The 72,089-nt window shown below is 43.6% G+C and overlaps 1 protein-coding gene, 6 non-coding genes and 1 pseudogene across 7 annotated transcripts; 4 read left to right on the top strand and 4 right to left on the bottom strand.

Moving 5' to 3' along the window:
- Nucleotides 1-12,628: 12,628 nt before the first annotated feature.
- LOC144486087 (putative G-protein coupled receptor 139) lies at nucleotides 12,629-20,543 on the bottom strand. The gene is made up of 4 exons (XM_078204196.1): nucleotides 20,526-20,543; nucleotides 18,686-18,819; nucleotides 15,508-15,578; nucleotides 12,629-13,536 (listed from the first exon to the last, which is right to left on the bottom strand). The coding sequence occupies exons 1-4, from the start codon at nucleotides 20,541-20,543 to the stop codon at nucleotides 12,629-12,631; spliced, it is 1,131 nt and encodes a 376-aa protein (XP_078060322.1).
- Nucleotides 20,544-20,562: 19 nt separating this feature from the next.
- LOC144486086 (Ig heavy chain C region pseudogene) lies at nucleotides 20,563-30,111 on the top strand (annotated as a pseudogene).
- An 11,950-nt stretch (nucleotides 30,112-42,061) lies between these two features.
- trnat-ugu (transfer RNA threonine (anticodon UGU)) lies at nucleotides 42,062-42,134 on the bottom strand. Its single transcript has one exon. It is a non-coding gene; the product is annotated as a tRNA-Thr (tRNA).
- A 3,907-nt stretch (nucleotides 42,135-46,041) lies between these two features.
- Nucleotides 46,042-46,114, top strand: trnak-cuu (transfer RNA lysine (anticodon CUU)). The gene has a single exon. It is a non-coding gene; the product is annotated as a tRNA-Lys (tRNA).
- A 2,762-nt stretch (nucleotides 46,115-48,876) lies between these two features.
- trnac-gca (transfer RNA cysteine (anticodon GCA)) lies at nucleotides 48,877-48,948 on the top strand. Its single transcript has one exon. It is a non-coding gene; the product is annotated as a tRNA-Cys (tRNA).
- A 5,475-nt stretch (nucleotides 48,949-54,423) lies between these two features.
- On the bottom strand, nucleotides 54,424-54,497 carry trnan-guu (transfer RNA asparagine (anticodon GUU)). The gene has a single exon. It is a non-coding gene; the product is annotated as a tRNA-Asn (tRNA).
- A 5,806-nt stretch (nucleotides 54,498-60,303) lies between these two features.
- On the bottom strand, nucleotides 60,304-60,376 carry trnat-ugu (transfer RNA threonine (anticodon UGU)). Its single transcript has one exon. It is a non-coding gene; the product is annotated as a tRNA-Thr (tRNA).
- A 9,705-nt stretch (nucleotides 60,377-70,081) lies between these two features.
- trnac-gca (transfer RNA cysteine (anticodon GCA)) lies at nucleotides 70,082-70,153 on the top strand. The gene has a single exon. It is a non-coding gene; the product is annotated as a tRNA-Cys (tRNA).
- Nucleotides 70,154-72,089: the final 1,936 nt, after the last annotated feature.

The following is a 72,089-nucleotide window of genomic DNA, read 5'->3' as shown; positions in this document are numbered from 1 at the left end:
CCGGCCGTACAATCCACGGCGCCAGTGGGAGACCCCTATAAGGAAGAGATCCATGATCTCGGTCCCATAACTCGGGCTGGGACGTTACAGCATCCCACTGCCCGATATAAACCCTTTACCCCAGGTGAAATACAACAGATTTTGGCATCCCTGGGAAGGCTCCAGCCCCGGAGTCACAACAGCAAATTTTGGGCAGAACTGGACACTATTTGGGTTGGACACCAGTTACATTTGCGGGATATACACCAGTTGGTACGGGCTGCTCGCCCGCGGGATAAATGGAGACTAATGGGTGACGGTGGGGACGAGGTTAATGTCGCTGACCAAGCTCGGTTGGATTACCGAGGTGGGAGTTGGACATACGCGACAGAGACAACCGCCGAAATCGAGCAACGGTTGAGCAATTTAATCGGTTTAAGGCAGAAGTCCAACGAGTCTTGGGTAATGCACCAAACAAATTACCAATATAAAACAACAAAGGGATGAAGGAGCCTCCGAATTTGGAGAGCGACTCTTTAGAGTATACCATGAATGTTCTGGAATACCCGAAAGTGCCCGAACAGATAAAGCCTTTTTACAAGCATTTAAAGAAGGGCTGTCGCCAGCTCACCAAAAAAATCCTTAAAATGGGAGTTCGCAATATCCAGAACTATGATGAATTAGTAGAATGGGCATCTGGAATTAGAGACGGACCAGATGAGAAACCATACCCACGAATAAAACAGGAAACAGTTAGTGCAAACAGTGGAGTAGCTGAACCCAAGGGTGCGTACCATAATTGTGGGAAACTGGGTCACTTTGCCAGAGACTGTAGGGCACCGGGGGGAGGGGGGGGGGGCGGGGGGAGGAGGAGGGGGGGGGGGTCGCAGGAAGGCCCCTATCTGCCTGTTTTGCAATAAGGTTGGCCATACTGAGGCCACTTGTTGGAGCAAACACGGATTTCCTCCGCCATCACAGGAGTGGGCAAACTGATGAGGGGCGAGTTTGGGTAAGAGGAGGGTAGAATCTACGTGTCTGCACTAGTAGGGGGCAGATAATGTGAAATGCTGTTGGGCACGGGGCCCTCCATATCTATCACTGACCTACCCTTACCCATAACGAATAAAATGATCTATGTAAAAGAAATTAACGGACAAAAGCCCCCTGCCTACTAAAGAGAAACGAGACAAAGAAAATAGGAGTATCGTTAGTACGTCAGTTAGCTGGAATAACTGAGCAAGATAAAGAAAAGATTAGAGATTTAGAATCCAGAATAAGAGAATTGGAGAAATGAAACCAAGTCTTAGAAGAAAAACAATGGGGAGGGGAAACTGTTCCTCTACCTCCGAATGAGTCCGCACAGGGACCAAACGCTCCTCCAGAGGAGTGGGAAGCGCTAGAATACAACTTAGCGGCAGTAACCCAACGGGGAAATGGTGCACGTCCAAAAGCTAATTATAAATCCTTCACCCCATGTAAAACAGAGATTCAGAGGGGAGATTCAGAACGTATTAGGGAATGCATCCACATATTGGAGCAGAAATTACCACAACAAAACAATTAATAGAAACATAGAAAAACTACAGCACCAAACAGGCCCATCAGCCCCATAAGTTGTGCCGAACACATCCTTACCTTCCAGGCCTACCTATAACCCTCCATCCTATTAAGTCCCATGGACTCATCCAGGAGTCTCTTAAAAGACCCTTTCGAGTTTGCCTCCACCACCACTGACAGCAGCCGATTCCACTCGCCCACCACCCTCTGTGTGAAAAACCTCCACCTAACATTTCCCCTGTACCTACCCTCCAGCACAGTAAATCTGTGTCCTCTCGTATAAGCCATTTCCTCCCTGGGAAAAAGCCTCTGAGAGACCACCCGATCTATGCCTCTCAACATCTTATATACCTCTATTAGGTCTCCTCTCATCCTACATCTCTCCAAGGAGAAAAGACCGAGCTCCCTCAGCCTATCCTCATAAGGCATGCCACTAAATACAGGCAACATCCTTGTAAATCTCCTCTGCACCCTTTCAATCTTTTCCACATCCTTCTTGTAATTAGGCAACCAGAACTGAGCACAGTACTCCAAGTGGGGTCTGGCGAGGGTCTTATATAGCTGCATCATTATCCCCGGACTCTGAAACTCAATCCCTCGATTGATAAAGGCCAGCACGCCATACGCCTTCTTAACCACCTCCTCCACCTGCGAGGCCAATTTTAGAACCCTATGGACCCGGACCCCAAGGTCCTTCTGATCCTCTACAGTACGAAGCTTCTTTCCCTTAATATTGTACTCCTTCATCCCATTTGACCTGGCAAAATGGACCACGACGCATTTATCTGGGTTGAAGTCAATCTGCCACTTCTCCGCCCAGTCTTGCATCCTATCTATGCCCCTCTGTAACTTCTGACATCCCTCCAGACTATCCACAACCCCACCAACCTTCGTGTCGTCGGCAAACTGACCAACCCATCCCTCCACTTCCTCATCCAGGTCATTTATGAAAATGACAAACAGCAAGGGTCCCAGAACAGATCCCTGGGGCATGCCACTGGTCACCGACCTCCATTTAGAAAAAGACCCATCTATACACACTCTCTGCCTCCTTTAGGCAAGCCAGTTCTGTATCCACAGGGCAGCAGCCCCTTGGATCCCATGCCCTCTCACTTTTTCTAGATGCCTTACATGGGGGACCTTATCGAAAGCCTTGCTAAAATCCATATAAACCACATCTACCGCTTTCCCTTCGTCAATGTCTTTAGTCACATTTTCGAAGAACTCCACCAGACTCGTAAGGCACGATCTGCCTTTGACAAAACCGTGTAGAGTATTCTTGAGCATACTAAACCTCTCTAAATGCTCATAAATCTTGTCCCTCAGGATCTTCTCCATCAGCTTACCAACCACTGAGATTAGACTCACCGGTCGGTAATTTCCTGGGCTATCCTTATTCCCCTTCTTGAAAATAGGAACCACATCTGCAATCCTCCAATCCTCTGTCACCTCTCCCGTCTCCATCGACGACGCAAAGATCATCGCCAGAGGCTCTGCAATCTCTTCCCTCGCCACCCACAGTAACCTGGGGTACATCCCAGCCAGACCCGGCGACCTATCTATCTTGAAGCCATTCAAAGATTCCAGCACAACCTCTTTCTTTAAGTCCACATACTCAATCTTTTCAGTCCACCGCAAGCCCGCAGTACATCCACCCATGTCCTTCTCCTCTGTGAAAACCGAGGCAAAATACTCATTAAGCACCTCTGCCATTTCTACTGGTTCCGTAGAGACTTTCCTGCTTTCAACTTTTATAGGCCCTATTCCTTCACGTCTCATCCTTTTACTCCTCACATATTTATGGAACGCCTTAGGGTTTTCCTTAATCCTATCTGCCAAGGCCTTCCTCGTGACCCCTTCTGGCTTTCCTAATTTCCTTCTTTAGTCCCTTCCTACAAGCCGTATACACATTTAGATCCCTATCTTCGCCAAGCTCTCTGAACCTTTTGTATGCATTCCTTTTCTTCTCGACTAGGTCCCGCACAGCTTTCATGCACCACGGTTCCTTTAACCTACCAACACCTCCCTGTCTGCTCGGAACGTTGTCCCGTAGAACTCTAGACAGACATTACTTGAAAAAGTGCCACCTCTCTTCAGTACATTTCCCTGAGAATTCCTCCTTCCAATTTACTCCTCTAATTTGCTGACTTATGTCTTCATATTTCCCCTTACTCCATATAAACGCTTTCCTAGCTTGCCTGATCCTCTCTTTTTCCAATGCAATCATAAAGGAGATAGAGTAATGGTCGCTATCCCCAAGATGCTCTCCCACTGAGAGATCTGACACCTGTCCAGGTTCATTGGTCAGTATCAGCTCAAGTACAGCCTCCCCTCTTGTAGGCTTGTCCACATGCTGTGTTAGGAAACCCTCCTGAACACACCTCACGAACTGCTCCTCATCCAATCCCCTTACCCTAGCGATATTCCAATCTATGTTTGGGAAATTAAACTCTCCCATCACAACAACTCTGCTATTACTGCACCTCTCCAGGATCTGTTTCCCTATCTGCTCCTCCACCTCCCTGTTACTATTGGGCGGGTATAGAAAACTCCCAGCAAAGTGATCGACCCCTTCCCACTCCGAACTTCCACCCACAGAGACTGTGTGGACAATCCCTCCACAGCATACACCTTCTCTACAGTTGTGACACTATCCCTGATCAGCAGTGCCACTCCACCCTCTCTCTTGCCTCCCTCCCTGTCCTTCCTGAAACATCTGAATCCCGGCACCCGGAGTATCCAGTCCTGTCCCTGAGACATCCAAGCCTTGTACAGCATTTTAACTGTAATCTAGCACTGTGGCTCACTGCACAGTAATCGATCGCCCCGTCCTCCAGGGGAGGGAGCGGATGTGGAGGGGGGGGGAGGTGGATGGGGAGGGCGGAGGGGAGGGAGAGGGAGGGGCGGGGGAAGGGGGACGGGACGGGAGGGGAGGGTGAGGAGGAGTGGGGCAGGAAGGGAGGGTGCCGGAGGGAGGCTAGGAGAGGGAGGAAGGGGGAGGCGGAGGGGAGGGAATGGAGGGTGGAGGGAGATGGGGGGAGGGGGGCGAGGGGGAAGAGGTGGGGGAGCGATGAGGTAGAGGGGGGAGAGGTGGAGGTGGGTCAGGGGGGAGGTGGTGGTGGAGCGGGAGGAGGGGATAGGGGTTGAGGGGGGAGGGGGCGAGGGGTTGGGTGAGGGGGGAAGGTGCGGGCAGACAGGTGAGGAGGAGGTGTGCGTGGGGGGACGTGGGGGAGAGGCAGGGAGGGGGGATAGGGGAGCGGGTGGGAGGGGGGAGGATGAGGGGACGGGGAGGGGAGGAGGCGTAGGGGGACGCGGAGGGAAGGAGTGGAATGGGGGAGGGAGGCGGTCGGAGGGGAGGGAGAGGGGGAGGGGAGCTGGAAGGGGGTGCAGCGGGGATGGGGGAAGGGAAGTGGGGGAGGAGTGGAAGGGGAGGGGAGAGGGGGAGGTGGGAGGGGGGAAACTGGAGGCATGGGGAGGGAGGGGTGGAGGGGATGGGGGAGAGGGCCGAAGGCGTCGGAGGAGGGGAGCGAAGCGGAGGAGGGGAGTGAGGCGATGGGGGAAGGGGGAGGGGAGGGCGGGAGGGGGCGCGGGAGGTGGGGGGAGGGGAAGGGGTGCAGGTGACGAGGGGAGGGAGGGGAGGGGGAAGGGAGGGCGGAAGGGAACGCGGGGGGGGGCGGGGCGGGGGTCGTGGGAGGGGAGTGGGGGGACGGGGTAGAGGGAGGGGAGGGGGGAGGGAGAGGTATTGAGTGGGAGGGGGGATGCAGGGGATGGGTGTGTGGGGATGCAGAGGGAGGGGGAATAGAGTTGGGGGGATGAAGGGGGGATGAGATGTCGGGGGAGGTGGGATGGAAGGGGGGAGGGTGGATTGACGGGGGAGTGGGGAATGGGGCGGAAGGGGGGTGGTGGAGGGGGATGGGGAGGGGGGAAGGGCGTGACTCTACTGTGACATCACAAGCCTACCATCCATACAGCTTTCAGTTTGCAGAGTTGGGTCTTCAATCTGGCACCGTCTGTCCGCAAATGCTTTTCATTGCACGTTCGGATTTTCCTGATGAGTTTTTTCAGGGTTTACTGTAAATAACACCAAGAATAAAATGCTGCCCGGGTATCTAAATTGGAGCTCTTTGGAGACTGACTTTGTTACTGTTGATATGTATTTGGGAAAACGATGCGAAGTCTGCGGAAATCAATGCTGGAGTTCTCTTTTCAAATCCTGGTGACGACGAAGTCGAGAGAACGCCAAGTCTTCGGAGAAATTTACGAAGTTATAAATCAGAACAGCGCCAAGCATTGACAGACTAATTTGCTTTCTTTACTGTCGAAGCAAAGGGGTACTAAAGCAACTTAACTGATTTGTTCAGACTGTTCCCCTTTTCAGGGAGTAAAATGTTGTCTTGTCGATACATTGCAAAGTCACTGCTTCTCTTTCTGTCTGAACTGCTGAGCACAGCGGCTGGGTGACAGAATCTCCACGACCCATATATAGAAATGGGCTCTCTTTGACTGGAGAAGGAGGCCTCATAACAAAACAGATTCTCCACCCCAGGTGCAGTCGAAAATTTGAATAAAGGGCATAAACAAAATCCTAGCAGAATTCATGATCGGAAATTGTTGAACACAAACTTGACTCCCAAAGACTCACAGGTGGGAGGAAGCTGCACTTTGTAGTTCCATGTCACCCCAGCAGAGGGCCGTGAGATACCGTGTTGGGTTCAGTATCGGGGCGAATTCCAAACTCACAACCGTAGCCAGTAAAAACATTGAGAAAATCTAACTAAAAGAATAAATGTGGAAACAGAAATATTATACCAGCATCGATAGCAAACTTACATTGTTTTCAAGAGATTTTTTATTATGGCTGTCAAAGTTATGATTTTTTAGAAACTCTTTGGGAACCGGAATCACAGGAGAATGAAGGGTGAACTGTCTGACTGAGCAGAGACAGTCAAGGCACCTTTCCCGTTTTTATGAAACTGGAACATTGACTCTGACGTTGGCAGTGAAAGTAACTGTTCGGAGATATTGAAAATATTCTCGTTCCAGCACATCAGGAATTCTACCTAAAAGCAGCTTCGGGACAGTCCGAATATTTGTTTACAGACAAGACACAGAAAGGCTTAAAGGGAGACGGCACCGGTTATAGGAGAGCTGATTCCTGGTGCCATGTATGTGCCTCCAATGGGTGTTCTGCGACTATTAGCCTTAAATTGTGTCTGCCTCGAACCCATTAGAAATCCATTCAATTATTCAATTCTAACGAACCCTTTAATTATTGTCTTTTCCTCATTCTACAGCGTGTGAAACAGGGAAAAGCAGCAATATTCCAGCCTCCCACTGTCCAAACACCGCTTGCCAGCTGAAAGCACTGGTGATTTTGCTGTGTGTTTTCTCAGAAATAGTGAAGAGTAAATCTTCAATATTTTGATTGACACTCGGTTCCATTCACATTCAACAATAAACTTGAATTCAGAACCGTCAGGGCAGTGAATGTTGATAATGTTTCTGCCCTGTTTAGAACTGGGACCTCTGCAAATATAAACTGAATGTCGTAATCCATTCAGTCCAGAAATTCCGCTCAGGATAAAAGCGACTGGTCTGGAAGGACAAACAGTGCTGTCTGATTGAACTTCAGAGCCTGTTTTGTGGAAGTCCAATTCGGCTGAAACCCTTATTCATGCGGCACAGGAATTGATCTAACATTTGAGTCATAAAGTTAAATTTGCGCCAATTCTTCCGTCTGTCCTCGTGACTGAAAATTTTGCAGAATATCATTTAATGCTTGGGTAAGAATAAATGTAGTTACGCTGTGAGATAATTTGTTTCTGTCAATGTTTAACAACAAACGGGGTTGAGGTATCTTTGTATACGGCAGCGTCTGTCAGCTGCAAACTCGAGATAGTCAAACTGGTGAATTTAGTCGCGATCTGGAGCTCCACGGAAAAACGTGTTTCCGCAAAATCTGCTTTCTCTTCATAATTATTACTGGCCTTCAGCAGTACAAACTCGGGCTGTGTGTTTCGATACTGTCGGTACCAATGTAACATATAGCCGCTCATTGCAGTCTCATAGCTACAGTTTAAAGTCACCACTTCTCCTTCTGTCTTTGCATCTGACGAGAGCGACTGAGTCACAGTATCTGCATGAGCCACATCTCAAAGAAGAACAGAAAAGTTACGATCTGCAGCTGATCAAATTCTGATTTAACCCATGGTTTGGAAACTAGAGAAAGGGCGAAATGTCTTTCCTCCACAGTTCCCTGCCAAGAATGCTCCCCACACAACCCAGATGCTGAGTAGTCGCATTCTACCTGTCCGCTCTGCAAAAGGGCTGCCCGACATTTGAAGACACCCTTTTAATCCTCGCCTTCTATATTCTGCTGTCGTGTTTCAGCATGTTCTCAGCTCACTTCCTTTGTCCCTTGATTGACATATCGTGAGGTCGCAGGCAGTTACTAAAAGCACCCTGACACCGAATGCTATTACTGTCCTTATGAAAGGGAATGGATCCGGATTTACTGTCCCGGGTTGGGAAAGAAACGTTTCCTGAAACGCTGTGATCCAATAAATGCTATTAATAAAGAGAAGGAATCCATTTAACTTTACCTTTTTTCTGATAATGCATATTTAGCATTGATACAAAGCAAAACGAGCCACATAGAGGCTGCAAAGCGATAGGGGAGCATGAGCGTGTTTGCAAGAAAGTGATCAACAGGAATATATTGCGGAAAATTAAGAAGTTATTCACATTGGCGAGAAAAGTAGAGAAAAATAAAATCATACATTTATATGGTGAGAATCAATTATATGTTGATGTGCAGACATAGCTCACCGTCCTTGTATACACATGTAACCTACAGGTGGAGACAGCAATCCAGGAGGCAAATACAATTTTGGCCTTCATTCCAAAGCAATTGAGCTACACGAGAATGGTCGCCTTGCTGCAATGGAAGAGGACTTTGGCCTGGCCACGTTTGGAGAAAAGAGCGCAGTTTCCGTCAGTGTTCTTCAGGAAGGGTGCATTTGCTCAAGGTTTTTAGGTGGAATGTTCAAGAGGTAATGACAGAGCAGTTTTGGGGCGGCACTTAACCCTTTCCTGCTCCTATTCATTAGACCCATGACAGGGCTTGAGAAAAGCAGAAAGGGATCTTGAAAGAGGAAGAAGTAATGAAGGATTGTTTGAGGAAGGGAGAGAATGAGTCGGAGAGGCAGACGGAATAATGGAGAGAGGGGGAATGGGAGATTCAGAAATGGAATGGAAGATGCAGTAGGAGAGGGGGCACTGAATGATTACGAAAATAATTGGTTGTTGCGGGAGATAGAGTATGATTGGGAGACACAGAGGGAGGTCAGGGGGCTTCCATAGCTGAATAGCTCACTAGATGTCCAAGCAGAATTTGGAGCCTTGGTTGCTGTCTGTTGTCAGTGTCATAGTATAAACCCTCTATCTCTCAGTTCGCAGCTAGCAGTGTGAGCACTATGCAAATGGTTCCTTCCTGGGTTTTTTACCTCATTCTTTTCAATCGTTTCTTCTTGAAAGTTGATGAATAAGTCGTGTGTCTCTCTGGATTCCTGCCTGTCCTCAAACGAGTTTTCAATTCAAGTATCACAGAAGTGGACAGAGAATGAATCAGAGAGTGTTTGACAAAAAAAAGTAAATATAAGTCTTAACAGTAAATAAAATACATCTCAAATTGTGTTGTAATGTACTGAAAGCAGTTGAATTTTACTGCAATTTTGGTAATGCCAACTTTGAACTGTCATGTAATATGATAATACAGATACTAATCGTGCATTGTAAATAAAATATACAGAGGGGTAAGGGAGTTATCCCTGGTGTCCAGGTCAATGTTTATCCAAGAATCAACATCACACAAACAGATTCCGTGATCATTGCCATATTGCTGTTTGGGTTAATTTTCTGTGTGTACCTCCTCTGTTATAATAGCGACTGCACTTATTATAAAACATTGGCTGTAACATGTTTTGAAATGTCCATTGGTATTGCGAAGAGCCGTATAAATCCACAATTTACCTTTAAAGTCTAATTACATTGAAAGATTGCTCTCTGGGAGCGATGCGCCTCCTGATTTCCATGAAGCCACTCCCCAGTCTGGCATGCAAAATGTGTGATACACACACTGCTCACTTCCCTGGACGAGCGCATCTCCAACAGCAATCATGGGGCAAGACCCAATCGAGGGTAAAACAGCCTTGATGTTTGGCACCTCATCCACAAATTTAACATTCTCTTTCTCCACAGCGCCACCAGCGTGTATTATCTACATTGCAGCAGCTTGCCATGGGTCCTTCGACAATGGTTTACAAACCCGGGAACTCGACCACCTGGAATCTGAAGGGCGCAGGAAAGACCGAAATGAGCAAGTTCCCCTCAAACTCACTGGAGATCCTTATTTATAAAGAAATTGCAGTTCCTCCTTCAGTGCCATCTTATTAAAATAAGTGCAAGGGGAATAAAAAAAAGAAAGAAAGCAAAGAGGGGATGAAAAATAAAACAAATAAATTCACGGATATTCAATAAATATAGAAAGAGCAATCGGACACCGAAGGGAAATGGCAGGCCTGGTAAGAAGAAAAGGACGCGGACATGCTTCTTGACTCCACGGTGAAGCTTTGATTTACAATAAGAAGCGAGGGGAGGCAATTGGTAAATGAAATACAACAGAAAATGGCAATTCGGCTCGCCATACATTCTTAGATTGGTTGGTGGAGAAATTCAATTAATCTCTTTCTCCTCTTCTTTCCCCAGAGCCTTGTAAACAAACACCTCTGCAACAATGTACCCGCTCCTCTTTTGAAAGATACTATTGTAACTGCTGCCAACGCCCTTTCACGCAGCGCGTTCTAACTCACAACTCGCTGTCATGCCATGTCTGATTTTTCCAGTCGCCTCATATCATTGTTTTCAGTTTAAAGAGCCTCCTGCTGCTAGAAAAGTTTGTTCCTTATTTACACCATCGAAATACATGATGGGTTCGAACACTTTTCGTAAATCTCCCTTCAGCTGAGAAAACTGATGGTGGTTCTCTGTGAATTAAAGTTCACAGATAGTTAGAAATGAGAATGACTACTCCTTCATTCTTGGTAGGACTCTGTCATCAGCTGAGACCCTAATTCTGTTTTTAGACTGCCATCCAAATACTTCAGCATATTTTCACACCTAATTGATAGTTCATTGCACGGACTGAACTGCTCTGCCTGAGAAGTCTTGGTTCTGGTTCGAAAACTTTGTTTTATAGAGTGAACATGGGTTTTTCACACAGAGAGGTTCTGTGTAAACCTTCCAGCATGATGTTAATAAAATATCGACTTTCGGAAAAGAATTGAAATATCATTATAAAAACGGAGCCAACAGAATTCACAATGTCTTTCGCTGCCCTCTGGTGCCAAATGTTGTAATCAAACATAAGGATAAACGTCAGTATGTCGCCAACAAGCAGGGAATCAATGCTGATTTCAGCAATGATAGATTGTAATCTTGCCCCATTCCATCTCCAACTTTGCAACGTGAATTTGTGTGTGCGTTTGTGCGGTGTGTTTCTGTGTGTTTGCGTATGTTTGTGTCTGCTTGCATGTGTTTGTGTATGTGTACATTTGTGTGTGTACATTTGTGTGTGTGCTTGTACTTGTGTGTGTTTGGGCATGCACGTTTGTTTTGTGTGCCTTTGTATATGTGTGTGTGTGCGTTTGTACGTGCGTTTGTGTGTATATGTGTATGTATGTGTGTTCGTGTTTGTGTATGTGCTTGTATGTGTGTTTTATGTTTCAGATGATATACAGTGGCTATTATTCCAGTTCCACATTTTTACATCCAAAATGTACCACTGTTGCTTTTTTATTTAGTGTTCCTGCCTGCTATCCTATCCTATCTGCGTGCCATCCTATCATTTTGTTCTGTACCCTTTGCAGCATTTATTGGCCTTGGTACTTCCTTACAACTATGTTTTTTCAGTTCAGGTGAAAGGTCACGTGAACATATTTTTTCTCATTCGACAGATACTGGCAGTCATTCTGATTATTTTCAGCATAATCTTGTCTCTGGTTTATACAAGCTAGAATTCAAAATTTATAATCTCTCAAATTTAATATTTTTGCAGGGAGATCACAGACAGTCGACAAATCATCACTTCCACACCCACCCTGAGCTATGGGGGTATATTTACATAGTTTCTCATTTCGCAATAAAACCCACACACCGAGCTTTAGATTTGCTTCTGTTATTATTTTAGTGCCCAGCAGGTTACTTGGACTGAAATTGACATCAACCCTCCATGATCTCAGCCTCTCATTATGTTTGGGAGAGTGTATGTGATAATGTTTGTGTTTGAGTAGGTGTGTGCATTTGTGCAAGTCTCAGTGTTTTACGATGTCTGCATGTTTGTGATTGCATGTGTGTGTTGTGGGTGTCTACGCGTTTGCCTGTGCCCGTCTGAAAGTGTATGTCTTCGAATGTATGCAAGTTTGCCTGTGTTTGCCTGAGATTGTTTGTCTGCGAATGTGTTTGCGTGTGTGTGCGAGTTTGCCAGGGTCTGTCTGAGAGCGTATGCCTGTGAATGTGTGTGTGTGCGCGAGTTCACTTGTAGCTGTTTCTGAGATTGATATCAATTCTGTGAATAGGTTCGTCAGCATTACAATAAAAATAATACGAATAAGAAAAATACCGCAGCACAATCCTCCAACTGTTCTATGTTTCAACACGATCCTTCAGTAATCTGAGGATTCAGTGATCTCCCAGACAGAGACCATTTACCTCACATCGCCACAAGGGGGAGCGCCCTCAGTGTTTGTGTGTTCACTGCAGCAGGAGATGAGTGGAATGAAGGATGGTTGTGTTATTGACAATCTTTTCATGTTTCATAAATGTTTATTGTTAAAAACTGATTGGCTGTCCAGTGATTCTGTTCATCCACATTACTAACTTTCTTACATGGCATCTCAGTGGAACAGAAGTGAAAATGATGGCACCTTTTTACAGAACTGCCTAAGGCCAATTCAACCCCAGATGTCAAGGAGAAAAAGCCAGAGATGACAAGATACATTTCCATTTGCAATTTAAACCAAACCCTTTGGAATTTCTACTTTAGTATTTTTACAATGAGACTGCCAAGATATTTTGCTGCATTTTTCAACTCCTCTCTGAATTTCCTCTGCGTCACTGCATAAATACACGTGTTAGTGCAACAGCTCAGCAGCTGAAGCATGTTTCCGCTTTCCTGGCGAATGAATTTGGGGTCGTTGAAATTGGACCCTGCGAAATAAGATTCATTTGTAATTTTCACATAGAGCAAATCCACAATGTATGTCATCCACAACAGAATAAAGCTTCCCGAGATGATGAAAAGTAAAACAATAGACTTCTTCCTGTTCTTCATTTCTGGATCATTCTGATTCTCTGCACTGCTGTGAGTCCGGAGTCTCCGGCGGGATCTATTGGCTGCAAGGATGTGTCTCACGGTCAATGCATTAAACGACAAAATCAGAAGGAAAGGCAGAATAGGATTTAATACACGTGCAAACCAGTCATAGACTGCCCATGAGGAGGAAGTGTAGTAGGTTGATTTTATCTTGCAAAACCAAGGAACATTGTTCACTATATAGACTGGCTCATATATAAAGTACGACGGAATCCTTTTCAAACAGTTCAACAAACAAACTGTTCCTATCACCACATCCGCTGTTTTTTCAGTGCAATAGTTTGTACGCAATTTCTGGCAGCAAATGGCTACATAACGATCAAAGGTGAAAAATAAGGTTAGCCAAACAGAACACTCCATGATTGCATAGATTATCACAGAACTCAGAGTACAGGCTGGAGTCAACGACATAAAACTTACTGGAAAATAAATGCCAATAATCCGATCGAATATCACAGCGACGACAACGACAAGGAGATCCGTCACTGCCATGGCAATCAGATACCAAGTAATGCATTTGGAGAGACCACACCTTCCTCGGGACAGAATCACAATCGCCACCACGTTAACTGAGAGGAAAAATAAAATTAAAGTTGTAAAGTTATTCAACGAATTCCAAACAAGCACTTGGGTGTGACAGACCTATTGGACATGTTTGCCAGTTCACCTTCGTTAGAAGAGACGGCTATTCTTGTTTTTTTTCAAGGTCAATTGTGTTTCAGAAAGAGCTACAAGGGCAACCTCCAGTTCTGTCGCACCTTTAAGGCAAAAGGTTTCCCAAGTATTTTAACAGGAAAGTGCTGCAGTACAATTTGACATCTAACAACAGGAGCAGATATTAATTATGTTAAATGCTGAATAACTGGACGTCGAAATACGCTTAAGGAAAGCATGTGAGGAACAGAGTGAGGAAGAAAGGCAATGTGATTCCGGGCAATAATTGCAAAGTTAAGGACTGAAAGGCTGAAGATCCCCAGATTGTATCCGAAATTTGACATTCAACCTTTGTATCATGTATCCCATAAACGAAATAGTCTGTAGATACGGTTGACATATCAGTTACAGTTGGCATTGTTAAACTGTATAATGTGATAAGGATTCAGTTTGGATTGTTAGGATTCCACAGGAATCTTTTCAGTAGTTGGGTGTGTCAAGTTAATACAATTTAAGAAGCATCAGATGGTTTGCATTAGAAATCCTGCTGGCTTGGAAACAGCAGTTTCCATTCTACTGAGCAATGATATGAATTGTTCCATGATGAGAAATGAAACATGGTATATATTGACTGGAGTTTCAAAGAATGAGAGGCGACCTCATTGAAAGAGAATTCTCAACAGGCTTGACAGAGTATATACTGGGATGTTGTGTCCGATGATTGTGGAATCATGCCCAAAGTTTGTATTGCTGTAAACGTATTCTCACAGCAACTAGAGGTTTCAAAAACATGAACAGCCTCGCTTCAGTATATGCATGCTGGCAAGATCAGCCACAGAGTATTGAATGTGTCAGAGACTTAATGAGTAAGATTTGAATTTTAAAAAAATGTGTCAGAGACTTAATGAGTGAGAGCCTGCTGAGAATTCTCTTTCAACGAGGTCGCATCTCACTCGTTGAAACTCCAGTCGATATATAACTGTAACCCCCTGCTGACCACTATATGGGGCTACTATTTAAATATTCAATCAAACAGGGTCCCGAATTCCTAGCGGTTGATGTTGATTTGGCTAATTCCCTGTTTACCCATAAATGTCTGTAGTCTAATCGGAATATCAAAAATAAATTTAATAAAGAATACAATTAACAGACATAAAACAGTGAGCTCTGATCTATAACCGTTGGGGCCCATCCGTTGGTGCACACATGGGGAAACTCATCCTCAGTAACACATTTGTAGATACTGTTCCAGTTGGATTGTATAGTCCCCACCAGTTACTCACGACACACACACACAGTCCAGAAGAGACACACGTGTCGAAGATGATGCCGCAGGAGGCAGAGGTGTCGCGAGCTATCGGTGCAGCAAAGTAGTTCGAGTGCGCTGAAGGCTGTCCTCCTCGGCAGTAAAGAAAAGAACAGGCAGGGGAACGCCTGGCTGCCTCTCCCTCCAAACCGAATTCTCACTGCCTGGAAAAAGCTCTCTCTCTGCACACTCCCTCTTCAGCTCTCTCTAGCTGCTTCACTTCCTGGCGCCTTTTTTTCCTCCGGCCCCCAGAGCAATCCCATTGGCCCAGCCCACATCACTCAACCAACAGCATCCTGTTCACAGCACCAGCCCGGCAAACAGGACACTGAAACCCACAAGGGACAAAGAACACTGGTAAATGTCTTCCCCACAAATTTTCCTCAGTCCCTTACATACCATTTTTCGCTTCTCATCAATAAAATGCATAATTAAATGGTGAAATGATAGGATACCACTGAGCAAATAAGGTTTTGGAAGCAACCTGGAAACAATTATGTCATGTTCTTTATTGCCATGTTCAGCACTTACTTCATAAAACAGCGGCACGTCAAGTTAATGATTTAGTAGAATGACTTACCCGGAACCCCAATGGCAGCAATAATTGGATAGTAAATGCCATAAACTACACCAGTTATTCGCCCATGCATTCTGTTTGAGAAACAATGACAGTTGATCACAGGGATTCTCTGTGACAAGGTCAAATAAACCCACATTTATGCCATTGGAAATCTATAGGGAGGCAATTAACTTCCACAATTATTTACAGTTAGTTAAACAAACTGATTAAGCAGTAACTTTCCATGTTCATTCAGGGAGGGGTTTAGAATGTTGCGAGACCGCAGGGAGGCTGCGATCCGTGGAACCTAACATAGTTTAGAATTAATTAGCTAATACTCGCGCAAATGTAAGATATGCTTATCATGTGGAATATTCATTAATAGGAATTACCTAAGAAATATTATAGCCATGATGCTGAAGCCGGCATAGCTCAGTGACATTAGAACAGAAGAGAATCGGAATGGCAATTATAGTCATATTCTGTCGAATGCCCTCCCAGAACTGAAGTAAAAGTCAACTGCATAGTTCCACACAGTATAAATGATGCCGGCAGAAGCCACCGGTCATCCACAACAGAAAACCTGCATTCTCACGACACATTTACGCATTTACACAGCACGCTAAACACATAAAATTCTCCAAAGCCCATCACGTGGGAGGGTCAACCAAGTTCAGACTGCAGAACATATGGAAATTATCAGATATTTTTTATACCAGTCCTAGGCCTCTTGATTATTATAGTGGTTTCTTTCCATATTTATGTTTCGCTGAACCACATTACGATTGTGCTGGTCAGACCCTCCTTGGGCATTGCATGAGGCACTGTTTCCGATGGTTCGCAGGTGAATAAAGGCATAAGATTCCACAGATTCTGAATAAAAACTAACTTTGCTATACACAATTTGAAAGGTAAAACATCCAAGGGCTTTAGGGAACAATGGTTGATCGGATGGTCGTTTACAAGGGCATATGTCAAAGGTTTGTTTGAGAAGTTGGTGATGACAGTGAATTTGAAGGGGAGAGAGAGAGCTATTCACACCACACGCAATTTCTCTCTTGCATTCACACACACACACGTTCACAAGGTGATTCGGACGGTAAATACATGGGTTACGGGGATAGGGCCTGGGTGGGATTGTTGTCGGTGCAGGCTTGATAGGCCGAATGGCCTCTCTCTGCACTATCGGGATTCTATAATCACAGGAACTGCTGATATCTAACTGGAGTGTATGGTGATTGTAACGACAATGTATCTTTAATTTTTAAGACCATAAGACCATAAGACATAGGAGCGGAAGTAAGGCCATTCGGCCCATCGAGTCCACTCCACCATTCAATCATGGTTGATTTCAACTCCATTTACCCGCTCTCTCCCCATAGCCCTTAATTCCTCGAGAAATCAAGAATTTATCAATTTCTGTCTTGAAGACGCTCAACGTCTCGGCCTCCACAGCCCTCTGTGGCAATGAATTCCACAGACCCACCACTCTCTGGCTGAAGAAATTTCTCCTCATCTCTGTTCTAAAGTGACTCCCTTTTATTCTAAGGCTGTGCCCCCGCGTCCTAGTCTCCCCTGTTAATGGAAACAACTTCCCTACGTCCATCCTATCTAAGCCGTTCATTATCTTGTAAGTTTCTATCAGATCTCCCCTCAACCTCCTAAACTCCAATGAATATAATCCCACGATCCTCAGACGTTCATCGTATGTCAGGCCTACCATTCCTGGGATCATCCGTGTGAATCTCCGCTGGACCCGCTCCAGTGCCAGTATGTCCTTCCTGAGGTGTGGGGCCCAAAATTGCTCACAGTACTCCAAATGGGGCCTAACCAGTGCTTTATAAAGCCTCAGAAGTACATCCCTGCTTTTTTATTCCAAGCCTCTTGAGATAAATGACAACATTACATTTGCTTTCTTAATTACGGACTCAACCTGCAAGTTTACCTTTAGAGAATCCTGGACTAGGACTCCCAAGTCCCTTTGCACTTTAGCATTATGAATTTTGTCACCGTTTAGAAAATAGTCCATGCCTCTATTCTTTTTTCCAAAGTGTACGACCTCGCACTTGCCCACGTTGAATTTCATCAGCCACTTCTTGGACCACTCTATTGAATATCACTCTGTTTTGGGACTTAATTAAACAATGTCAGCTGTCCAATAGTTACTTTGCCACATCATTAAGTTTTTCGTCTGTCAGCTTCACTAAGTTGGGCGAAGATATGCTGAGTGATTTGTTGTACATGAAACAACCATATGGTCCAGATATTACAACCCTCCGTCGACATACTATTCATGTTCCCTCTTTCTGTCCTTGAGATGAAGATTCGCCATCAGCAGTGGAAGAATCTGCAGAAGAGCGGGAATATCTCCTGGTGATGGACAGTCGATATTTCCTGATAGTTTGGGGATTGAATTCGTTCAAAAACTCTGGAAGGAATGAAGGTAGTCGACACAGATGAAATAAAGGACCTGGTTGAATTAATGAAGTACTGGAGAACAAAGAGGAGAATGTAGAATAACGTCTTTCGGGCCCGTCTATGGATATATCCATCAATTCATTCATTGATTCCAGAAACAAAATGGCCTGGCATCCAAATGTCACTGTTTGTTACATTACCCCCGTCACCTCTTTATTTTTTCGGGCAGACAGTGGCATATTTTTAATGGAATTTGACCAGTAATCGAGATGCCGGGTTAATGCTGTGGCGATATGGGAACAAATCCCATCAGAGTAGCTGGTGAATTTGAAGGCAATTTGAGTAGAATTTGGAATACCGACAAACAGTTACGATGGGAACCTCTCTGATCCACCAGTGAACTGAATCCTCCATCGTACCCTGGACTCAACTACATTTGTCTCCAGATGGAGGGCAATATGACTAACTCTTCAAAATGTATCCTCTGCCTTGTAGCCTGCTTGTATTTTCTGTTCGCCAGCAACCCATCCATCAAATGTTATAATCTGTTGGCGCGATCCTCCATAGGACTGTTGTAGCTAAGAGGGACAACATAAATTGAATAACTTCCCTTTTCTTGGAAATCGGAACACTTCGCATCCGTTCACAATCTAAAAATATAAGATTATCACCAGCGTTGTTGTTGTTGTTCTTTATAAATAGACGTCATTGACGATGTTAAATGTTCGAAGCTGGCTGGCAGTCAAGTGGCCAATACTGAGCAAACAGAAATTTTATTTACTGCACAAACACCCCAGTTGCTTCCTGTTGTTGACATCGGACTTTCCAGCCTCCCTGACTGCAGTCTGTTGGGTTGCTTTTAAATACCGTGCAGGGCAGATTAACGTAAATCTGAATGATCAAAATGGGATCGATCTGTTCAAATAATAAACGTTTCAGCTGCACAGCAATGACACATTTAAATGGTATTCCATCTGAAGAAATTTATTTAGTGACAATCGTGTCCACTTTGAGATTAAACAAGATGATAAAATAGTAACTTGAACATTTAACATTTTCTTATGCATTCATGGGACATGGGCACCACTGGCGGGCCAGCATTAATTGCCCTTCTCCAGTCACGCTTGGAGGACAGTTGAGAGTCAACCACATTGCTGTGGCTCTGGAGTCACATATAGGCCAGACCAGGTAAGGACAGCAGATTTCTTCCCTCAAGGACATTAGAACGAGGACATGATTTAATTCATAGAATTTCCAAATCAAGAGTATGCTCGTTCTTAAAGCCCGTTTAATAGTAATTTAGTGAAGTACGGGTGCTGTGAATGAGTGGAGAAATATGCTTCAGTGGAATGTAACACATTTATTCTTGTGATATTGTGTAAAATGCCGCAAAGTCCTGATATTCTGTGCTCCCAACATCAGTGAATGTTAGACAGCCGATCAAATAAGCTGCAATGATTTGGATGCCGAAGGAGAAATTTACTGATCGCGTAACCGTTCCGATTCATTAACTTCTGTGTCAGATGCTGATGTAAATGTAAATATTTCTCTGTCAACTCACCAGTTAAATATCAGGCAAGCGTGCTAATGGCACAGGGCCATGTTAGGCTCAGTGGCAGTTCGACAAATGTAAGGAGCAATAATGTAAAAGAAAATGAGGTGGCTCTTGTTATTTGCAGATCCAAAATGCATAAGGATAGCCATTCACATTTTAAATAGAATCACTTTGTTCACGCCCCCCCCCCCCCCCCGCATTTAGTTACATAAATGGATCACAATTCGTCTGAGAGATGATACTTCATTGTTGTGATCAGATAGAGACCCGTTGCAAATTAGACACGACAGACGCCCCATTCCATCCTCAAGTATTTTACTCGTTTTTATATTCAGTTCATTACCTAACGGTGTAGGGAAGCAGGGACACTTTCCCATGGAACTTCGTTTTCTTTATTAACAGATGCGCAAATGCAGTTTCAGTAATGGGACCAGCGGATTACAATGAGTCCATTCAGTCAAACCATATCCCGATACATATAAAATGTCAATTTTAATAATAATCTATTGTAAACCTTGGAGTCCACTCTGTTGGGGTAGTGGAAGGTGGGACGTGGATCCAGTTGCCACCTCCACCAGGGAATCAATAGGCGGCGCCTGGAAAGCCGCACCCTTCTGCCAGGTATTTAAATGGCGCTCACTGCGACCGGAATCCAACAGTCCGGGAGGTGGTTTGTTCACTGATTTCCTGACACAACCATTTCCCCCAAATTCTCAGAAGGATGAGCGCGGCGATTTATATCATTTTGCTGCTGGCTTTCTTGTCGGGTGAGTAGTTTTTATTGTCAAAGTCTCTCAATGTTACTGTCTCAGTGTCAGTCTATCTCTGGAATATTCCAGAGTCAGCAATTATTTGACAAAGATTAGTCCTCGGGGCCATTTATTAAGTCACTTTTTCCGAGTCTGTTTTAATAATTGATTAATTCACTGAAATGTGTTTGGGTGGATTCTGTTTTGTGTTTTTTTTAATGACTCATGTGATATATTTTTACAGGTGTCCAGTCGGATGTTGTGTTGAGTTAGCCCGAGGCAGCGATCGGGCGTCGCGGACGCTCCCTGAGACTGACCTGTAATACCAGCGGCATCGATCTTGGAAGCGACGGCATGCACTGGATCCGACAGGTTCCGGAACAGAGGTTGGAATTGTTGATTTACTACTTTAGTACATCAACCAGGAAATACGCCGCTGCGATTCAGAATCGATTTATTGCGAGCAAAAACATTTCAAACAATATCTTCGCTTTGGACATGGGGAGCCTCAAGAGCGAAGACACCGCCATCCATTACTGTGCAAAAGATAGCAGTGGTTACCATGTATCCTGGGGACAGGGCACCAAGGTGACTGTAACTTCAGGTAAGAAGCAGCCATTTATTAAGTAAGTTTTTCTGAGTCTCTGTTTTAAATTTTGGTCTATTTTAATAATATTAATTCACTGAACTGTGGTTGGGTGGATTCTTATTTGTGATTCTTTTGGAATGACTCATGAGGTTCTACTCAAAAAGGGATGCAGAATTCCGCTGTTTCTTGACAAATGTTTTAGCTGAGGGATCCAGTCCCCTCTTGTTGTGATTTGCTGTTGATATGCAGCTGTGTGACCGGCTAACTTCAAATACATGAAATCTTTTAAACAGTTGGACGTTACAAAAATGTTTATTTTCGATGACATCTAATCGCTGCAGATTTTATCATGTTTGAAGTATGACACAAGCTGAAAAATGTGCTAAAATTTCGATATGTATTTGCTTAATATGAATTTATTTATTTAGTTTGATCCAACTATGCTGAATTCAGTTGCAATTCTCCCATAAAGATGTTCAGTTTAACCTTTAATTTATTACGTAATGATGAGTTGTTTTGCTGCATTTTATATTGAGATTTTTTTGCAATGTTGCATTTGATTCTGTTTGTCTGTTTGTAGAATTGAGCTGTTTCTCTCTGCATGCGGTTAAGTCCACTGAGTGATGCGATTTATGTTTTTGCTGTTGAGGAGATTGTTTCTGGGTGACTTTGAAATGTTAAAACTTGTGAAACGCTTTGTCGTTTCGGCATTGTTTAAACTCAGTGGCACTGAGCAGTTACATCTTTTGGATTCCATCCCTCTATTGATCTGAAACTTTTGGAAACGTGTTTGTAGGCAGAGAACAGGCAGACTTCAGAAATTAAACTATATATTTTTAATGTATTTCTTTATTTTTGTTGCAACTGGTGATTCAACTAATTCATGGTGTATGACGCTCATTCGGAACAACTTATTACTGCTATCGCAGAATTAATAACTTGTTTGGAAATTGTAGAGCAAATTCATGACAACTCATAATATTATGTGGCTGCAATATACTTTAACTAAATATGCTTTCATGGTAATTTAACTCTATCACAATTTTGCAGCGCTCTGCATACGATCAACACTGCTAGAATTTTTTTTTTGGATTATGGTTCAAATTATTTCAACAAGAAGATACTGCGTCAACAGCAGTGTTAAGTTTTACAAGTGGATTGGAAATAATTGTATCCCTGATGAAAACAGATGACTTGAAGTTTTCATTTACCAAAGCAGCAGTTTAACACATGTTTGGCAACATATGTATGCAGTTAATACATTTTTGGTATTTTTATTCCTTCGCTGTTCTTGCTATTTGGATAGCGACATAATTGCCATTCCTCCAATCTGAGGCAGACTTCTGAGTAGTGAACATCGCTGGCAGTCGAGGAATTTATCAAACGATTTTATTTAAATTGTAGGACGGCTCATATTTTATATGATTAAACACTGACAAATCAAAGCATGGCTTCAAACAATGAATATAATTTTTAAAAGCTAACTTAAGTTATGAGTTTAAGAACAAAATGTTGTCTCACATCACTGTCCTGTACAGAGAGTAGATTTACAGCAGAAAAACAGATAATAGCTAGACCTTATTCATAATTCCCATTAAATATTAATTGGAACAACAGAAACTCAACTCGATTTGATCATTACTTTTCAATGTTGCAGATTACCTCAATCACTTTTTTCTCATTAAGTTTATCATTTTTGCATATTCTGTCCATAAACAAAAGTATTTAAAATACATTTTCGTCGATTGTACGAATCACCAGAGAAAATATGAAAGAAAAACTAAGTTATTAAAGTTAAGTATTATGTTTACCTATCATATTGGAGTTTCATTATAGTAATCCAGGGAGTCCTACTTCAGGGACGAGGTGATGTTACTGCCCATCATGTTAGTGCAGTGTGATTCCAGACAGATTTGAAAAGTCCTAAAACGTCCCACTCGTAAATTCAACATGGAAAATAATCACTGAGGATATGATGCATTTAAAAACGTAGAGAGTTTATACGTTTATGGATAAATTAGGCATTCGGAGATATGACTCATTTCAAATTGGTAAAATTAGATTAGACTTAATTAAATATAATATGGATGTGTGAGTGTTTCCATCTGATAATTTGAAATTGGTTCTAAAACAACAGCTAAGTGTCGTGTTAGCTTATTTTAACCCAATTGTTACATGAAGTACAAAGCAGAACACTTTTTGGAATCATTAAACAGTGTTTTGTTTTCATACTTTATAAATCAGGTATCAAGAAAATTAACCTGCAGCTTCTGAAGGAGGGCATTTATCTTCACTTGAAGTTAAAGTTTTTTTTAAAACTTTATTTATTAGTCGCAAGTAAGGCTTATATTAACACTGCAATGTATTTACTGTGATAATTTCCCTAGTCGCCACACTCTATCGCCTGTTCGGGTCAATGTACTTAATTAGCACGCCTTTCAGACTGTGGGATCAAATCGGAGCACCCGGAGGAAACCCACGCAGGCACAGGGAGAACGTGCAAACTCCACACAGACAGTGACCCAAGCCAGGAAACGAACCCGGGTATCTGGCACCGTGAGGCAGCACTGCTACCCACCGTGCCACCGTGCCGCTTGGAGAAGCTGGCCAAAGTTAGTCAGCATGGCTTCGTCAGAAGGAGGTCATGCCGAAAGTATTTGATTACTTTTTCAAGGAGGTGAACAGGGTAGTGAAGCCGATGGAGTTTCCATGGACTTCAGCAAAACCTTCGACAAGACCCCACATGGGAGACTTGCAATGAACATAAATTCACATGGGATACGAGGTGATTCAATCAAGTGCATTCAAAATTGACTCATTTGTCGGAGACAGAGGGCGATGACAGAAGGCTGCTGTAGTGACTGGAAGCCAATGTCCAGTGGCGTACCACAGGGATCTATCTTAGGGTGCGAATTGTTTGCCACTTACATAAATGACATTGGTAACTATGTGGAGGGTACGATTAGTAAATTTGTGGATGAGACAAAGACTGGACAGGTGGTTAGCAGTGAGGCGGGGTGTCTTGGCCTACAAGACTACATAGATGGAATGGTGAAATGGGCAGATAAGTGACAGATTAAATTTAACCATGAAAATTGTGAGGTGATACACTTTGGAAGGAGTAATTTGACAAGAAAGCATTAAATGAATAGTACGACACAAGGCCGTTTGTCCACAAATCTCTGAAAGCAGAAGGGCATGTTAGTAGGGTGGTGAAAAACACATGTGGGACACTTACCTTTATCAATCGAGGCATAGAGTACAAAAACAGGGAAGTCATGTTGGAGTTGTATAGAACTTTGGTGAGGCCACAGCTGGTGTGTTGTGTATAGTTTGGAAGGATGTGACTGCACTGGAGAGGGTACAGAGGAGATTCACCACGATGCTGCCTTGGATAGAACATTTAAGTTATGAAGAGATGTTGCGTAGGCTTGAGTTGTTTTCAGTCGAGCAGAGAAGACTGAGGGGCGACCTGATGGAGTGTACAGGATTATGGGACATGGATAGAGTGGATAGGGAGCAGCTGCTCCCCTTAGTTGAAGGGTCCGTCCGAGGGACAGAGGTTCAACGTGCGAAGCAGGAGGTTGAGGCGAACGTGGGGAAAACGATTTTTACCCAGTGGGTTGTGATGGTCTGGAATTTGCTGCCTGGGAGGGTAGTAGAAGCGGGTTGCCTCACATCCATTAAAAAGCATCTGGATGAGCACTTGGCACATCTTAACATGCAGAGCTGTAGGCTAAGTTCTGGCAAATGGGATTAGGGGGGAGGTTAGGTGACCCTAAAGTGTCGCTGTGGACTCGATGTATCGAATGGTCTCTTATGTTCTCTATGATTGCTCATATTAGTGCGAATCATTTCAGCATAACAGATCTTTCCCAGTGGAGTAATTTAATGTCATTTCAGTGAATGCAAAATCCCATCAGTTCGGGAGAACGTTTAAGTGGCGGCACGGTAGCACAGTGGTTAGCACTGCTGCTTCACAGCTCTAAGGTCCCCGGTTCGATTCTCGGCTCGGGTCACTGTCTGTGTGGAGTTTGCGCATTCTCCTCGTGTCTGCGTGGGTTTCCTCCGGGTCCTCCTGTTTCCTCCCACAGTCCAAAGATGTGCGGGTTAGGTTGATTGGCCAGGTTAAAAATTGCCCCTGAGATGTGTAGGTTGGAGGGATTAGCGGGTAAAATATGTGGGGGTAGGGCCTGGGTGGGATTGTGGTCGGTGCAGACTCGATGGGCCGAATGGCCTCTTTCTGCACTGTAGGGATTCTATGATTCTAAGTGCACCTCAATCAATTTAGAAACAAATGCTTTCTTAAACAAACTGATCAGTTCAAGAAAATGTTTCATCTTGGTACAATGAAATCAATGCGAGTTTGAAATGAATAGCGTTTAAATTTCAAATAAATTATTCAATTATTATTAACATAACTTGACTGTGTGGAGTTTGCACTTTCTCCCCATGTCTGGATGGGTTTCCTCCAGGTGCTCCTGTTTCAACTTAACTGGTCTATAATTTCTCAAGTTCTGCATTTCTCCGTTTTAAAATGTGGGCATTTTTCCATTTTCCTTTTATCGTGGGCAACAGACATTACAAAGGGATCAAATTGCAAAATAACGTGATGATGAGATTTATTGCACAAAGTCTAAAACACAGATGTGCATGGCTGCCCTTGACATCAAGGTGTGATTTGAACGAGTGTGGCGTCAAAGAACCCTCGCAAAACTGCAGCCAGTGGGAATCAGGGGATTATACGTCACTGATTGGAGGCAGACCTTGCAAAAAATACAGTTTCAGTTGCTTGATGTCAATCAACTCAGGTTCCAGGACATCACTACAGGAGGTCCTCGGGACCTTCCGTCCATCATAGGGTCAGTAGGCGGGATGTTCTCCAATGATTGTGCAATGTTCAGCACCATTTGCAAATGCAGAGACACTGAAGCAGTCTATGGCTAAATGAAGCAAGGTAACAAGTCTCACAACACCAGGTTAAAATCTAACAGGTTTATTTGGTAGCAAAAGCCACTAGCTTTCGGAGCGCTGCTCCTCCCTCAGGTGAGCGGGATTTCAGTTCACAAACAGGGCATATAAAGACACAAACTCAATTTACAAAATAATGGTTGGAATGCGAGTCTTTACAGGTAATCAAGTCTTAAAGGTACAGATAATGTGAGTGGAGAGAGGGTTTAGCAGGTTAAAGAGATGTGTATTGTCTCCAGCCAGGACAGTTAGTGAGATCTTGCAAGCCCAGACACGTCGTGGGGGTTACAGGTAGTGTGACATGAACCCGAGATCCCGGTTAAGGCCGTCCTCATGGTTGCAGAATTTGGCTATCAGTCTCTGCTCAGCGACTCTGCGTTGTCGTGTGTCATGAAGGCCGCCTTGGAGAACGCTTACCCGAAGATCAGAGGCCGAATGCCCGTGAATGCTTAAGTGTTCTCCAACAGGAAGAGAACACTCTTGCCTGGTGATTGTCGAGCGGTGTTCATTCATCCGTTGTCGTAGCGTCTGCATGGTCTCCCCAATGTACCACGCCTCGGGACATCCTTTCCTGCAGCGTATCAGGTGAACAACGTTGGCCGCGTTGCAAGTGTATGTACCGTGTACCTGGCGGATGGTGTTCTCCCGTGAGATGATGGCATCCGTGTCGATGATCCGGCACGTCTTGCAGAGGTTGCTGAGGCAGGGTTGTGTGGTGTCGTGGTCACTGTTCTCCCGAATGCTGGATAGTTTGCTGCGGACAATGGTCTGTTTGAGGTTGTGTGGTTGTTTGAAGGCAATCATAGAAATCATCATAGAAACCCTACAGTGCAGAAGGAGGCCATTCGGCCCATCGAGTCTGCACCGACCACAATCCCACCCAGGCCCTACCCCCACATATTTTACCCGCTAATCCCTCTAACCTACTCATCCCAGGACTCTAAGGGGCAATTTTTTTTTTAACCTGGCCAATCAACCTAACCCGCACATCTTTGGACTGTGGGAGGAAACCGGAGCACCCGGAGGAAACCCACGCAGACACGAGGAGAATGTGCAAACTCCACACAGACAGTGACCCGACCCAAGCCGAGCAAGACGTAGGGGTGTGGGGAATGATGGAGGATGACACCTGATGAAGGAGCAGGTCCCGAAAGCTAGTGGATTTTGCTACAAAATAAACCTGTTGGACTTTAACCTGGTGTTGTGAGACTTCTTACTGTGTTTACCCCAGTCCAACGCCGGCATCTCCACATCATAAATGAAGCAAGGCCAGGCTTCGGCTCTCAAGTGACAACTAGCAAATCTATCTATTCTATTGTAGAAAGTGTGATTGATTGAGAAAAATATACGCAAATCCTCTTTACCTTGAAAGCCAACATATAGTTTGCCTTCTTTATTGCCTCTTCTAAATGAACACTTACTTCCAATGAACTGGGCTTTGTAGTTTCTTGCGGTCTTGGACAGAGCGCAGGCCCCACAAAGCTGTGATACAACCAGGAAGAATGCTTTCTACAGTGCATCTGTAAAAGTTGGTGAAAGTCGTAGCAGACATGCCAAATATCCGTAGTCTTTTATGAAAGTAGAGGCGTTGGTGCTTTCTTAAATACAGCGTAGCCATGGAGGGATCACGACAGGTTGCTGGTGATCTGGACACCTAAAAACATGAAGCTTTCGACAATTTCTATTTCGTCACCTTTGACGTGGACAGGGTCATGTCCTCCACTGTCCTTCCTGAAGTCGATGACCATCTCCTTCGTTTTGTTGACATTGAGGGGGAGGTTACTCTCGTCGCACCACTTCATCAGATTCGCCAGCTCTTCCCTGTACTCTGTCTCGTCGCTATTTGAGATCCAGCCCACTTTGGTGGTGTCATCAGCAAATTTGAAAATCGAGTTGGAGGAGAATTTGGCCACACAGTCAGAGGCGTATAAGGGGTATATAGCAAGTGGGTGAGGAAACAGCCTCGTGGGACACTGGTGTTGAGGATGATCGTTGAGATGGTGTTGTTGCCTATCCTTACTGATTGCGGTCTGTGGGTTAGGAAGTTCAAGATTCAGTCACAGAGCGACAAGCCGATCCCCAGGCCACGGAGTTTGGAGAAGAGTTTACGTAGGAATAATGGTATTGAAGGCTGAGATGTGTTCGATAAATTGGAGCCTGACATAGGTGTCGTTGTTATCTAACTCTTCGAGGGTTGGGTTCAGGGCCAGGGACATGGCGTCTGCTATGGACCTGTTGCGGCCGTCGGCGAACTGTCGTGGATCCAGGAAGCCTGGGAGGCCGGAATTGATTCTTGCAATGACGAACCTTTTAATGTTAATCATAACCACGGACTCACTGAAGTTGATAAAAAGCACCTAACTTCTAATTTTCACTCATGTAATCTGCGTTTCATTATGATGTAAGAGATACATTCGGGTTGCTCACCATTCAAAATTTCATCACATCAGCAAAGACAGTTTCATTCTAGTTTGCTGCCATTCAGTGAGTGAGTTTCACACGTTATCAACTTGCCTCGATGAGTGGAGCTCTAACAACGCTCAAGAAGCTGAGCATTATCCAGGCCGCTTCATTGGCAACCATTTCACAAATATTTTGTTCCTCCACGCTGCTGCACAGTGGCAGCCGTGTGTATCATCTGCAAGATGCGCAGCAGGGACTCACCAAGCCTCCTTGGACAGAACTTTCTGAACCCACGTCAACTGCCCTCAGGGAAGACAAGGACAGGAGGAGAACCACCTCCTGGATGTTGCCTCCAAGCCACTCACCATCCTGACTTACAAATATATCGCTGATCCTTCACTTCACCCCTAAGAACATTGTGGGTGGCCGTGCAGCACCTAGGCTCCATTGGATCTAGAAGGCAGCTCTCTACCATTTTCTCAAGGGCATTTGGGATGGGCAATAAATGCTGGCCTCGCAAGACACGCCATATCCCATAGATGTCTCGTGCCGTTTACTGGTAATAGCGTTGTGATACAGCGTTGGAAAGTGTATCCACTCTATAAAGCGACTTTGAGTACTGACCAAGTTTGTTTTCCATTAAATATGGAACATAAACGTTGATACACGTTGAAATTTCGAAGTTGATTTATTTTTATTTAGAGACTAAATGCTGAACATTGCTGTCCTGATTCTGAAGACGGAACTTGGGTTGATGTTCATTTCTTTCATTCACAGATCCTCCCCGATATCCTGATGCCACAGTGATGATACTGCCACCACCAATGGAACAGGTCTCACTGGAGGCGACCGTGACCTTAACCTGCGTAATTTCTGATGCTCCTTATGGAGTCAACGTGTCCTGGATTCGAGAAAAGAAGCTTCTGAATTCAGAGGTTGCCGAAATACCTGGAGAGGATCCTTTCAGCGTTGTCAGCAATTTAAACATCTCGACAGTAGCCTGGCAAAGTGGGGCTGAGTTTGATTGTGCGGTGAGTCATCCGGATCTGCCGTTTGATTTAAGCAATTTCATCCACAAGAAAGAAGGTGAGACGTGAGATTAAAATGGTGCCTGTGCCTCTCCCCTACGCTGGTGGAAAGAACATTGTTTTTTTTTGTTGTTTTAGTGGATCACACTGATAATTGATAATGCCACGAACCAAAACCTTTGAATATGCAGGGCATAGGTTTCAGGGAAAATTGTGCAAGGTAGCGAAAGAGAAAAAGAATACAAGGGTCGAATACTAGTCGAAAAAATTGTGGAGACTAAGCACTGGGGCGGAACGGCCTGTTTCTCTGCTGCCATTTCTATCCAACTTTCAAGTCCAACTCGCAGATTTCGGAGAGAATGACGGCACTGGTCCGTACTCCGAGCAGGGTCACAATGCAAAGGGGACAAGGAAAATATTCTACATTCAGGAGAACACGGATTCCTCTCACACTTGTCAACCTCTTTCACTACTTCTGGAATTCTCCAGTTTATTGACATTTATTTTGCATTTTCTGCAGATCCAAATCCTCGTGCACCGTCCGTCTCTGTCCTCCTGCCCTCGGCAGAAGAAGTCTCCGCTCCGAGATTCGTCTACCTCAGTTGCTTTGTGAGAGGTTTCTCCCCCCGAGAGATCTTTGTCAAGTGGACCGTCAATTGTCAGCCGGTGAATCCTGGGAACTACAGGAACACCCAGGTGATGGGGAAGAATGGCAATAGCTCATTCTTCATGTACAGCCTGTTATCCATTGCAGCGGAGGAGTGGGCCAGCGGCGCTTCTTACTCCTGTGTGGTGGGACATGAAGCCATCCCCTTGAAGATCATCAACAGAACAGTTGATAAATCCAGCGGTAAACCTAGTTTTGTGAACATTGCCCTTGCACTGACAGACATCATCAATTCATGTGAATGAGAAACAGTCGGTTACATTTCACTTAAATAAACAGCAATATTAGCCCTTCCCTCAAACCCAAGTTTATTCCACGGGCGTTCAATTCATGCTGCGTAATTTGTCAAAGAAAAAACTGTTTAGTAGGGAAGTACAAGCTTCTTCCTTTCTGCCATCAGACTTTTGAATGGACTAACTATGTATTAATCTGGTCTTTCTCGACGCCGTATCTCTGACTGTAACACTACATTCTGGACCCATTCCTTCCCTTCTCCCCTTTGTGCTCTATGAACGGTATGCTTTATCTGTACAGCGCGCAAGAAACTGTACTTTTCACTGCACACCAATAAATGTGACAATAATAAATCAAATCAAATCAAATCGGAAATGTACCTGCACTCGCCCAAGTCTTGCACCGAGCGCTCCCAATTCCGACACGCCACAAATGCGAGAAGTATTGGATCTCATTCACTACATGGCTGCACGGAATAATTACCGTAGCTTTCCTCCTGTTGAAATCTGATCATTTCTCATTGCTGCCAAACGCATGTATGAAATTGACATTTCTGTGTCTCTGGTCCGTTCGTTGTCCATCACCCTCCCTTTAGTTGCTCGCAGCCCATTGCCCCATGAGACTGGGAGGAGAGTTGCATTATTTTCCTCACTGTTCACTTGATGTGATTGTATGTTAAGATCCTTCGAAATCATATCTACATCATAGATTTTATTTGAGCTTCTGTTGTAAATACTTATATATTCTTGGCAACAAATCTCTTGTTACTTTGAGCCATATCGAGTACCCCTAGATTTATTTCAGCCCCCTAGTCTGGAATGGCACTTTCTGATTCGAATGATGGATCAATTTCTCTGCCGCATGGTTATGGTTTTCCACCGAATTGTACTTCGACAAAGCAAGTTATGAAGTGCAATGTAACTGCATATTGGAACGTTCACTTCCCACTAAGCATTGTCAAGGTTATTTATGATTTCCTTATATCCATCAAACCCCTGTTCAAGACAGTGGAGCTGGCAACATTGGGTGGAGTATTTCTTCGAGTTGGAAGGACCCTTTTGCAAGCATTTGTCTCTGAGTGCCCTAGAATCAATGTGAAAGGTCATGGACATGAAATATGAGTTTCAATGATCGATCCACAAATGCTTCCAGACTTGCTATTTTGTTTCTCGCATTCTGGCCCACAGATGCAGAATTCCGATGAGCTTTAGATGACAAAATGAAATCAAATTTTCCATTTTGTGAGAATGAAGCATACTATCTAAATGACGAGATATTCCAGAGCTCTGAGGAGCAGAGGAATGTGAGTGTCCGAGTGCATGAAACGCTAAAGGCTATTAGGCAGGTACATCAAATAATGAGGTAAACTAACAGATTGTTATCACTTGATGTGAGGGGAATTAAGTACAAAAGTACCACGATAATGTTTCAGCTCTGCAAGGCACGAGTGAGACTATTTTGCTGTACAGTGTATGGTATTAGCAACTTTTTCAAAAAATCTGTAAATGTATTCAGAGAAAGTTTATCATTCTACTACCTGGAATGGGTGGGCTGTTTTATGATGAAAGGTGAGATAGGGTAAACTCTATCTGTTGGAATTTAGCAGCATGAGGGTTGACTTGACTAAAATATATAAGATCCCGAGGGGTCCTGACAAAGTGGATGTAGAGAGGATGTTTCTACTTGTTGCACACACAGGAACTCGGGTCCGCTGTTTAAAAGTAAGTGGTCACCCATTTAGAACGGAGATGAGGTGAAATATTTTCACTCAGAGGTTTACTAAGGAGGTTGAATCTCTTGTGAAGAGGAAGAAGGAGACTTATGTTAAGATGAGACGCGAAGGCTCAATTAGGGCGCTTGAGAGTTACACGTTAGCCAGGAAGGACCTAAACAAAGAGTTAAGAAGAGCCAGGAGGGGACATGAGAAGTCTTTGGCAGGTAGGATCAAGGAAAACCCTAAATCGTTCTATAGGTATGTCAGGAGTAAAAGAATGACTAGGGTAAGATTAGGGCCAGTCAAGGACAGGAGTGGGAAGTTGTGCGTGGAGTCTGAAGAGATAGGAGAGACACTAAATGAATATTTTTCGTCGGTATTCATACTGGAGAGGGACAGTGTTGTTGAGGGGAGTACTGAGATGCAGGCTGTTGGACTGGATGGTATTGATGTTCATAAGGAGGAGGAATTAGCAATTCTGGAAAGGGTAAAAATAGATAAGTCCCCTGGGCCGGATGGGATTTATCCTTTGATTCTCTGGGAGGCTAGAGAGGACATTGCAGAGCCTTTGGCTTTGATCTTTGTGTCGTCATTGCCTACAGGAACAGTGCCAGAAGACTGGAGGATAGCAAATGTTGTCCCCTTGTTCAAGAAGGGGAGTAGGGGCAACCCTGGTAATTATAGACCGGTGAGCCTTACTTCTGTTGTGGGTAAAGTATTGGAAAGGATTATAAGAGATAGGATTTATAATCACCTAGAAAGGAATAATTTGATTAGGGATAGTCAGCACGATTTTGTGAAGGGTAGGTCGTGCCTCACAAACATTATTGAGTTCTTTGAGAAGGTGACCAAAGAGGTGGATGAGGGTAAAGCGGTTGATGTGGTGTATATGGATTTCAGCAAAGCGTTTGATAAGGTTCCCCATGGTAAGCTTTTGCAGAAAATACAGACAAATGGGATTGAGGGTGATTTAGTGGTTTGGATCAGGAATTGGCTAGCTGTAAGAAAACAGAGGGTGGTGGTTGATGGGAAATATTCATCCTGGAGTTCAGTTACTAGCGGTGTACCGCAAGGATCTGTTTTGGGGCCACTGCTGTTTGTCATTTTTATTAATGACTTGGATGAGGGCGTGGAAGGATGGATTAGTAAATTTGCGGATGACACTAAAGTCGGTGGAGTTGTAGACAGTGCGGAGGGAAGTGGCAGGTTACAGAGGGACATAGATAAGCTGCAGAGCTGGGCTGAGAGGTGGCAAATGGAGTTTAATGCGGAAAAGTGTGAGGTGATTCACTTTGGAAGGAGTAACAGGAATACAGAGTACTGGGCTAATGGTAAGATACTTGGTAGTGTGGATGAACAGAGGGATCTGGGTGTCCATGTGCATAGATCCCTGAAAGTTGGCACCCAGGTTGATAGGGTTGTTAAGAAGGCGTACGGTGTGTTAGCTTTTATTGGTAGAGGGATTGAGTTTCGGAGCCAGGAGGTCACGCTGCAACTGTACAAAACTCTGGTGCGGCCGCAGTTGGAGTATTGCGTACAGTTCTGGTCGCCGCATTATAGGAAAGATGTGGGAGTGTTGGAAAGGGTGCAGAGGAGATTTACCAGGATGTTGCCTGGTATGGTGGGAAATTCGTATGAGGAAAGGCTGAGGGGCTTGAGGTTGTTTTCATTAGAGAGAAGAAGGTTAAGAGGTGACTTAATAGAGGCATACAAGATGATCAGAGGATTAGATAGGGTGGATAGTGAGAGCCTTTTTCCTCGGATGGTGTTGGCTAGCACGAGGGGACATAGCTTTAAATTGAGGGGTGAGAGATATAGGACAGATGTTAGCGGTAGGTTCTTTACTCAGAGAGTAGTAAGGGCGTGGAATGCCCTGCCTGCAGCAGTGGTGGACTCGTCAACGTTGAGAGCGTTCAAGTGGTTATTGGATAAACATCTGGATGATATTGGAATAGTGTAGATTAGAGGGGCTTTAGATTGGTCCCACAGGTCGGCGCAACATCGAGGGCCGAAGGGCCTGTACTGCGCTGTAATGTTCTATTGTCTATGCTCTAGAGGCTGGTGAATCTTTGGAACTCTGCCTGAAAAGGCGGTAGAAACAGAGTATTTGAATATTTTTAAGGCAGAGGTGGATAGATTCTTGCTAAGCAAGGGGGTGTTAGGTTTTCTTGATTATGAGGAGTGCAGATTACTATCAGATAAGTCACGATCTTATTAAAATGGCTGAGAACGTTCGAGTGTCTGATCGCGCTCCTCCTGTTCCTTGTCTATAAGTTCAACTCTCACTCCACTGTTCAGAAGAGTTACTCATTTCCTATGAGTCATATTATTATAATAGGTGAACAATGATTTGGTCCATATTAACTGACCATGAATCAAACAGCGGCCGTGGAGATAAACTGTTCGAATCTTGATCACTGGACCACCACTGAGGTTGGAGACAAGCAAATCCCGTGGATACACAAGATTGCAATACCGATTTTGTTTTACAGTGATTCAGTTTTCTTTATAAATTCTTGAATTCGCATATTGTGCACGTGTCTACAAACAAGAAACATTTGAAGGGTGGTCTATTGTGGCACTGAGAAGTAGAGGAATTGTTGGAGTTTAATGAAATTTTCGTTTTCGATCTCATTTTTCAAAACTTAAACAAATTAATAAATAATTTCAGTGGATAATTCACTCCATTCTTTAACTCGGCTCTGAAATTCCTTTGAGTCCCAGCATAAATAAACGGGTTGATGCAGGAACTCAGAAACTGCAGCATATATCCGCTTTCCTCCAAGATAAATGACCATTCACTAATATCAGGAACAGAAAAATAAGGAACCTTTGCAATTCGGACATAGAGTATCGTCACAAAAAATAACGTATATAAGAGGATGAAACTGCCCGAGATGGCAAAGAGTAAAATAATGGACTTTCTCCGCTTCTCCACCTCTGGGTCACTCTGTTTTTCTCCATTACTCTGTGCCCGGAGTCTCCTGCGGGCCCGATTAGCCGCGACAATGTGTTTGACGGTCAGAGCATTGAACAATAAAATCAGAATAAATGGGATACAGGGCATTGAAATTGTTCGAAACAAATCATAGGCGTCCCATGCGGGGGATGTATAAAATAATTGTTTTATAACACAGAACCAAGGTATGTTGTCAATTATATGCAGAGGTTCAAATATAAAATACAGGAAGGATGTTTTTAGAGAGCTCAATGTGCAGACGGTCCCTATGACCCACGCTGCTGTCTTCTCCGTGCAGTATTTGATTTTCAGCTTCTGGCAGCAAATGGCCACAAATCGATCAAAGGTGAAAGCAACCGTTAACCAGGCAGAACTGTCAATGGTTGCGTAGATTATCACAACGTGTAGACTGCATATTGGTGTGATTGACAGGAAACTGCCGGGGAAATAAATCCCAGCAGTCCGGCTTAATATCACGCTGGTGATAATGACCAAGAGATCCATCAACGCCATGGACACCACATAGTAAATTATACATCTGGAGAGACCACAGCTCCTTCGGTATAGGATTAAAATGACTGCCAAGTTAGCTGTAAAATAGAGAAGGAAAGGGAACATATGGGTGACAGCACGATAGACAAGATGTTATTTCCTCAACTCCCATCCAAATGATACAAGATTATGCAAGAAATTGAAACGTTTGCGACTTGATTCTGCTTTGCAAACTGTCCCTTGTTTGGGTTCCCATGCACATAATCATAAGCATTATAAATAAGCTGGGTCAGTGACATGGAACTGCATAATGCAATACAATGTAATGAAAGTTAAGAAAATATTGAATAACCATAAATGCAACTTCAGGAATAGTCAGCAACTTATTACAGGACACGTTGGATATGTAATTTTAAAAATACATTAATTGCCACGTTCAACTGGAAAGTTCCCATCTCGTTCAATTTCAAAAGTTGCCCCATCTGGAGAATTATTCTTAAACATTCACTGTTGGAAATGCCTGCATTAAACCAAAATATAAATCTTCAATCAAAACAGCGGGAGCCAATTGGCGTTTCTCTGAATTTACAAAGGAAATGTTGAAAGGAGCTCCTAACCTGAGAATTAGCCGTAATTGCTGGTGTATAATGCAATACTGGAACTGGCAGATGTAAAGGACGCAATTGGAGAGAGTCTTACTCTCATTGCAGTGGTTAATGAACAAATCTGACCTGAAGTGCATATTTGAAGGTAAATATCAGTTTTGGAGCTCGCAAGCAGTACTGGATCCGTTCAATATGTCTTCTGAAATTTCAGAGAGAGGCGTGCAACTGACCGCAGGCATTTCCAAAATCACTTATATTCCATGCAAAATATACCTCCAGTGACCGTACCTCGGTCAGCATAGTCAAAGCAATCAGAAAAGAATGGAGAGAAATGGTGACTTGTGTAATGAGAGTCCAGGGTAGAGACTGGAGACGAAAATAGTGTTCTTGTGTTTTTTATGGGTGTGTACCAATTACTCACCAAAGAGCCGCGATTGCAATCCTCCTATACTGTCAAAAACCCATTGACACCTAAGGTCTGTCAATAAAATATTTCATTATATTCAGATAGCAATTATTTGTGCGACTCAATCCATTGCTCTCAATATCCACAACACGAAAAATATCGAGAATTATATCGTGATAACATTGTGGTAATTCGCCCACTGGAACAGGGAGAAAATGATACATATTTACATGCGCAGAGAGGTGACAATGTGATAATTCAAGCACAACAATGATACTGATAATACAAAAGTTACATGTTTGCACGGCAATAACTATAACTTCCAAGAGCAGCAACAATAATACTGCAGAAGTGGATTTATGCTGTGGTATCCAAGTGAAAATTCGTAATAGTTAGTGTGTCAATGTTGTAATCGAACTACATGTACAATATAATAACTTTGAAGTAATCCACCTACAATAACATTGCTAAGAAAAATATAACTACATTTCTAAATTGAGTTTGCAGTGGTAAATAGCAAGGTGGGACGGGTGAGGTGGGACAAAAGTGTGGCACAGGTCAGAGGCAGGGAGAACACAGTTCAACGGGAGACATTATAATTTGAATACCTTTTTCTGTTATTTGAGTCAAACGGCAATATTCACCAGTCATTCAGATAAATTGTGGTAACAGATTCAAGATATTATATCATTAAAATGAAGAATAAAGCTCTTGAAATTAATAAAGTGATCCTGTAAAGAGGACAAAATGTATCAGTTAACCGAAAGAATCTATATATTTTAGGGGAAAATTCATCACTTTGAATGATAGAAATGAATTCCTTGTCTTGTAGATGCGCTACTAATAAAATTGAAAAAGGTTGCAGCTGAACAAAGACGTTACATGCTAATAACTAACTACCATACTGTACCTGGAACACCAATAGCCGCAATGACTGGATAGTAAATGGCAAACACCAACCCTTTTGGAGGTACATGCATTTCTATCCGAAGGTCTGAGCATGTACGGTATGACAGTAAATGTTGTAACACTTATACATAACGTGAGGCTCCAGGGAAATGATTAGATTTTTTTTCTTTTATATTATTCATATTTACTTTGAGAAATAAATTAGCACAGATGCTACCCAGCTGCCTTTTATGTTTTGATCAAATACAATGGGTTTTTTTCCCAATGAATTCTCAAACCTCCTGGAGTGAAATACCCAGAGACTATAGCATAATCTCAGTCATAAACAATAATTTGCCTGGATATTCGTGTCAGTACAGGACATAGCATTTTGCTTCTGACTGCACTGAGAAATGCAAATAGTCCGTGGAAAACACAACAGAAATGTTCAAAATCCCGATCAAACAATAGAAAGCAATTTGGTTCTAAAGATCTCTCATTGAGTCAACCTACTTCCACCCATCTATTAGTGACGTTGGGAAGGGCACTTAACTATGGTTACGTTAGGAGTGCGCAGTCTCCCTTCTTCACAATTATGTTAATTATTGCCAGGCTATTTCAATTGTATCAATTCGGCCAAGTTTCAGTTCCAGTCCATCCCAGTTACTTTCAGGCAGAAATCCCCTGCTTTGCACTGGTACACTGGAGTTTGGCATACCCTGCTCAATACCTATAATGTAGTCTGAACGGTTCTAGTTCAGCTTGGTTACAATCAGCGTGTCCATGCCCAAACTGGCTTGTGTCTGTTCAATGTCGACCAGATCCATCCCCCCAGCAAATTCCTAGGTACCCGAGAAATCTACTTCATAAGGCTCAACTGAGTGTTGCCAGGTCCAATTCAGTATGGTTATATTCACTGTTAACATCATAAATCAATTAATTCTGGCAAACACACCTATATTTTCAGTTGACGATGTCTATTTGAAAACGATTTTTTTTTTCACTGGAGGAAAGTCCAGCTCAACACAGTAACTGTCATATGGACTGGGCAACGTCGTTGAACTAACAAAAACAGGTAAATCCACATCTGGCATGTGGGAGTCTTTTAAGGAACAGTTGTTAGGGCTACAGGACAGGCATGTGCCTGTTAAAAAGAAGGATAGGAAGGGTAGGATTCGAGAACCGTGGATAACCAGGGAAATTGAGGGACTGGTCAAAAAGAAAAGAGAGGCGTATGGTAGGTCCAGGCAGCTAAAAACGGAGGGAGCTCTGGAGGAGTACAAAGAAAGTAGGAAAGAACTCACACGGGGAATTAGAAGAGCAAAAAGGGGTCACGAAATGTTCTTGGCAGACAGGATTAAGGAGAATCCCAAGGCATTTTATTCATACGTTAGGAACAAAAGGGTTGTCAGGGAAAAAAATCGGACCTCTCAGGGACAAAAGTGGGGAATTATGCTTGGAGCCCAAAGAAGTAGGGGAGATCCTAAATGAATACTTTGCGTCGGTATTCACAAAGGAGAGGGATGTGTTGACTGGGAGTGTCTCGGAGGGGAGTGTTGACCCGTTGGAGAAAATCTCCATTACAAAGGAGGAAGTATTAGGTTTGTTAGAGAATATAAAGACTGACAAATCCCCAGGGCCTGATGGAATCTATCCAAGGCTGCTCAGGGAGACGAGAGATGAAATCGCTGGGCCTCTGACGCCACTCTTTGTCTCATCACTGGACGCAGGTGAGGTCCCAGAGGATTGGAGGATAGCTAATGTGGTCCCGTTATTTAAGAAGGGTAGGAAGGATAACCCGGGTAATTATAGGCCGGTGAGCTTGACGTCCGAGGTGGGGAAGTTGTTGGAGAAGATTCTTAGAGATAGGATGTATGCGCATTTAGAAAGGAATAAACTCATTAACGATAGTCAGCATGGTTTTGTGAGAGGGAGGTCATGCCTCACTAACCTGGTGGAGTTTTTTGAAGAAGTGACCAAAATGGTTGACGAGGGAAGGGCCGTGGATGTCGTCTATATGGACTTTAGTAAAGCGTTTGACAAAGTCCCTCATGGTAGGCTGGTGAAAAAGGTTGGATCTCATGGGATAAAGGGGGAGGTGGCTAGATGGGTGGAGAACTGGCTTGGTCACAGAAGACAGAGGGTGGTACTGGAAGGGTCTTTTTCCGGCTGGAGGCCTGTGACTAGTGGTGTTTCGCAGCGCTTTGTATTGGGACCTCTGCTGTTTGTGATTTATATAAATGATCTGGAAGAAGGTGTAACTGGGGTGATCAATAAGTTTGCGGACGACACAAAATTGGCAGGACTTGCAGATAGTGAGGAGCATTGTCAGAAGCTACAGAAGGCTACAGATAGGCTGGAAATTTGGGCAAAGAAATGGCAGATGGAGTTCAATCCTGATCAATGCGAAGTGATGCATTTTGGTAGAAATAATGTCGGGAGGAGCTATACGATAAATGGCAGAACCATAAAGGGTGTAGATACGCAGAGGGACCTGGGTGTGCAAGTCCACAGATCCTTGAAAGTGACGTCACAGGTGGAGAAGGTGGTGAAGAAGGCATATGGCATGCTTGCCTTTATAGGACGGGGCATAGAGTATAAAAGTTGAGGTCTGATGTTGCAGATGTATAGAACGTTGGTTCGGCCGCATCTGGAATACTGCGTCCAGTTCTGGTCGCCACACTACCAGAAGGACGTGGAGGCTTTGGAGAGAGTACAGAGGAGGTTTATCAGGATGTTGCCTGGTATGGAGGGGCTTAGTTATGAGGAGAGATTGGTTCAACTGGGGTTGTTCCCCCTGGAAAGACGGAGGATGAGGGGAGACTTAATAGAGGTGTATAAAATTATGAAAGGCATAGATAGGGTGAACGGTGGGAAACTTTTCCCCAGGTCGGTGGTGACGTTCACGAGGGGTCATAGGTTCAAGGTGAAGGGGGGGAGGTTTAACACAGATATCAGACGGACATATTTTACACAGAGGGTGGTGGGGGCCTGGAACGCGCTGCCAGGCAAGGTGGTGGAGGCAGACACACTGGGAACGTTTAAGACTTATGTAGACAGCCATATGAACGGAGTGGGAATGGAGGGATACAAAAGAATGGTCTAGTTTGGACCAGCGAGCGGCGCGGGCTTGGAGGGCCGAAGGGTGTTCCTGTGCTGTATTGTTCTTTGTTCTTTGTTCTTTGATACGGAGTTAGAAAGACCATACAGACACCGCACAATTACTGAAGAACTCCAAAATCTTCTGAATCCCATCGAGGCCGTTTGTCTTATTTCTTTGAGACTGACTGAAACTCTGTTATTACAGCTTTGGTCATGAATGTTCCTAGTATTATTTGAACAGTATTTCATTCGAACCGTACCTTAATTAACATGTTTTACTTGTTTACTTAAAGTTCTTGGTTATTTGAATAAAGTAGCTTGTTAATTATTCAGTCAAAGTGAGTGGCAGGCATTCTTATTATTTATAAGCCTCTGAATGTTAAATAAAAACAGTTCGCAGTTTCACAAATAGTTTTTCCAGATTACGATGTGAGATAAAGGGGATGAGCCTCTGTGTCATAACAGTCTGGTAATTTACTGAGTAACAGCAAGACTGGCAAAGTTTGGACAATATTTCACTGTTATAGAAGGGCACAAAGTAAATCTATGTCGGGAATATAAGCAGAAACAGGAATAGCGGGGGTCCATTTGGCTTGGGGTGCTCTCACACCTCCCCACTTTCAATTGGCAGGTAAGATTCCTAAACAAGTTTACTGCCGAAATAATACAGGAGTTTAAATTCAGGGCTTTCACTGCCTGGATTCAATTCAATTCCCTGTCTCGATATTGTGCTAATTGTTGTAACTCACACTCAGTTACTAGTTTAAAAAGAGCCACATTAGACTCAGAACCTTAACTCTCTGTCCGCTTCACATTTGCTGCAAGACCTGCTGAGAACTTCCAGCCCTTTCTGTTTTTATTTTAACATGAAATACTAGCTTGATCATACACATGAAGACAATAAATAGGAGCAGGAGTAGACCACTCGGTCCATCGAGCGTGTTCCCGAAATTCAATACCGTTATGGCTGATCTTGGGGTTCAACTCAGTTTTTCACCAGCTCCCCATATCCCTGAATTCCCCGAGAGGCCAGAAACCTGTCTATCCCAACCTTAAATGTATTCGATGATGGAGCTTCCATAACAGCCTGGCATTGAGAATTTCATAGATTCACAACCATTTCAGTGAAGTAATTTCTCCTTATCTTAGGCCGAAATGATCAGCCCATTTTCCTGAGACTGTACTGCCGTGGGTTAGATTTCCCGACAAGCAGAAGAAATCTCTCAGCCTCCACCCTGTCAAACCCAATCAGACTTGTGTAGGTTTAATGAAATCGCCTCTCATTCTTCCAAACTCCAGAGACTTTCAGCCCAATTTCCTCAGCCTCTCATCATACGACAACTCCCTCATCCCAGGGATCATCTGCTGAACCTTATCTGCACCGTTTCCAATGTAAACATATCCTTTATTAAATGTGAATATCATATCTGCACAGAATATTCAACATGTGGTCTCAACAAAACCCTGTGCAACTTCAGCAACACCTCGTTATACTTGGACTCCCGTCTGCCGTCAATAAAGACCAAAATGCAATTTTCCTTCCAATCATTGCCTGCACCTACATGCCAGCTTATGCATTCCTTGTACAAACGCATCTATTCTCTGCTCAATATCGACACTTACCTTTTTCATCTCTTCAAATATGTCTTGCTCTTTCCATTTTTTTGACGAAGAAGGAAATATCTATTCGCTTTCCAAAACTACAGCCGATCTGCGCCTTCACTCATCAAAGCTCTCTATTTTCACGGACTCTCTACCCTTTTCCGGCAGCTTCTACCAGCTAAGCTTCGCCCATAGGCTCCAGCGAGAATTGAACTCGTGACCCCTGGTTTACAAGACCAGTGCCCTAACAACTGAGCTATGGAACCGAATGCTGTAACGAGCTTCCAGAAAGTGCAGCATTATCCGTGGATCGAGGACCAGGATGGGGTTTGAGGACGGAGATTTTTGATGAATGTGGAAATGTCTGAGGTGGAGAGCCAGAAGTTAAAAGATAGAAGTTGAAAGTGACATGATTTGACATGTGTATTGTGTATGTACTTGACATGTATGTTGTGTGTGTCATGTGGTTCTTCTTCAGAGTTTATCGTCAATGTTACATCTCTGATTTTTCCAGCTCTGATACAAGTTCATCCAGCTGGAAGATTTAGCTTGTTGTTCCCTTCACGGACGCTGTTTTTATTGAATGAAGAAATGAACAAAAATTTATTCACTCCGTGACTGGGAATCGAAACCGCGTCACGGCGCCGACGCTGATCACTGGACCCTCAGTGACGCTGATGTGACAAATATGGAGTGAGTTGATCATCTCTGCACCCATTGCTTCATTTCCAATAACTTTCAATTAAAAAATAGTCACAATGAGGAATGACGGGAATCGCACATGACAGGATTTGAACCTCAGTTAGAAAATCCCAATCCATCCCCTGGTCCGGGACTGCAGTCTCAATGTTTGCAATCCTGCTGTTTAATTCGACAGACAGCCGTTCAACCGGTGTTCCCGTTTGTATTCTCCATCGGAGCAGCTCCACTCCTCCCAGCTTTGACAACGGGTCATCTGGTCTCGAAATGTCAGCTTTCTTCACTCCTTACAGATGCTGCCAGACCTGGCGAGATTTTCCAGCATTTTCTCTTTTTGTTTCCGATTCCAGAATCCACGATAATTTGCTCCAGTCCTTCCACACTCGTTCCTTTACCTCAACAACTGTTTACATTGGTATGTCGCTCCTCTTTCTTCATGCCAAAAACGACACGGCACAAACTCTTGCATTCAATCTGAAATGCTGGATTTCAGCTGCAGGGACCAAAACTCAAACCCATTCTGGCAGTGGCAGCAGTCGAACACAACAACTCCGTAAAGACTGGACCTTCAGCCACTGGCTTAGATTACTCGGCTACGTTACCATGTAAGCAGTTGTGTCCTTTACTGGTATCGTTATTGAAATTAGCAGCAATGGAGCTGCGACAGTCCATCAGTTGGCTTGAGCCTGCTCCTTCACTGAATCAATTTATCCTGAACTCTGTAACAAGCAGGAATCACATCCAGTCAGAAACAGAATGAGCTACAGTGAAGGACCAGCATCATTTAAACTGCCCTTAACCTTGTCTGGTTCCCAACATCCTGCCAGAAATGACAAGAAAAAACCTCCTGTTGAATTTGCTCAGTCTTCACTTCAGGACATGAGGCGAGATTGTGTTTTATATGTTCCACAAGGCAATAACTGACATTTGTTTTTACGGTTTGGATGAGAGCAACAAATGTCCATTACCTGACCACCAATCCAAACAGCAGTGAAAGTGTCAGACTCTAACCACCAGACCAGCTGCTTTTCGCCTGTTTTACAACTTGCTTTACACACACTGCATGTATTGCTTTATTTTTCGCGCCAGGCCAGACTACATTCACCACAAGCAAGTCTCTGTTGCAATACGGCACCTTCTGTTTCCATCCCATTGATACATTCAATCAGTGACACCATACAACAGACATTCCACTTACAGTTATTAATTCCACTTTCGACTGTTTGAAACGAGAGAGAATCTTTCCCAAATATTTTCGTTGCAGAGTGAGGGAAAAGTTGAATAATTCAGTGTGAACGCCAAAATCTGACCTTTTTACCATCCAAATGTTATCTTCCATCACCATCTCTATTCTCAGCGCTTTCCAGCCTATCACTATCTTTCTGCTACTGTGTTTGTTCTTGACCTGTTGCACATGTGACATTTGCAGCTGTGATGTAGACTTGCAAAACTCACTCGGCTGATATTGGTAGATCTGCTTTCGATCAGATAGTAAATCAGGTTATTTTTTAATAGTTTGCCGAGAGCTATAAATAATCGTTTCCTGAGCGGGAATTGAAAACAAACAACACTGGGGAGTACTGAATACAACCCACTGGACTCCCAGGGCCACGGGTGAACTGTGTTTTTCAAAATGACTTACCATATATCCCTTAATGTGTCCAGTTTGGATGGAACATAAGTGACTGCTTCAGCTAATGACAACACCGATTGTGCTTGCTACGAAATGAAACCCACATTCAGGTGAAATAGTCCCACAAGATGCTGAAGTGATCGTGGTGTGTAAAATTCTAAATAGGATTGAAGAAATCTTTTTTCTTCTGCGCAATCGCGAACACCATGTCAAATGTATACGTTGAGAGGTGGTAGATTTAAAACTGAGATGAGGAGGAACTGCTTCTCACTGAGGGTCGTGAATTTGTGGAATGCATTGCCCCATAACACGGTTGAGTCTGAATCATTAAATGATTTCAAGAAAGAGACAGATATATTCCTGATAATTAAAGGGATGAGGGGATATTGGAACAGGTAGGGAGATGGACTTGAGAACAGGGAGAGAGCAGTCATGAACTGATTGCATGACGGTTCAGGCTCGAAGGGGTGAATTTGCCACTTCTGCTCCTAATTCTATGTTCCTAAGTGTAACTTTCAATTTTCAAAACCCCCCAACTCATCACTGTGGCTCCAATGCAATCTACGTACATTACATCGACAGGTTCCCCTTCATCCACAACACAACTGAGTCCTGTAAGGGACTGAGGAATGGCCCCATTCTGTGGTGTAATTACCTTAAAATTCTTTGTTTCCCTCATTTAATCTCTCCTGATTTACACCCGGCAAGAGGCCTCAAACCCTCTTGTTATGCTGCTGGATAACATTTGTTTAAAACTTCCTCCATTTCTAAAAATTCCCTGTTATTCCCAATGAAACTTTATGGAGCTAAAATATAAGATTCTTTTTCCTGTGCACACAAGCTGTCTGGCTTTCTGATTTTTTCCAGCATTTTCACCTTTCACTGCAGAAGTCTGAGCAGCTTTGGATGCCAATGGAAATATTTTCATTGAACAGCACCCTCAGCAGCGGCTCGTTGGGCGAGAGGTATGACTCGGGCCTGGGACGTAAACATCCACAAACGTGTGAGCGATCGCTGGGCTCGATCACTCAATCAGCTGTTGTTTCGTATTGGACAAGTCACAGGTTTTTTCAGTGCAAACGTTAGGAATGGTTTACGTGGGATTTGGTTTGAGAACCTGAGCACAGATAGCAGGCAATCTATCAACACAACACTCACACAAGAAAATCAAGACATTAAAAGGTTAATATGCTTGTGGCCATTCACTTGATCTCTGTTCACCAGTTTAGAGGACCCCATATTTGTTGGTTCAGACAGCTGGCTGTGTGATTATTGTTATTCATTCTTGGATTGTGGTTGTGTACCGCACTCGCTATTTCTGTTTTTCATTGTCTCTATATATCTCCCTCAGACTCACGGACGATGTTTTTATTACGTTGACATCTTTTGCTCCTTGCTCTGTCCATTATTTAGCTGTCTGTGTGTAACCCAGGTTCACTGGATTGATTTATGAGTTTCTCCTGGGAGGAGAGAATCAGTGGGATGAGTCTGTTCGCTCTGGAGTTTAGAATAATCAGAGGTGATCTTGTTGAAAAGTCGGAAACTGGGAAACAGTTTAACAGTGTAAATGTTGAGTTCCCTCCACCCCTGGCTAAATTATTAAGAACAAAGAAAAATAAGGAGAATGATGTAAGAGGAGTTTGGAATATTTGGGAGAGGTGAAGCTAAGAATTGGAAGATGTGAATAATGTAAGTAATGATTGAGATGAGTGGATAGGAATTGGGGATTCTGTCGGTGGATTCATTGCAAACTTTGAAATCAGAACAAGCTGAGACACCAGATGGAAAAACCGTATTTGTCTCCATGCATTTTAGGTTATGGAAAGCATTTGAGTACGTGTGCCCGGCTAGCTCAGTCGGTAGAGCATGAGACTCTTAATCTCAGGGTCGTGGGTTCGAGCCCCACGTTGGGCGACATGGATTTTTAAACTTTGTCTCATTCCTGAGTGAATTCCAGATCTCCATTCCTCCAGAAGTGTCACCGCTCAAACTGAGTCTTTCTCCTTTCTGTGTTGTTTATCTCAGAGTTGTGGGTTTGAGATTGAAAACTGCCTCCAGTTCACTGGAAGGCGGGAGTTTAGCGCTGAACTCAGCGAGAGGTTTTGTTCTCATTTATTATGAGATTTAAACCCAGATCTGCGAGATTGTGTCAGTGGGAACAATAATCATCTCCATTGTAATTCAATCCCTCCAGCCTTCCATCCGATCAAAAGACCGTTTGTTCTTTTCTCCTCTCCCTCTCTATTTTCCATGACTCTGTAATTGTTTGTAAACCATTAAATCACTATTTTTTTCCAGTTAGGGTCAAAGGTCAGCAACCTGAATCATTCACTCTCTTTCCCTCTCCACAGAAGCTGTTGAAGCCGATGAGTGCTTCCAACATTTTCTGTTTTGAGGTGGGATTTGCAGCAACTACAAAACCTAGTTTTGGATCACAGTGGATCACTTTTCTCTGACTGGATCTTACCTGTTTGAACAGTTGAAAGGTTGAGGTTTTAAATAATAAGACACCAGAATATGTCACACTGTTTCACATGAAATGAAACAAAATGAGAATTAATCATTTCTTAAAATGCTGCTAATGCAATATATATTTCATTGTCAATGCCAGCATTTGTTGTCCATCCCTATTTCCCTCTGAACTGAGTATTTTTCTGGGCCATTTCAGAGGGCAGTTAAGAGTCAATCACATTGACTTTCCTCTGGAGTCCAATGGAGGCCAGAAAGGAGAAGGATGGCAGATTTCTTTCTGCAAGATGTGTTTTCATGACAATCAGAAAACAAAGCTTCATTACTGAGACGAGCTTTCACTTCCGTTTCAGTTCTAGACTGCGGTGGAATCGTGACCTGTGAGACTGGGCCACAGGATTCATACTCCACTGATTTTAGCACTATGTCACCATCGTCCCGGAAGAGTGTAAGTTTAAATCCTTCACATGGAATCAAACCACCTAATTTCACATTGAAAACAAACATTTAAAGCAGTGTACTGTGGAAATCAGTGTTGTCCACTCAGGACACAGGGGAATTGACGAGATATCTATTGCTTTCATTCAAAGACAGAAAAATGTGGTGAATCCTCAGCCTGAGTGATGAAGGAGCTGCGGTCCGAAAGCTCGTGATTTCAAACAAACCTGTTGCACTGTAACCTGGTGTTGTGAGAATTCTTACCGGGTACTGAAGGGCATTTCATTTACAATTCGCAAAAAGATTATTTTTATGAAATTAACAGCTTTCAGCAAATCGCACCGCAATCACATTGCGGACGGTGCAGTGAGTTACTCTCCTGGCCTCATTTCATCAGCCCCAGAGGACGATTTCTCAAGAACACAAAACGTTCAGCGATAAAGAGGTCGGAGGCTTCATTCATCAGGGATTACCCGAGAGCACGTGACCTTTCTCCGAAATCACACACGTACACACACGCCCAGAATTGCTCAATAATGCTCAGGTCACTTCAATTTCCGTGTTGGTTTCGTCGATAGAATTCGCTTCTTTCACTGCCATGGTCTGGGTTCGATTCGCGGTTAGGGAATGATGATTCATTGCTTTCGTGCAACACATGAATTAAGGAGAGTGGATATTGCTTCCTGGTCGAAAACGGGAGGGATACTTGTGGCAGGTTGAACAGGAAGAAGGAAAAATCAGCCCCATTCCACAATCCTGTCAATGACCAACAACAATTCATATTTACATTGGGAAGTCTGACAACACCAGGTCTATTTGCAGTCAGGAGCTTTTGGGGCGCTGATCAAACAAAGCAAATTGATTTTATTATCGGAGCAAATGAACCTGTTGGACTTTAACATGATGCTGTCAGACTTCTTATTGTGCCCACCCCAGTCCAACGCCGGTATCCCGACATCATATTTACATTGCAATTGCTGGTACCTACTGTCAGAATGAGTGACTTACCTTCTACTGCATTAAATTTCATTGTAGCTCACCACATTCAAAGAGTAATGTTTGTTATAAACCTTATTGTGGTAAATCTGTTGAAAAACTTCCGCTTATCACTGCTCTGCTTTCATCACACTGGAAGCTAATGTGAAAAAAATGAATAATTTCAAAGCTGAACAACGTGCACAAGACAGGAAGGAGAATGCGACTGTGAATAATTGGCACTGTGCATATTCCTGTATCCAGTCTATGGGAGAACCAGGAGAATGAAATCCTGGTGGTCCAGTGCTTAGGATTTGGCGCTTTCAGGGTCATATATCGGCTTCGATATGCCAGGATTTAAAGTTTTTTACAATCCATTTAACAAACCTGAGTCGTTTCCTGGTCGAAAACAGCTCTGTCAGAAGCAGTGGAGTTAGATCTATATTTGTGTCCGAATTGGAAATGTCACATGGGCAACAGTTCAAGAACAAACACAGATAGTGAAGGACAGTGATAGGCTGCAAAGCGCTGCCAATAGAGATGGGGATACAAGTTCAAATCTGCATGACAATGGAGTTGATTTTATCGGTTAGATTGACACAAACATCTCCCAGACCTGGATCCAAATCTCAGCCAAATCACAAGAAAACATCTCGCTCACTTAAACGCTGAGCTCTCCGACTTCACTCAGAAACCAGTAACTCTGAGACAAAGCGTGATGCAGTCTGACCACTGGAACCCCCTCCACCACTTAATAAGACTATGCTGGATCCCGAGCATCAGTTCACAGCTGAGGGGGTGTAGCTCAGTGGTAGAGCGTTTGACTGCAGATCAAACGGCCCTCGGTTCAAATCCGAGTGCCCCCTTCCTTATCTTTGTCTTAGTTTCAATTGTGACTCTCTTTCTTTGGCTGCAAAGCGCATTGTGACGTCCACCAACCGGGAAAGGCGTCACAGAAATACAATTCTGTCTTTCATAAATTACCTTCAGTCCCAATTTTTGGTTACTGACAATCGTCAATAGAAACAGTTTGTCCCTTTCTGCTCTATCAAACGGCCCTTTCCCATGTTGGGAGAAGCGGGAAACCCCTAAATCGCTGCAACACTGTGGGGGGTAAAGTAGTCAAAGGGGTTTGCATAGTATTGTAAACGATGTGGTCATGTTGTAGTTCTCGACTATGTTTTTAAAAAAGAGAATTGGGGTTGGATATATAACAGCACTCGTTGACACCCTAATATAGTGTGTCTTCGTCTTAATTGCGGAATTCGTTATTGCGTTCGACTTTAAGCAAATGTTTGGTGGCTCAGTCCCATCCAGAGGCGGTCGTTGTACTTTTATTTTCCCATAAGCATTCATTGTCGCGTATTTCCGGCTTGTGAACCGAGGCAACAATAAAAATATTTCTCGAGTGTTGCCGCTCGACTGTTGTCAGGTGTTGTCAACATTATTTATTTAATGAATATTCATAACATCCATATCACATGGTATAATATATATTCATTTCAAATATGCAATTAAAGTTAAGAACTAGAGTCTTGGCTGGATGTGTTTGTGTGTCAGTTCTCCGATGAGTCCTCATCTGAGACTGGGAAACAATCTCTCAGTATTCTGTAGGTTCAATAAAATTGTCTCTCAGTCTTCTAAACTCCAGGGAATTTCAGCGCAATTTACACAGCCTCTCATCCCAGGAGAACTCTCTCATCACAGGAACCTACCCAGTGGACCGTCTCCATTGGAAGGATAGCCTTTTTCTAAAATGAAAAGCATTGTGGATATCAGAACTGCACCCAATATTTCACACTTGCTCCCAACAAAACCCTGTATAAATGTAAATTGGTGTTTTTATTCTTGTACAGCAATCTGTTGGCAATAAAAACCAAAATGCTATTCCCTTCCTATTGTTTGCTGCACCACCATGCTATCTTCCTGCGTTCCATGTACAAACACACCCAAATCTCTCAAGACAAACGCTTATATTAGGTAAGACGATGGCCTGGTGATATTATCGCGAGATTATTTATCCAGAAACTCATCCAATTTTATGGGGCCCCGCTTTTGAATCCTGCCACGGCACGTTGTAGAATTGTTTTTCAATAAAAACTATCTGGAATTAAGAATCTACTGATGACCATGAAACCATTGTCGATTGTCGGAAAAACAAACATTGAGTTCGGTAATGTGCTTTAGGGAAGGAAATCTGCCGTCCCTTATCCGTCTTGGCCGACATTGATTCCAGAGCTGCAGCAAAGTGTTTGATCCTAACTGTCCCAGGGCAACCAGGATGGGCAATAAATGCTGGCCGGCAGCGACACCCATTTCTAATCAATTAAAAAAGAGCTAGGTCACCTTTACAAACATTGTCTGCTCTTTCTCCGTTTATGAACAAGATAAGATCTTTCTGGGCAACATGGTGGCACTGATGCCTCACAGAGCCAGGGGCCCGGTTTCAATTCCCGGCATTGGTTACTGTCTGTGCAGAGTCTGCATGCTTTCCCCGTGTTGCGTGGGTTTCCTGCGGGTGCCCCTTCTTATTCCCACAGAGTGAAAGATGTGCTGGTTAGGTACATTGGCCATGCTAAATTAGCTGTCAATTTACCCGAGAAGGTGCCGGTTCTGCCGATGACGTAATTGTCACAGAAACTTCATTGCGGTGTTAATGTAAGCTTAATTGTGGCACTAATAAATAAACTTTAAACTGTCCAACTGATGCAACCACTGAGCTATGGAGCCAATTCCTGCGCCCAGCGTGGAGTTGGTGTATCATCATCAGTGGAGCGAAGAAGAGATTGAATTTTCAGGTGGGTGATATTTAATGGATGTGGAAATATCCGAGGTGGAGAACAAGGAGTCAATCGATGAGACTTGAAAGAGGAAGAATTTGACATGTGTGTCAGTGGCTTTTGTGATAAATGTCTGCCGTGTCATTCTTCTTCAGAGTTTGTTATTGTTACATCTCTGATTTTTCCGGCTCTAATACAATGCATACAGCTGAAGATTGATCTTGTTTCTCCCTTAACAGACACTGTGAGGCGTGCTTTCGTTTAATGAAGAGTTAAATAAGAAGTTATTCGCTACTTGCCTGGTACTCCAACGTGGAACATGGCGATTAAACCTGACCACGGCATGCCAGGAAAGCTTATATTAGAGATTTGAAATTCTTTGATAACCATCTCTGTCTCCACCGCTTCATTTCAAGTCACTTTTGCTACTGACATTGTCACACAGTCATTCTAACATCTTATGACCAACTGAAGCAAATTATGCCTTCTTCCTTTATGTTCAGATACTTTCATCTCCAGAAATTCAGTCCGTGCTGAGCAAAGTGCTCTGTTTAGTTAACAGTTTATCATCAATTCCGGGCCATAGCTATGGAAACATTGACTCTGAACCACTAGACCACCCAGGCTCCACCATCACTTCCTCGATGTTGTCTTTTCCACCATTCATGGTGTCATGTAATCCATCCTGCTTTGTGCCCTATCACAAAAATCCTTTTTTTTCCCTTTCGCTCAGTGATTCCTCACTTTACAATCAGAAAATACTGGGAATACTCAGTAGGTCAGCTCATGTTTAGTGACAAACGCGCAAATAATTCCAGTAGTCGAATCCCTCTGAAATTAAAAGCTTTTGTTTTTTTTTTGTGAAGGCAAAATACTGCGGATGCTGGAACCTAAAACAAAAATAGAAAAATGCTGGAAAATCTTAGCAGGTCTGACAGCAGCTGTCGAGAGAGAATAGAGCCATCGTTTCGAGTCCGGAGCTCTGACGAAGGGTCATCCAGACTTGAAAGTTTGGCTCTTTCCTCTCTCCACAGATGCTGTCATGTCTCATTAGACCTTCCAACCTTTTCTGTTTATGATGAAAGTATTTCTGCCGCGATCAAACCAGGGATCTTTCGTGTGTAAGGCGAATGTGACAACCACTACACCACAGAAACATTGCGGTGCAATGATTCAAGGAAACTGGTTCCACAAACCCATCAATTGCAAACAATAATTTACATTTGCGTTCCGTTGGAATTTGTGTGATAACAAAGGTATTTCATAAAGTTAAGGAACTGGATGAGATTCAATCACACGCTTCAACTACTATCACTGCCCAGTCAGTTCTCTCACAGCACCAGGTTAAAGTCCAACAGGTTTATTTGGTAGCACGAACTTTCGGAGCACTGTCCGAATCAGGTGACTCACGTGATGAAGGGGCGTGCTCCGAAAGCTTGTGCTACCAAATAAACCTGTTGGACTTTAACCTGGTGCTGTGAGATTATTTACTGTACCTACCCCAGTCCAGCGCCGGAAACTCCACATCATTACTGCCCTGAGCTCATCAATGGTACCAGCAGAACCTATTGATGCCGTATCTGGTATTGCCAATGAACAGCATCAATGGAGTAGAATTGGGTCACATGAACCATTGAGCCTCCTCCATGACTGAATCAAGGCAGATCCACAGCCTCAATCCCAATTTCCCAGCTTATACCAACAGCCCTTCATTCACTTAGATTCCAACAACTCTCCACCTCAAAGTCTTCATCAACTGAAGATTCACAGACCTCTGTGCCGCTACAGAATTGATGCAAGATGGCGTCCGAGCGAGGCGAACTCTTGGAAGCTGTGCCCAGCATACCTTCTAACTCTATCTTTTACTCTCGTTCTATGCTTCTAAAACTTCATTCTAACTCTTTTAAACTCTCTCACAATGCTTCAATTCAATTTCTAGCATCCCGGCTATGACTGTAACACTACACTCTGCACTCTCTCGTTTCCTTCTCTATGAACGGTATGCTTTGTCTGTACAGCGCGCAAGAAACAATGCTTTTTATTGTATGCTAATACATGTGACAATAATAAGTCAAATAATTCCAAAGATTCACAAGCCTTGGAGTGAAGAAATATCTCCATATCTCAGTCATGAATGGCTGAAACATTAACCAGAAAATGTAAGCCCAGAGTACCTTGCTGAGGCACTTTTGCCATTGTAGAACCGGAACATCACTCATTTGCCATGGCTAAGCCATCTAGCCTGCATCAGCTGCATCGTGAGTGTGACAGTGGAAGCAGAAAAGCAACAGTATGCCAGCGGCGACTTTGCTGAGGGTATTCTTTTTCAATAAATGGTAAAGAACAAATTTACATTTTGTCTGCTCCAATCCAGTTCATATGCAACAGCGATCAAGAATCGGGGAAAATTCAAAAAAATATTAATTTCGATAATGTTTCGACCTTATTTTGAATCGGGGAACTCATCGTATATGAAATGAACATGTTAACTCCGACAATCCAGAAACTCTGCTCATGACCAATGTGACCGGCCGAGAATATCAAACCGTGCAGTCTGATTGCAATTTAAATCCTTGTTTTATTGAAATATAATTCGGTTGCAAACCTTAGCCATGTGCCAGAGTCATTGATCTAACATAAGATTCAGAAAATAACATTTGTCCCGAATTTTATCTCTTTCTCCATGAATGCAGTTGCAGAATATTATTCAAGCATTGGGGGAGTGTAAATGCCACATGGCTGTGAGATAATGTGATTCCTTGATATTTAATAACACTTAGAGATGGGCAGCTGCTTTGAAAAGTTTTTATCAACTTTTTTTGAACACAAGGATCAGTATACTTCAGGAACACAGGTGACACATGGAAGTGTTTAGAATTTGATGCGTGTGCACAGATTCTGCCAAACCTGCTGAGAATTTCCACCATCTCATGCTTGTATTATAAATACAGGTTTTATCAGAACATAAAACGGCAAGACGGCAATGATAAATGAAATAGTCCCACAAGCTGTTCACATGTAACTTTCAATTTCCAAAACCCACCAACCTCATCATTACTGATCCTGTGAAAACTTACCTTGTAAAACACGGCAGGCATTCATCTCTCAAAGAACTGAAACGCCTCAAATGTGAACTCTCTGCTCTCAATCTCAGGACTTTTCAATTATAAAAGCAGCATTCTGGTGAAAGTTTAACTCAGTCCTCATTCCACTGATCTTTGCCGACTTACTGTGTATTTCCCTCATTGAACACATTTCAGGTTGGGACAGACAGATTCCTGATCTAACTGAGAAAGAAGAGGAATGGGCAGGAAAATGGAAACCCAAGATCAAACATGGGTTAAAGTTTCGAGTTCAGTTATTGAGTTTAATAATTTTTGAAATATATAAATTGTTACAAATAATATGTCAGAGATAAATGTTCAATAAACTAACGTCGGCTAACAGTAGAGGCAGAAACACACGATAAGTTTTTTTTTAAAATGTTGCCCAAGGACTCAGTGACACTCAAAAACCGAAAGACAAGAAAAGCAGATGAAGTGGAAAAAATACTGAAAGCCCCGTTCCTGGATGGTCTCGAACCATCAACCTTTCGGTTAACAGCCGAACGCGCTAACCAATTGCGCCACAGAGACTGACACAACTGAAACCTACAAGGCATCCTAAATCAGGGTGACAGCGTGTTGGCTGCAAGTTAGACGCCAATTCAATTTTCACCAAACCTGACACAGAAGGACCAAATGATGGCATCGTTTACAAATCTAAACATGTATATTTTATTATTTTACCCCACAGTGTTGTTGTGGTGTAATGGTTAATCCCTTCTCTTAACATGGAAAAGGGCCGTTTGAAAGAGCAGGGAGGGACAGACTGTTCCCACTGACTGGGCTCAGTAACAGAGGACTCGGATTGAAGATCATGAAATATTTGCATTTATATAGAACCTATCCCGACCTGCGGACGTCACAAAGCACTTTCCAGTCAATGAAGGGCAGTTTTAATTGAAAAAAAATCAATTAAGCACGGAAGCAGGCATTCGATTTGAATGCAGAAACGTCGTGACCTGCAGTCAAATGCTCTATCCCTAAGCTATATTCCCTTTATTCTAAGCTCCCGTTTTGTCGCTCGTTAGTCCTCTGTCTCGCGTGGTCTATACTTATGTTTGCTCCTCTGTGTGCGTCACTGGGCTTACGTACACCAAGGGTGTGAACGCGTTTTTTTTTAACCATCACAAACTCTATTCACTTACTTTATAAATCTTCTTGGTAAATGTACAGAAGATGGCAAAAGGCTGAAAGTTGCGAGATGAAATTGACCTTTTCTGTTATTTGTGAGTGAAGGTTGCTTCTTGATTGAGTTCCCGTATGTTCCATTGTGCAAGATGATTAAAAGTTTTCTTTGATCAACATTTAAACAGACAGCGGATTCACTCGGTGTGATGGTGGTCCCAGTTCTCTATCTGCGATCACAGCATCAGTTCACGTCACTTACTGTAAACCCAATATTTCTAATACGTTGGATGTTTAATCTAATTTACTTCATTTTATATTTCATTATTTCCATCTCAGATCTATTTCCACCAGAGGCAAGTCTCTCTTTCAAAGTGTTCTGTTCCGGTTGAACATAAGTTAGTCCTTCATCCAGTGGCAACAACGATTACTTTTCGCTGCCGTATAAAAGCGGCAATGAGGTGAAGTAGTCACACAAGCTGCTCATGTGTTCCTCTCAATTTCCAAAATCCACCAACCTCATCACTGCAGCTCCTGTGTAATCACTGTACAGTACACCCACCGGCTCCCTATTATCCACAGGACACGCGACTGCTTCAAAGATCTTGTGAATGGTCTCATGCTGCGGTGCAGACATTCTGTGATACTCTGCTTTCCTCACTCTCAGGCCATGGACAACACAGTACTTGTTCATTTATCTCTCCTGAATTGTTCCTTATCAGAGCTGTTTCCTGTTGTTATGCTTTCTAGCCCCTGGATTTCACTTGTTTAAAACTTCCTACATTTCCAACCTTTACCCGTTGAAAAGAAAAGTTATGCAGGTGTAAGATGGTGTGTCAACCATTGGATGGTGTGTCAACCATTTAGGACTGAGTTGAGGAGACAATTCCGCACTCAGAGGCCATCGTCATACTGAACAGAACGGATTACTGCAAAGAGGTGTACCGACAACTGAACAACGAGGAACACTACAGAAAGTTACCCACAGATCCGACTAAAGAACACACCCGTCAACTCAGCACTCCGATCAAAACCTTTGATCCGGGCCTTCAGAGCACCCTCCGTGCTCTCATCCCACGTACTCCCCGCGTTGGAGATCACTACTGCCTCCCAAAGATACACAAGGCAAAAACACCCCGCCGTCCCATAGTATCGGGCAATGGGACCCTGTGCGAGAACCTCTCAGGCTATGTCGAGGGCATCCTGAAACCCATGGTACAAAGAACCCCCAGCTTTTGTCGCGACACGACGGTCTTCCTACAGAAACTCAACACACATGCAGCAGTTGAACCAGGAGCACTCCTCGTCACAATGTATGTCTCGGCACTCTACACCAGCATCCCCCACGATGATGGCATTGCTGCAACGGCCTCAGTACTCAACGCCGAAAACTGCCAGTTTCCAGATGCAATTTTACAACTCATCCGCTTCATCCTGGACCACAATGTCTTCACCTTCAACAACAAGTTCTTCATCCAGACACACGGAACAGCCATGGGGACCAAATTCGCACCTCAATATGCCAACCTCTTCATGCACAGGTTCGACCAAGACGACTTCACCGCACAGTGCCTTCAATCGATGCTATACACTAGATACATCGATGACATTTTCTTCCTTTGGACTCGTGGTGAACAATCACTGAAACAACTATATGATGACATCAACAAGTTCCATCCCACCATCAGACTCACCATGGACTACTCTCCGGAATTGGTTGCATTCTTGGACACACGCATCTCCATTAAGGGCGCTCACCTCAGCACCTCACTGTACCGCAAGCCCACGGATAACCTCACGATGCTCCACTTCTCCAGCTTCCACCCTAAACACGTTAATCATAGAAAGAAACCCTACAGTACAGAAAGAGGCCATTCGGCCCATCGAGTCTGCACCGACCACAATCCCACCCAGGCCCTACCCCCATATCCCTACATATTTACCCACTAATCCCTCTAACCTATGCATCTCAGGACACTAAGGGCAATTTTTAGCGTGGCCAGTCAACATAACCCGCACATCTTTGGACTGTGGGAGGAAACCGGAGCACCCGGAGGAAACCCACGCAGACGCGAGGAGAATGTGCAAACTCCACACAGACAGTGACCCAAGCCGGGAATCGAACCCAGGTCGCTGGAGCTGTGAAGCAGCAGTGCTAACCACTGTGCTACCGTGCCGCCATCCCATACGGACAAGCCCTCCATACACACAGGATCTGCTCTGATGAGGAGGATCGCAACAGACACCTCCAGACGCTGAAAGATGCCCTCATAAGAACAGGCTATGGCGCTCGACTCATCGATCGACAGTTCCGACGTGCCACAACGAAAAACCGCACCGACCTCCTCAGAAGACAAACATGGGACACGGTGGACAGAGTACCCTTCGTCGTCCAGTACTTCCCCGGAGCGGAGAAGCTACGGCATCTCCTCCGGAGCCTTCAACATGTCATTGATGAAGACGAACATCTCGCCACGGCCATCCCCACACCCCCACTTTTTGCCTTCAAACAACCGCACAACCTCAAACAGTCTATTGTCCGCAGCAAACTTCCCAGCCTTCAGGAGAACAGCGACCATGACACCACACAACCCTGCCACAGCAACATCTGCAAGACGTGCCGGATCATCGACACGGATGCCATCATCGCACGTGAGAACAGTATCTATCAGGTACACGGTACCTACTCTTGCAACTCGGTCAACGTTGTCTACCTGATACGCTGCAGGAAAGGATGTCCCGAGGCATGGTACATTGGGGAAACCATGCAAACGCTACTACAACGGATGAATGAACACCGCTCGACAATCACCAGGCAAGACTGTTCTCTTCCTGTGGGGGAGCACTTCAGCGGTCACGGGCATTCAGCCTCTGATCTCTGGGTAAGCGTTCTCCAAGGCGGCCTTCACGACACACGACAGCGCAGAGTCGCTGAGCAGAAAGGAATAGCCAAATACCGCACACAAGAGGACGGCCTCAACCGGGATATTGGATTCATGTCACACTTTCGGTAACCCCCACAGCTTGCCTCCTGGACTTGCAGAATCTCACTGGCTCTCCTGTCTGGAGACAATACACATTTGTTTAACCTGTGCCTAATGCTCCCTCCACTCACATTGTCTGTATCTTTAAGACCTGGTTGGCTGTCAGGATTGGCATTCTAATCAGTATTCTGTAACTTGATTTTCTGTCTTTGTGTGCCTTGTTTGCGAGCAGATATCCACTCCATCTGACGAAGGGGCAGCGCTCCGAAAGCTAATGGCATTTTCTACCAAATAAACCTGTTGGACTTTAACCTGGTGTTGCTAAAACTCTCAGTGTGTTTACCCCAGTCCAACGTCGGCATCTCCATATCAGGTAAAAAAAGGCCAGAGGAACAGCCATCGCTCGATAATATCTTGGGTGACCATGTCCAGAGGCCAGGGCAGCCAGTCAAAAAAACATTTGCCTCTGCAGCAGTTCTCCACCCCTGACAGATTAACATTCGCTTAAGAAAACTATCTAACCGAAGGATATGGAGTTAGAAAGACATTACAGATCGCACAACTACTGCAGAACTCCAAAATCTTCTGAATCCCATCGAGGCTGTTTGTATAATTTCTCTGAGAGTGACTGAAATTCTGTTATTACAGTATTGGTAATGAATGTTCCTAGTATTATTTGAACAGCATTTCAGTCGAACGGTAACTTAATTAACATGTTTTACTTGTTTACTTAATGTTCTTGGATATTTGAATAAACTAGCTTGTTGATTATTCACTCAAAGTGAGTGACAGGAATTTTTATCATTAATAAGCCTCTGATCGTTAATAAAAAACAGTTCGCAGTTTCACAAATAGTTTTTCCAGATTACGATGTGAGATAAAGGGGATGAGCCTATGTATCATAACAGTATGAATAACAGCAAGACTGACAAAGTTTGGACAATATTTCTCTGTTACAGAAGGGAACAAAGTAAATCTGTGTCGGGAATATAAGCAGAAACAGGAATAGCGGGAGTCCATTTGGCTCGGGGTGCTCTCAAACCTCCACACTTTCAATTGGCAGGTAAGTTTCCAGAACAAGTTTACTGCAGAAATAATACAGGAGTTTAAATTCAGGGCTTTCACTGCCTGGATTCAATTCAATTCCCTGTCTCGATATTGTGCTAATTGTTGTAACTCACACTCAGTTGCTAGTTTAAAAAGAGCCATATTAGACTCAGAACCTTAACTCTCTGTCCGATTCACATTTGCTGCAATACCTGCTGAGAACTTCCAGCACTTTCTGTTTTTATTTTAACATGAATTATTAGCTTGATCATCCACATGAACACAATAAATCGGAGCAGGAGTAGACCACTCGGTCCATCGAGCGTGTTCCCGAAATTCAGTACCGTGATGGCTGATCTTGGGGTACAACTCAGTTTTTCACCAGCTCCCCATATCCCTGAATTCCCCGAGAGGCCAGAAACCTGTCTATCCCAACCTTAAATGTATTCGATGATGGAGCATCCATAACTGTCTGGCATAAAGAATTTCAAAGATTCACAACCATTTCAGCGAAGTAATTTCTCCTTATCTTAGGCCGAAATGATTAGCCCATTTTCCTGAGACTGTACTGCCGTGGGTTAGATTTCCCGACAAGCAGAAGAAATCTCTCAGTCTCCACCCTGTCAAACCCAATCAGACTTGTGTAGGTTTAATGAAATCGCCTCTCATTCTTGCAAACTCCAGAGATTTTCAGCCCAATTTACTCAGCCTCTCAGCATACGACAACTCCATCATCCCAGGGATCATCTGCTGAACCTTATCTGCACCGTTTCCAACGTAAACATATCCTTTATTAAATGTAAATATCATATCTGCACAGAATATTCAACATGTGGTCTCAACAAAACCCTGTGCAACTTCAGCAACACCTCATTATACTTGGACTCCAGTCTGCCGTCAATAAAGACCAAAATGCAATTTTCCTTCCAATCATTGCCTGCACCGACATGCCAGCTTTATGCATTCCTTGTACACACGCATCTATTCTCTGCTCAATATCGACACTAACCTTTTTCAGCTCTTCAAATATGTCTTACTCTTTCTATTTTTTGTACGAAGAAGGAAATATCTATTCGTTTTCCAAAGCGACAACCGATCTGCGCCCCCACTCATCAAAGCTCTCTATTTTTACGGGCTTTCTTCCCCTTTCCAACAGCTTCTATAAGCTAAACTTCGCCCATAGGCTCCAGCGAGAATTGAACTCGCGACCCCTGGTTTACAAGACCAGTGCTCTAACCACTGAGCTATGGAACCAAATGCTGCAACAAGCTTCCAGAAAGTGCAGCATTATCCGTGGATCGAGGACCAGGATCGGGTTTGAGGACGGAGATTTTTGATGAATGTGGAAATGTCTGAGGTGGAGAGCCAGAAGTTAAAAGATAGAAGTTGAAAGTGACATGATTTGACATGTGTATTGTGTATGTACTTGACATGTATGTTGTGTGTGTCATGTGGTTCTTCTTCAGAGTTTATCGTCAATGTTACATCTCTGATTTTTCCATCTCTGATACAAGTTCATCCAGCTGGAAGATTTAGCTTGTTGTTCACTTCACGGACGCTGCTTTTATTAAATGACGAAATGAACAAAAATGTACTCACTCCGTGACTGGGAATCCAAAACGCGTCACGGCGCCGACGCTGATCACTGGACCCTCAGTGACGCTGAAGTGACAATTTTGCAGGAGTTGATCATCTCTGCACCCATTGCTTCATTTCCAATAACTTTCAATTAAAAAATAGTCACAATGAGGAATGACGGGAAGCGCTCATGACAGGATTTGAACCTCAGTTTGAAAATCCCAATACATCCCCTGGGCCGGGACTGCAGTCTCAATGTTTGCAATCCTGCTGTTTATTTCGACAGACAACCATTCAACCGGTGTTCCCGTTTGTATTCTCTGTCGGAGCAGCTCCACTCCTCCCAGCTTTGACAAAGGGTCATCTGGACTCGAAATGCCAGCTTTCTTCACTCCTTACAGATGCTGGTGAGGTTTTCCAGCATTTTCTCTTTTTGTTTCCGATTCTAGAATCCACGATAATTTGCTCCACTCCTTCCGCACTCGTTCCTTTACCTCAACAACTGTTTACATTGGTATGTCGCTCCTCTTTCTTCATGGCAAAAACGACACAACACAAATTATTGCATTCAATCTGAAATGCTGGACTTCAACTGCAGGGACCAAAACTCAAACCCATTCTGGCAGTGGCTGCAGTCGAATCAACAACTCCATCCTAACTGGTCTTTCAGCCACTGCCTTAGATTACTCGGCTACGTTACCACGTCAGCAACTGTGTCCTTTACTGGTATTGTCAGTGAAATTATCAGCAAAGGAGCTGCGACAGTCCATCAGTTGGCTTGAGCCTGCTCCTTCACTGAATCAATTTATCCTGAACTCTGTAACAAGCAGGAATCACATCCAGTCAGAAACAGAATGAGCTGCAGTGAAGGACCAGCACCATTTAAACTGCCCTTAACCTTGTCTGGTTCCCAATATCCTGCCAGAAATGACAAAAAAAAACCTCCTGTTGAATTTGCTCAGTCTTCACTTCAGGACACGAGGCGAGATTGTGTTTTATATGTTCCACCAGGCATAAGACCATAAGACCATAAGACATAGGAGCGGAAGTAAGGCCATTCGGCCCATCGAGTCCACTCCACCATTCAATCATGGTTGATTTCAACTCCATTTACCCGCTCTCTCCCCATAGCCCTTAATTCCTCGAGAAATCAAGAATTTATCAATTTCTGTCTTGAAGACGCTCAACGTCTCGGCCTCCACAGCCCTCTGTGGCAATGAATTCCACAGACCCACCACTCTCTGGCTGAAGAAATTTCTCCTCATCTCTGTTCTAAAGTGACTCCCTTTTATTCTAAGGCTGTGCCCCCGCGTCCTAGTCTCCCCTGTTAATGGAAACAACTTCCCTACGTCCATCCTATCTAAGCCGTTCATTATCTTGTAAGTTTCTATCAGATCTCCCCTCAACCTCCTAAACTCCAATGAATATAATCCCACGATCCTCAGACGTTCATCGTATGTCAGGCCTACCATTCCTGGGATCATCCGTGTGAATCTCCGCTGGACCCGCTCCAGTGCCAGTATGTCCTTCCTGAGGTGTGGGGCCCAAAATTGCTCACAGTACTCCAAATGGGGCCTAACCAGTGCTTTATAAAGCCTCAGAAGTACATCCCTGCTTTTGTATTCCAAGCCTCTTGAGATAAATGACAACATTACATGTGCTTTCTTAATTACGGACTCAACCTGCAAGTTTACCTTTAGAGAATCCTGGACTAGGACTCCCAAGTCCCTTTGCACTTTAGCATTATGAATTTTGTCACCGTTTAGAAAATAGTCCATGCCTCTATTCTTTTTTCCAAAGTGTACGACCTCGCACTTGCCCACGTTGAATTTCATCAGCCACTTCTTGGACCACTCTCCTAAACTGTCTAAATCTTTCTGCAGCCTCCCCACCTCCTCAATACTACCTGCCCCTCCACCTATCTTTGTATCATCGGCAAACTTGGCCAGAATGCTCCCAGTCCCGTCATCTAGATCGTTAATATATAAAGAGAACAGCTGTGGCCCCAACACTGAACCCTGCGGGACACCACTTGTCACCGGTTGCCATTCTGAGAAAGAACCTTTTATCCCAACTCTCTGCCTTCTGTCTGACAGCCAATCGTCAATCCATGTTAGTACCTTGCCTCGAATACCATGGGCCCTTATTTTACTCAGCAGTCTCCCGTGAGGCACCTTGTCAAAGGCCTTTTGGAAGTCAAGATAGATAACATCCATTGGCTCTCCTTGGTCTAACCTACTTGTTATCTCTTCAAAGAACTCTAACAGGTTTGTCAGGCACGACCTCCCCTTACTAAATCCATGCTGACTTGTCTTAATCCGACCCTGCACTTCCAAGAATTTAGAAATCTCATCCTTAACTGACATTTGTTTTTACGGTTTGGATGAGAGAAACAAATCTCCATTACCTGACCACCAATCCAAACAGCAGTGAAAGTGTCAGACTCTCACCACCAGACCAGCTGATTTTCGCCTGTTTTACAACTTGCTTTACACACACTGCATGTGTTGCTTTATTTTTCGCGCCAGGCCAGACTACATTCACCACAAGCAAGTCTCTGTTGCAAAATGGCACTTTCTGTTTCCACCCCAGTGATACATTCAATCAGTGACAACATACAACAGGCATTCCACTTACAGTTATTAATTTCACTTCCGACTGTTCAAAACTGGAGAGAACCTTTTCCAAATATTTTCGTTGCAGAGTGAGTGAAAAGTTGAATAATTCAGTTTGTACGCCAAAATCTGACCTTTTTACCATCCAAATGTTACCTTCCATCACCATCTCTATTGTCAGCGCTTTCCAGCCTATCACCATCTTTCTTGCTACTGTGTTCGTTCTTGACCTGTTGCACATGTGACATTTCCAGCTGTGATGTCGACTTGCAAAACTCACTCGCCTGATATTAGTAGATCTGCTTTCGATCAGATAGTAAATCAGGTTATTTTGTAATAGTTTGCCGCGAGCTATAAATAATCGTTTCCTGAGCGGGAATTGAAAACAAACAACACTGGGGAGTACTGAATACAACCCACTGGACTCCCAGGGTCACGGGTGAACTGTGTTTTTCAAAATGACTTACCATATATCCCTGAATGTGTCCAGTTTGGATGGAACATAAGTGACTGCTTCAGCAAATGACAACACCGATTGTGCTTGCTGCGACATAAAATCGACAGTGAGTTGAAATACTCCCACAAGATGTTGAAGTGATCGTGGTATATAATATTGAAGAAAGTATAATATTTTTTCTTATGCGCAATCGGGAACACCATGTCAAATGTATAGGTTGAGAGGTGATAGATTTAAAACTGAGATGAGGAGGAACTGCTTCTCACTGAGGGTCGTGAATTTATGGAATGCATCGCCCCATAGCATGGTTGAGTCTGAATCATTAAATGATTTGGAGGAAGAGACAGGCATATTCCTGATAATTAAAGGGATGAGGGGATATTGGAACAGGTAGGGAGGTGGATTTGAGAACAGGGAGAGATCAGTCATGAACTGATTGCATGACGGTTCAGGCTCGAAGCGCTGAATTTGCCCACTTCTGCTCCTAATTCTATTTCCTAAGTGTAACTTTCAATTTTCAAAACACACCAACTCATCACTGTGGCTCCAATGTAATCGACGTACATTACATCCACAGGTTCCCCTTGATCCACACCACAACGGAGTCCTGTAAGGGACTTAGGAATGGCCCCATTCTGTGGTGTAATTACTTAAAAATTATTTGTTTCCCTCATTTAATCTCTCCTGATTTATACCCGGCAAGAGGCCTCAAACCCTCTTGTTATGCGGCTGGATAACACTTGTTTAAAACTTCCTACATTTCTAAAAATTCCCAGTTATTCCCAATAAATGGTTATGGAGCTAAAATATAAGATTTGTTTTCCTGTGCACACAAGCTGTCTGGCTTTCTGAGTTTTTCCAGCATTTTCACCTTTCACTGCAGACGTCTGAGCAGCTTTGGATGTCAATGGAAATATTTTCATTGAACAACATCCTCAGCAGCGGCTCGTTGGACGAGGGGTATGACTCGGGCCTGGGGAGTAAACATCCACAAACGTGTGAGCAATCTCGGGTTTACATGCCGGGCTAGATCCCTCAATCAGCTGTTGTTTCGTATTGGACAAGTCATAGGTTTGATAAATGTATTTGCAGTGCAAACGTTCGGATTGGTTTACTTGGGATTTGGTTTGCGAACCTGAGCACACAGTGCAGGCAATCTATCAACACAACACTCACAGAAGAAAATCAAGACATTAAAAGGTGAATATGCTTGTGGCCATTCACTTTATCTCTGTTCACCAGTTTAGAGGACCCCATGTTTGTTGGTCGAGACAGCTGGCTGTGTGTATATTGTTATTCATTCTTGGATTGTGGATGTGTACCGCACTCGCTATTTCTGTTTTTCATTGTCTGTATATATCTCCCTCAGACTCTCTGACTATGTTTTTATTACGTTGACATCTTTTGCTCCTTCCTCTTTCCATTATTTCGCTGTCTGTGTGTAACCGAGCTTCACTGGATTGATTTCTGCGTTTCTCCTGCGAGGAGAGAATCAGTGGGATGAGTCTGTTCGCTCTGGAGTTAAGAATAATCAGAGGTGATCTTATTGAAATGTCTGAAACTGGGAAACAGTTTGACAGTGTAAATGTTGAGTTCCCTCCACCCCTGGCTAAATTATTAAGAACAAAGAATAATAAGGTGAATGATGTAAGAGAAGTTTGGAATATTTGGGAGAGGTGAACCTAATAATTGGAAGATGTGAATAATGTAATTAATGATTGAGAGGAACTTTGGGGATTCTGTCGGTGGATTCATTGTAAACTTTGAAATCAGAACAAGCTGAGACACCAGATGGAAAAGCCATATTTGTCTCCATGCATTTTCGGTAGAGCATGAGACTCTTAATCTTAGGGTCGTGGGTTCGAGCTCCACGTTGGGCAACACTGTTTTTAAACTTTGCCTCATTCCTGGGTGAATTCCAGATCTCCGTTCCCCCAGAAGTGTCACCGCTCAAACTGAATCTTTCTCCTTTCTGCGTTGTTTATCTCACAGTTGTGGGTTTGTGACTGAAAACTGCCTCCAGTTCACAGGAAGGCGGGGAGTTGAGCGCTGAACTCAGCGAGAGGTTTTGTTCTCATTTATTATGAGATTTAAACCCAGATCTGCGAGATTGTGTCAGTGGGAACAATAATCATCTCCATTGTAATTCAATCACTCCAGCCTTCCATCCGGTCAAAAGACCATTTGTTCTTTCCTCCTCTCCCTCTCTATTTTCCTTGACTCTGCACTTGTTTGTAAACCATTAAATCACTAATTTCTTCCAGTTAGGGTCAAAGATCAGCAACCTGAATCATTCACTCTCTTTCCCTCTCCACATAAGCTGTTGAAGCTAATGCGTGCTTCCAACATTTTCTGTTTTGAGGTGGGATTCGCAGCAACTACAAAACCTAGTTTTGGATCACAGTAGATCACTTTTCTCTGACTGAATCTTACCTGTTTGAACAGTTGAAAGGCTGAGGTTTTAAATAATAAGACACCAGAATATGTCACCCTGTTTCACATGAAATGAAACAAAATGAGAATTAATCATTTCTTAAAATGCTGCTAATGCAATATATATTTCATTGTCAATGCCAGCATTTGTTGTCAATCCCTATTTCCCTCTGAACTGAGTATTTTTCTGGGCCATTTCTGAGGGCAGTTAAGAGTCAATCACAGTGCCTTTCCTCTGGAGTCCCATGGAGGCCAGAAAGGAGAAGGATGGCATATTTCCTTCTGCAAGATGTGTTTTCATGACAATCAGAAAACAAAGCTTCATTACTGAGACGAGCTTTCAATTCCGTTTCAGTTCTAGACTGCGGTGGGATCGTGACCTGTGAGACTGGGCCACAGGATTCATACTCCACTGATTTTTCCACAACGTCACCAACTTCCCGGAAGAGTGTAAGTTTAAATCCTTCACATGGGCATGGAGTCTACGGAAATAGGGCTAACTGGTAGGGAGGCCATGGAACCTTTACAGATTAAAGGGGAGGAGGTACTCGCTGTCTTGAGGCAGATCAGAGTGGATAAATCCCCAGGACCGGACAGGGTATTCCCACGGACCTTGAGGGAAGCTAGTGTTGAACTTTCAGGGGCCCTGGCAGACATATTTAAAATGTCAGTATTCACGGGGGAGGTGCCGGATGATTGGAGGGTGGCTCATGTTGTTCCGTTGTTTAAAAAGGTTCCAAAAGAAATCCGGGAAATTAGAGGGCAGTAAGTTTGACGTCGGTGGTGGGCAAGTTATTGGAACGTGTGATAAGGGATAGGATCTACAAATATTTGCATAGACAGGGACTTATTAGGGAGTGTCAACATGACTTTGTGCGTGGTAGGTCATGTTTGACCAATCTATTAGAGTTTTTCGAGGAGGTTACCAGGAAAGTGGATGAAGGGAAGGCGGTGGATGTTGTCTACCTGGATTTCAGCAAGGCCTTTGACAAGGTCCCTCATGGGAGGTTAGTTAGGAAGGTTCAGTCGTTGGGTATACATGGGGAGGTAATGAATTGGATAAGACACTGGCTCAATGGAAGAAGCCAGAGAGTGGTTGTGGAGGATTGCTTCTCTGAGTGGTGGCCTGTGACTAGTGGTGTGCCGCAGGGATCGGTGTTGGGTCCATTGTTGTTTGTCATCTATATCAATGATCTGGATGATAATGTGGTCAATTGGATCAGCAAGTTTGCTGATGATACAAAGATTGGGGGTGTAGTGGACAGTGAGGAAGGTTTTCAAAGCTTGTAGAGGGATTTGGACCAACTAGAAACATGGGCTGAAAAATGGCAAATGGAATTTAACGCAGACAAGTGTGAGATATTGCACTTTGGAAGGACAAACCAAAGAAGAACGTACAGGGTAAATGGTAGGACTCTGAAGAGTGCAGTTGAACAGAGGGATCTGGGAATACAGGTACAGAGTTCCCTAAAAGTGACGTCACAGGTGGATAGGGTCGTAAAGAGTGCCTTTGGTACATTGGCCTTTATAAATCGGAGTATCGAGTATAAAAGTTGGAGTGTTATGGTAAGGTTATATAAGGCATTGGTGAGGCCGAATTTGGAGTATTGTGTACAGTTTTGGTCACCAAGTTACAGGAAGGATGTAAATAAGATTGAAAGAGTGCAGAGAAGGTTCACAAGGATGTTGCCGGGACTTGAGAAGCTGAGTTACAGAGAGAGATTGAATAGGTTGGGACTTTATTCCCTGGAGCGTAGAAGATTGAGGGGAGATTTGATAGAGGTGTATAAGATTTTGATGGGTATAGATAGAGTGAATGCAAGCAGGCTTTTTCCGCTGAGGCTAGGGGAGAAAAAAACCAAAGGGCATGGGTTAAGGGTGAAAGGAGAAAAGTTTAAAGGGAATATTAGGGGGGGCTTCTTCACGCAGAGAGTGGTGGGAGTGTGGAATGAGCTGCCGGATAAAGTGGTAAATGCTTTTAACATTTAAGAAAAACTTGGACGGGTTCATGGATGAGAGGGGTGTGGAGGGATATGGTCCAAGTGCAGGTCAGTGGGACTAGGCATAAAATGGTTCGGCACAGACAAGAAGGGCCAAAAGGCCTGTTTCTGAGCTGTAATTTTCTATGGTTCTATGGTTCTGTGGAATCAAACTACTTAATTTCACATTGAAAACAAACATTTAAAGCAGTGTACTGTTGAAATCAGTGTCGAACACTCAGGATACCGGGGAATTGACGAGATATCTATTGCTTTCATTCAAAGACAGAAAACTCTGGTGAACCCTCAGCGTGAGTGATGAAGAAGCTGCGCTCCGAAAGCTCGTGATTTCAAACAAACCTGTTGCACTTTAACCTGGTGTGAGAATTCTTACCGGGTACTGAAGGGCATTTCATTTACAATTCGCAAAAAGATTATTTTTATAAAATTAACAGCTTTCAGCAAATCGCACCGCAATCACATTGCAGACGGTGCAGTGAGTTACTCTCCTGGCCTCATTGCATCAGCTCCAGAGGACGATTTCTCAAGAACACAAAAAGCTCAGCGAAACAGATGTTGGTGGCTTCATTCATCAAGGATGACCCTGGAGCACGTGACCTTTCTCCCAAATCACACACGCACACACAAGCACACAGTTGCTCAATAATGCTCAGGTCACATTAATTTCCGTGTTGGTTTCGTTGGTAAAATTCGTTGCTGTCACTGCCATGGTCTGGGTTCGATTCACGGTTAGGGAATGATGATTCATTGCTCTCGTGCAACACATGAATTAAGGAGAGTGGGCATTGCTTCCTGGTCCAAAACGGGAGCGATAATTGTGGCAGGTTGAACAGGAAGAAGGCAAAATCTGCCCCATTCTACAATCCTGTCAAATGCCCACAACAATTCATATTTACATTAGGAAGTCTGACAACACCAGGTCTATTTGGAGTCAGGAGCTTTCGGGGCGCTGATAAAATGAAGCAAATTGATTTTATTATCGGAGCAAATGAACCTGTTGGACTTTAACATGATGCTGTGAGACTTCTTATTGTGCCCACCCCAGTCCAATGCCCGTATCTCGACATCATATTTACATTGCAATTGCTGGTACCTACTGTCAGAATGAGTGAGTTAACTTCTACTGCATTAAATTTCACTGTAGCTCACCACATTCAAAGAGTAATGTTTGTTATAAACCTTACTGTGGTAAATCTTTTGAAAAACTTCAGCTTATCACTGCTCTGCTTTCATCACACTGGAAGCTTATGTGAAAAGATTAATAATTTCAAAGCTGAACAAGGTGCACAAGACTGGAAGGAGAATGCGACTGTGAATAATTGGCACTGTGCATATTCCTGTATCCAGTCTATGGGAGAACCAGGAGAATGAAACCCTGGTGGTCCAGTGCTTAGGATTTGGCGCTTTCAGGGTCATAGATCGGCTTGATCTGCCAAGATTTAAAGTTTTTGATAATCTATTTCACAAACCTGAGTCGTTTCCTGGTCGAAAACAGCTCTGTCAGAAGTAGTGGAATTAGATCTATATTTCTGTCCGAATTGGAAATGTCACATGGGCAACAGTTCAAGAACTAACGCAGACAGTGAAGGACAGTGATAGGCTGCAAAGCGCTGCCAATAGAGATGGGGATACAAGGTCAAATCTGTGTGACAATGAGGTAGATTTGATCGATTAGATTGACACAAACATCCCCTCGACCTGGATCCAAATCTCAGCCAAATCACAAGAAAACATCTCGCTAACTTAAACGCTAAGCTCTCCGACTTCACTCAGAAACCAATAACGCTGAGACAAAGCGGGATGCAGTCTGACCACTGGATCCCCCTCCACCACTTCATAAGACTAAGCTGGATCCCGAGCACTAGTTTACCGCTGAGGGGGTATAGCTCAGTGGTAGAGCATTTGACTGCAGATCAAACGGTCCTCGATCCAAATCCGAGTGCCCCCTTCCTTGTCTAATTGTTGCCTTAATTTCAATTCTGACTGTCTTTCTTTGGCTGCAAAGCGCATTATGACGTCCACCAACCGGGAAAGGCGTTACATGAATACAAATCAGTCTTTCATAAAGTACCTTCAGTCCCAATTATTTGGTTACTGACAATCGTCAGTGGAAACAGTTTGTCTCTTTCTGCTCGATAAAACGGCCCTTGCCCATGTTGGGAGAAGCGGGAAACCACGAAATCGCTGCAACACTGCGGGGAGTAAAGTAGTCAAAGGGACTTGCACAGTATTGTAAACGATGTGGTCATGTTGTAGTTCTCGACTATGTTTTTAAAAAGGAGAATTGGTGTTGGATATATACAGCACTCGCTGACACCCGAATATAGTGTGTCTTCGTCTAAGTGGCGGAATTCGTTATTGCGCTCGACTTTAAGCAAATGGTTGGTGGCTCAGTCCCATCCAGAGGCGGTGGTTGTACTTTCATTTTCCCCATAAGCATTCATCGCCGCGCAGTTCCGGCTTGTGAACCGAGGCAACAATAAAAATCTTTCTCGAGTGTTGCCGCTCTACTGTTGTCAGGTGTTGTCAACATTATTTATTTAATGAATATTGATATCATTCATATCACATGGTATAATATATTATCATTTCAAATATGCAATTAAAGTTAAGAATTAGAGTCTTGGTTGGATGTGTTTGTGTATCAGTTCACCGGTGAGTCCTCATCTGAGACTGGGAAACAATCTCTCAGTATTCTGTAGGTTCAATAAGATTGCCTCTCAGTCTTCCAAACTCCAGGGAATTTCAGCCCAGTTTACACAGCCTCTCATCCCAGGAGAACTCTCTCATCACAGGAACCTACCCAGTGAACCGTCTCCAATGGAATGATGGCCTTTTTCTGAAAAAAAAGCATTGTCAATATCAGAACTGCACCGAATATTTCACACTTGCTCCCAACAAAATCCTGTATAAATGTAAATTGGCGTTTTGATTCTTATACAGCAATCTGTTGGCAATAAAGACCAAATGTCATTTCCCTTCCTATTGTTTGCTGCACCACCATGCTATCTTCCTGCGTTCCTTGTACAAACACACCCAAATCTCTCAAGATAAACGCTTATATTAGGAAGGACGATGGCCGAGTGGTATTATCGCTAGATTATTTGTCCAGAAACTTATCCAATTTTATGGGGCCCCGCTTTTGAATCCTGCCACGGCACGTTGTAGAATTTGCTTTCAATAAAAACTGTCTGGAATTAAGAATCTACTGATGAACATGAAACCATTGTCGATTGTCGGAAAAAAAAAACATTGAGTTCGGGAATGTGCTTCAGTGAAGGAAATCTGCCGTCCCTTATCCGTCTTGGCCGACATTGATTCCAGAGCTGCAGCAAAGTGTTTGACCCTAACTTTCCCAGGACAACCAGGATGAACAATAAATGCTGGCCAGCCAGCGATGCTCATTTCTTATTAATTAAAAAAGAACTAGGTCACCTTTTCAAACATTGTCTGCTCTTTCTCCCATTATGAACAAGATAAGATCTTTCTGGGCAACATGGTGGCACTGATGGCTCACAGCGCCAGGGACCCAGTTTCAATTCCCGGCATTGGTTACTGTCTGTGCAGAGTCTGCATGTTTTCCCCGTGTTGCGTGGGTTTCCTGCGAGTGCTCCTTCTTATTCCCAGAGTGAACGATGTGCTGGTTAGGTACATTGGCCATGTTAAATTAGCTGTCAATTTACCCAAGAAGATGCCGGTTCTGCCGACGAGGGAATTGTCACAGAAACTTCATTACGGTGTTAATGTAAGCTTAATTGTGGGACTAATAAATAAAATTTAAACTGTCCAACCTTACACCCGATTTGCTGCAACCACTGAGCTATGGAGCCAATTCCTGCGCCCAGCGCGGAGTGTGTGTATCATCATCAGTGGAGCGAAGAAGA

This window comes from Mustelus asterias, unplaced genomic scaffold, assembly GCF_964213995.1.
Source record: "Mustelus asterias unplaced genomic scaffold, sMusAst1.hap1.1 HAP1_SCAFFOLD_288, whole genome shotgun sequence".
Taxonomy (NCBI): domain Eukaryota; kingdom Metazoa; phylum Chordata; class Chondrichthyes; order Carcharhiniformes; family Triakidae; genus Mustelus; species Mustelus asterias.
Note: the sequence above shows the minus strand (reverse complement) of the source record. Positions and strands in the feature narration are given on the sequence as shown.

Coding starts and splice junctions, on each gene's coding strand:
- LOC144486087 (XM_078204196.1), bottom strand. Junction 15,579..18,685: donor GCAACTGGGGTGTTTGTGCA/GTAAATAAAATT, acceptor TTTCTCAAACAG/AATGCATGGGCGAATAACTG. Junction 13,537..15,507: donor TGCTGCCATTGGGGTTCCGG/GTAAGTCATTCT, acceptor TTTTCCTCTCAG/TTAACGTGGTGGCGATTGTG.